General features: G+C 50.1%; 7 protein-coding genes across 13 annotated transcripts; 2 read left to right on the top strand and 5 right to left on the bottom strand.

Moving 5' to 3' along the window:
* Window positions 1-2,687: 2,687 nt before the first annotated feature.
* On the bottom strand, window positions 2,688-24,270 carry CNKSR1 (connector enhancer of kinase suppressor of Ras 1). The gene is given in 17 exon segments (XM_075581401.1): window positions 2,688-2,778; window positions 2,884-2,918; window positions 2,921-3,055; window positions 4,036-4,065; window positions 4,307-4,441; window positions 5,410-5,504; window positions 11,103-11,164; window positions 11,747-12,017; window positions 12,077-12,366; window positions 12,667-12,735; window positions 12,903-12,962; window positions 13,099-13,218; window positions 13,579-13,620; window positions 14,372-14,456; window positions 14,567-14,769; window positions 22,556-22,713; window positions 24,138-24,270. Coding segments are annotated over 17 exon segments (1,917 nt in total). The 5' UTR covers window positions 24,190-24,270; the 3' UTR covers window positions 2,688-2,703.
* A 1,085-nt stretch (window positions 24,271-25,355) lies between these two features.
* ZNF593OS (ZNF593 opposite strand) lies at window positions 25,356-36,050 on the top strand. Of its 3 annotated transcripts, none has more exons than XM_075581414.1 (3): window positions 25,356-25,457; window positions 33,133-33,230; window positions 33,475-36,050. In XM_075581414.1, exons 2-3 carry the CDS (start codon window positions 33,177-33,179, stop codon window positions 33,619-33,621), a joined length of 201 nt encoding a protein of 66 aa, XP_075437529.1. In that variant the 5' UTR covers window positions 25,356-25,457; window positions 33,133-33,176; the 3' UTR covers window positions 33,622-36,050. The 3 variants fall into 3 exon arrangements, with proteins under 3 accessions (XP_075437529.1, XP_075437528.1, XP_075437527.1); XM_075581413.1 differs by lacking the exon at window positions 25,356-25,457 and adding an exon at window positions 27,877-27,898; XM_075581412.1 differs by lacking the exon at window positions 25,356-25,457 and adding an exon at window positions 32,404-32,560.
* ZNF593 (zinc finger protein 593) lies at window positions 34,625-37,350 on the bottom strand. 2 transcript variants are annotated; one of them, XM_075581410.1, is made up of 4 exons: window positions 37,220-37,350; window positions 35,922-36,131; window positions 35,397-35,459; window positions 34,625-35,057 (listed from the first exon to the last, which is right to left on the bottom strand). In XM_075581410.1, exons 2-4 carry the CDS (start codon window positions 36,119-36,121, stop codon window positions 34,937-34,939), a joined length of 384 nt encoding a protein of 127 aa, XP_075437525.1. In that variant the 5' UTR covers window positions 36,122-36,131; window positions 37,220-37,350; the 3' UTR covers window positions 34,625-34,936. The 2 variants fall into 2 exon arrangements, with proteins under 2 accessions (XP_075437525.1, XP_075437526.1); XM_075581411.1 differs by having other exon boundaries at window positions 37,153-37,262.
* Window positions 37,273-43,284, bottom strand: LOC142475634 (uncharacterized). The gene is made up of 2 exons (XM_075581404.1): window positions 40,896-43,284; window positions 37,273-37,350 (listed from the first exon to the last, which is right to left on the bottom strand). The coding sequence occupies exon 1, from the start codon at window positions 42,687-42,689 to the stop codon at window positions 41,772-41,774; it is 918 nt and encodes a 305-aa protein (XP_075437519.1). The 5' UTR covers window positions 42,690-43,284; the 3' UTR covers window positions 37,273-37,350; window positions 40,896-41,771.
* On the top strand, window positions 39,056-44,278 carry CUNH1orf232 (chromosome unknown C1orf232 homolog). 4 transcript variants are annotated; one of them, XM_075581406.1, is made up of 4 exons: window positions 39,056-40,005; window positions 41,671-41,751; window positions 43,217-43,299; window positions 43,404-44,278. In XM_075581406.1, the coding sequence occupies exons 1-4, from the start codon at window positions 39,817-39,819 to the stop codon at window positions 43,633-43,635; spliced, it is 585 nt and encodes a 194-aa protein (XP_075437521.1). In that variant the 5' UTR covers window positions 39,056-39,816; the 3' UTR covers window positions 43,636-44,278. The 4 variants fall into 4 exon arrangements, with proteins under 4 accessions (XP_075437521.1, XP_075437520.1, XP_075437523.1 ...); XM_075581405.1 differs by having other exon boundaries at window positions 43,178-43,299; XM_075581408.1 differs by lacking the exon at window positions 39,056-40,005 and adding an exon at window positions 40,688-40,832.
* Window positions 44,279-44,460: 182 nt separating this feature from the next.
* On the bottom strand, window positions 44,461-50,448 carry FAM110D (family with sequence similarity 110 member D). Its single transcript, XM_075581402.1, has 2 exons — window positions 48,472-50,448; window positions 44,461-46,054 (listed from the first exon to the last, which is right to left on the bottom strand). Exon 2 carries the CDS (start codon window positions 45,909-45,911, stop codon window positions 44,814-44,816), a length of 1,098 nt encoding a protein of 365 aa, XP_075437517.1. The 5' UTR covers window positions 45,912-46,054; window positions 48,472-50,448; the 3' UTR covers window positions 44,461-44,813.
* Window positions 50,449-50,582: 134 nt separating this feature from the next.
* Window positions 50,583-55,928, bottom strand: PDIK1L (PDLIM1 interacting kinase 1 like). Its single transcript, XM_075581403.1, has 3 exons — window positions 55,819-55,928; window positions 53,220-53,515; window positions 50,583-52,629 (listed from the first exon to the last, which is right to left on the bottom strand). Exons 2-3 carry the CDS (start codon window positions 53,502-53,504, stop codon window positions 51,895-51,897), a joined length of 1,020 nt encoding a protein of 339 aa, XP_075437518.1. The 5' UTR covers window positions 53,505-53,515; window positions 55,819-55,928; the 3' UTR covers window positions 50,583-51,894.
* Between the last annotated feature and the right edge of the window lie 3,936 nt (window positions 55,929-59,864).

Below are 59,864 nucleotides of genomic sequence, written 5' to 3'. Positions count from 1 at the left end.
CTCCAGTTTGGTGCAACCGCACCCGAATCGCCCATGGACTCACCTCTCCACAGATTTCATCGTGGAACTACCTGTGTCCAAAGGTAGGAACACTATTCTGGTGGTAGTCGACCGATTTCGAAACAGGCCCACTTCATACCTCTCAAAGGTCTACCTAATGCCCTTAAACTATTCAAAGTTTTTATTAAGGAGGTGTTCCGCCTTCATGGGGTTCCCAGATCATTGTGTCTGATCAATTTATCTCGAAGTTTTGGCGGGTCTTCTGCAAGCAACTAGGGATCTCTCTGTACTTTTGTTCTGGTTATCATCCTCAGACTAACGGTCAGACGGAGCAAACTAATCAATCACTGGAACAGTTCATCCGTTGCTTCATCTCGGATACCCAGGACAACTGGATCTTTACCCTGGGCCGAGTTCTCTCCATAATAATCTTCGCAACGAGTCAACCCAAGACTCACCGTTCTTTACCAACTTTGTCTTTCATCCCTCAGCTCTTCCTACTGCAGGATCCAGGCCCGGGGTACCAGCAGCAGATAACCGGATTCTGCATCTCCAAGAGTCTTGGTTAAGATTCAGGAGAATCTCCGTAAGGCAGTCTCTATGCAGAAAAAACAGGCTCACCGACATCGTCACGAGATTCCTACGTACAACCCGGGACAAAAGGTATGGTTGTCCACAAAAAACTTCCGATTGAAGGTTCCCACAGGTAAATTGGCGCCGAGATACATTGGCCCTTTTCCCATGAACGAGAAAGTCAATCCAGTGGCCTACCGGCTACGGTTCCCAGCCTCTATGAAGATTCCATACGTCACTGCTCAAACCCTTCATACAGGACCCTCAGTCTCCAGCTTCGGTCTCCAAGCCTGAACCCTTCTTGGTTGAGGGACAACAGGAATTCGAAGTACAAACCATCTTGGACTCCAGACTCACCCGTGGCAAAATCCAGTACCTTGTTCATTGGTGGGGCTTCGGCCCCGAAGAGCGTTCATGGGTCCCTAAGGACCAACTTCACACCCCTTTGCTTGTTCGGGCCTTTCATCAAAGGTTTCCCTCAAACCATCCCTGGAACGCCCAGAGGTCGCCCCTGAAAGGGGGGGGGGTGGGTACTGTGAGGATCGGCCTTCGGCCCAGCCTCCGTGAAGCGACCCATGACGAGATGGTTGACGCATGCCGCGCTACCAGGCTGGGGGACACCGAACGGACCACGCTCAGGCTCTGCCCCGTGACATTACGGGTGATGCGCACCGCACGCAAGCTACACGCAGGCGTCGCGTTGCCATGGCTACACGAGCGGTTAATTTCATCTCCACTTATTCTTCACAGCACTTCTCCCCGTCCCTGCCTATCAATGGACTGAATATGACTGCTTCTCTTGCTCCTGTTTGACTTCGGCTTGTACCTGACCTTCACCTTCTCTGACCCCTGGACTCGGCTGCATTTGGACTTCATTCCTGGACCCCGGCACTGCTCAACGACTATCAGATCTCTCCTACCCTTGACCACGGAAAGTACCACGACCATTCTGTCTTCTCCTACCCTGACCCGGGTACACGACCTTCACTCTGCACTCCCGACTGGTTGCTCGGTTGCAGGTCGGTGGTTACTAACATCCCCACCTCAGAATCGCGGTCCTGTCCTGTTTGTGGTGAGCACCCGTTACACCAATTCCGTCTCTCCCTCCCTCACACCCACGCCCGGCTCTCCCTCCCTCACACCCAGGCCCCGGCTCTCCCTCCCTCACACCCAGGCCCGGCTCTCCCTCCCTCACACCCAGGCCCGGCTCTCCCTCCCTCACACCCAGGCCCGGCTCTCCCTCCCTCACACCCAGGCCCGGCTCTCCCTCCCTCACACCCAGGCCCGGCTCCCCCTCCCTCACACCCAGGCCCGGCTCTCCCTCCCTCACACCCAGGCCCGGCTCTCCCTTCCTCACACCCAGGCTCTCCCTCCCTCACACCCAGGCTCTCCCTCCCTCACACCCAGGCTCTCCCTCCCTCACACCCAGGCTCTCCCTCCCTCACACCCAGGCTCTCCCTCCCTCACACCCAGGCTCTCCCTCCCTCACACCCAGGCTCTACCTCCCTCACACCCAGGCTCTCCTCCCTCACACCCAGGCTCTCCCACCCTCACAACCAGGCTCTCCCTCCCTCACACCCAGGCTCTCCCTCCCTCACACCCAGGCTCTCCCTCCCTCACACCCAGGCTCTCCCTCCCTCACACCCAGGCTCTCCCTCCCTCACACCCAGGCTCTCCTCCCTCACACCCAGGTCCGGCTCTCCTTCCCTCACACCCAGGCTCTCCCTCCCTCACACCCAGGCTCTCCCTCCTCACACCCAGGCTCTCCCTCCCTCACACCCAGGCTCTCCCTCCCTCACACCCAGGCTCTCCCTCCCTCACACCCAGGCTCTCCCTCCCTCACACCCAGGCTCTCCCTCCCTCACACCCAGGCTCTCCCTCCCTCACACCCAGGCTCTCCCTCCCTCACACCCAGGCTCTCTCTCCCTCACACCCAGGCTCTCCTCCCTCACACCAGGCTCTCCCCTCCCTCACACCCAGGCTCTCCCTCCCTCACACCCAGGCTCTCCCCTCCCTCACACCCAGGCTCTCCCTCCCTCACACCAGGCTCTCCCTCCCTCACACCCAGGCTCTCCCTCCCTCACACCAGGCTCTCCCTCCCTCACACCCAGGCTCTCTTTATCACACTCACTATTTCTTCTTCGGGTCCCGTGTGCCCTCCAGGTTATATGAGGACATATTAACCAGACCCAGCGCCTTCTCATCCTGCAGATGAACAAGATTGGAGAGCGGGGAGGGTTGAAAGAGAATGTAGACACACACACACACACACTAATGGTGCATCAGTATACACGCAGTACACACATATACCTGCGGTGCATTGTACCAGTACAGACGCTCTCCTTCAGCACACACCAGCAGCGCTTCCACCTCTGGGACATAAACCCCACGTGCTCCTTTTTCTTCCATAACCATCCGTTACAATCCGGGGTCCCCAGGTCACGGCAGGACACACGCCGGCGACTCAGTCTGGTCGCCACACCTGGGTACCGTGCAGAGAAAAGTAGGGGGAGTGGTGAAAAGGAGGAGTGAAGAGGGGGCTATAAAGGGGGGGGAGAGAGAGGGGAGGGGAGAGGGAAGAGAGGGGGGGGGGAGAGGGAGGAGGGGGAAAGGGACGAGGGGGGGGGAAAGGAACGGGGGGGGAAAGGGACGAGGAGGGGGAAAGAGACGAGGAGGGGGAAAGGGACGAGGAGGGGGAATGGGACGAGGAGGGGGGAAAGACGAGGAGGGGGAAAGGGACGAGGAGGGGGAAAGGGACGAGGAGGGGGAAAGGGACGAGGAGGGGGAAAGGGACGAGGAGGGGGAATGGGACGAGGAGGGGGAAAGGGGACGAGGAGGGGGAAAGGGACGAGAGGGGGAAAGGGACGAGGAGGGGGAAAGGGACGAGGAGGGGGAAAGGGACGAGGAGGGGAAGGGGAGGTTTGCAGGTGCCCACGGAGAGGTGGAGGGGTGGGTTTTGCAAGTACCCATGGAGGGGAGGGAGTACATACCTGCTGTGCATTGTACCAATACAGACTGGGGATAATAGAAAGCAATATGCCCATGGGAGGGGGGGGGGGCATTACAGGCAGCCATAGGAAGGAGGGGGGTATTACAGGCAGCCATGGGAAGGAGGGGGGGTATTACAGGCAGCCACGGCGATGGGGACATAGGGATTACACGTGGCCATGGGGAGGGGGAGGTTTATAGGTTCCTTTGGGGAGGGGACTACACATACCTAAGGGGTGAGCGGACTAAAGGTGCTATTGGGGGGAGGAGGCGTATATTAGTGCTATAGAGAGGTGGCGGGTTGCAGGTGCCCATAGAGAGGGAGGGTTGGGGGTTACAGGTGCCCATGGGGGAGGGGGGGTAGCAGGTGAGGGGGTTACAGGTACACAAGGGGGAACAGGGAACCGGATGGGGGGGGGGATTACAGGTGCACATGGGGTGAGGGGGGTACTCCACTTACAGGTGCTCACTCACCTTTTTTATTTCGGGAGTTCTGGCTGATTCCTGCATGGGAAGTAAATACAAAAAGGATCTAACTGAACAGAACCAGTGTGCAGCCTGATATACAGTGAGGGGATCCAGCCCCGCAGAGCTTACACTCTAATATGTACAGGCACACATATAGAATATGGAGAGGGGATTCCACCACAGAGCTGACACTAATATACAGAGGGATACAGGTACAATTCAGAGAGGGGGAATCCTGCCCCGCAGAGCTGACACTCTTCACAGTTACTACCATTACCTCTTTGCTTCTCGATTTCTGATTCCTGGTGTCTGGAGGCTGCAGTTTCTTCGGACTGTGGGGTGCTGTTGGGGAACAGCGGACCTGCCGCGGACGGCTGTGGCTCAACTCCCGGAGCTGGACTTCCAGAGGAAGCTGTAACGAGAGAGTGTGAAACAGAATCAATTACACCCTCCGACTCTGCTGGACATGTATAGCTCTGATCTCAGACTCGCACCATAACTCACCCCCCCCTCCTGATCTGACTCGTACCATAACTACCCACCCTGATCTCAAACTCTCCCCCCACCCCCCCACCTGATCTGTCTCGCACCATAACTCCCCCCCCCCCACAATCTCAGACTCGCACCATAAATCCCCCCCTGATCTCACTCATACCATAACTTTCCCCCATCTCAGACTCCCCCACCCACGATCTCACTCATACCATAACTTTCCCCCGATCTGACTCGTACGATAACCCCCCCCCCGATCTCAGACTCTTACCATAAATCCCCTCCACCTAATCAGACTTGTACCATGACTTCCCCCATCTCAGAATCATACCATAGCAGTCCTCCCTTGATCTCAGACATACCATAACCGTCCCCCCCGTCACCCCCCCACTCTGATCCTTTAGTGATCTTGGCCTCTAAAACAGCTGATCTAATTTTTATGGGAAAAAATCACAGCTTATCCTGATCCCTTTGTGTAATTTAACAGATTTAGTCAGTGAACTCTTGGTTATGTCAGCACAGTGCTGGTGTGTGTGTATATATATTTTCATCTAATCACATGCTGTGCTTAAAAGCTGTGTGAACAGCAGAACATTTACTTATATGGGTTCTATGTAAATGGATTACAGGCAAAAGGTGGCACTGTGTGCTCATTTGCATGTAATTTCCCAGAATCCCTTGCTGCGAGTGGGAGCACTGTATGCTGGGGATAATGGTTGAAAGGCCGGGTTGCAGACCTGTCTAAGGCATGTGAATGTGCTCACAAGTGATATTCTTTATTGGCTATATGCTAACGGTGGAGATTTTTTGGTCACCATGGTTGCTTAGTGCTTATTCTCCCTGAGGTGGCTGCACAGCGATACTATGATATGACCATCTGCCTCTCACCTTCCTCCCTGTGGAGCACGGACTGAGGAGGGACCAGAAGACTGCCAGACAGCGCAGGGTGCAGGACATCCACCGAGACAGGGACTGAGAAGAGACTGCGTGGGAGAGGGAGGGCGTGAGAGTGCTTGAGAAGGGGAGGGGGGGGGGGGGGAGAAGAGTGGGGAGAAAGTGTGAGGAAGAGGGGGAGAAAGTGTGAGGAAGAGGGGGGAGAAAGTGTGAGGAAGAGGGGGGAGAAAGTGTGAGGAAGAGGGGGGAGAAAGTGTGAGGAAGAGGGGGAGAAAGTGTGAGGAAGAGGGGGAGAAAGTGTGAGGAAGAGGGGGGAGAAAGAGTGAGGAAGAGGGGAGAAAGTGTGAGGAGAGGGGGGAGAAAGTGTGAGGAAGAGGGGGAGAAAGTGTGAGGAAGAGGGGGAGAAAGTGTGAGGAAGAGGGGGAGAAAGTTGTGAGGAAGAGGGGGAGAAAGTGTGAGGAAGAGGGGGAGAACGTCTGTGAGGAAGAGGGGGGGAGAAAGTGTGACGAAGAGGGGGAGAAAGTGTGAGGAAGGGGGGGGAGAGTGTGAGGAAGTGAAGAAGGAGGGGGGAAGTGTGTGAGGAAGAGCAGGGGAGAGAAAGTGTAATGAAGGGGGAAAGAGTGTGAGGGAGGGGGTGGAAGAGTGAGAAGGGGGGGGAAAGAGTGTGAGGAATGGGGGAAGAGTGTGAGGAAGGGGGGGGGGAGAGTGTGAGGAAACGGGGGGAAGAGTGAGAGAACAGGGACGGCGGGGGAAGAGTGTGAGGAAGAAGAGGAGGGGAATGTGTGAAAAAGGGGGGTAGGGGAGAGCGTGAGGGACAGAACAAGAACATGAAGGCTTGAGATGGGAAGGAGGAGAGGAGTGGGGGGAAGGAGGAAGAAAGGGTAAGGAGAGCATGAGAAGGAGAGATAATGTGAACGGTGAGAGGGAGAAAGCATATGAGATAGCGAGGGGGAGAAAGAGTATGAGATAGCGAGGGGGAGAGAGTATGAGATAGCGAGGGGGAGAAAGCGTATGAGATAGCGAGGGGGAGAAAGCGTATGAGATAGCGAGGGGGGAGAAAGCGTATGAGATAGCGAGGGGGAGAAAGAGTATGAGATAGCGAGGGGGAGAGAGTATGAGATAGCGAGGGGGAGAGAGTATGAGATAGCGAGGGGGAGAAAGCATATGAGATAGCGAGGGGAGAAAGCGTATGAGATAGCGAGGGGGAGAAAGCGTATGAGATAGCGAGGGGGAGAAAGAGTATGAGATAGCGAGGGGGAGAAAGCGTATGAGAACGAGGGGGAGAAAGAGTATGAGATAGCGAGCGGGAGAAAGAGTATGAGATAGCGAGCGGGAGAAAGAATATGAGATAGCGAGCGGGAGAAAGAGTATGAGATAGCGAGGGGGAGAAAGAGTATGAGATAGCGAGGGGGAGAGAGTATGAGATAGCGAGGGGAGAAAGCGTATGAGATAGCGAGGGGGAGAGAGTATGAGATAGCGAGGGGGAGAAAAGCGTATGAGATAACGAGGGGGAGAAAGAGTATGAGATAGCGAGGGGAGAGAAAGAGTATGAGAAACGAGGGGGAGAAAGCGTATGAGATAGCGAGGGGGAGAAAGAGTATGAGATAGCGAGGGGGAGAAAGAGTATGAGATAGCGAGGGGGAGAGAGTATGAGATAGCGAGGGGGAGAGAGTATGAGATAGAGAGGGGGAGAGAGTATGAGATAGCGAGGGGAGAGATATGAGATAGCGAGGGGGAGAAAGAGTATGAGATAGCGAGGGGAAGAAAGAGTATGAGATAGCGAGGGGGAGAGAGTATGAGATAGCGAGGGGGAGAGAGTATGAGATAGCGAGGGGGAGAGAGTATGAGATAGGAGGGGGAGAGAGTATGAGATAGCGAGGGGGAGAGAGTATGAGATAGCGAGGGGGAGAGAGTATGACGATAGCGAGGGGGAGAGAGTATGAGATAGCGAGGGGGAGAGAGTATGAGATAGCGAGGGGGAGAGAGTATGAGATAGCGAGGGGGAGAGAGTATGAGATAGCTGAGGGGGAGAGAGTATGAGATAGCGAGGGGGAGAGAGTATGAGATAGCGAGGGGAGAGATATGAGATAGCGAGGGGGAGAAAGAGTATGAGATAGCGAGGGGGAGAAAGAGTATGAGATAGCGAGGGGGAGAAAGAGTATGAGATAGCGAGGGGGAGAAAAGCGTATGAGATAGCGAGGGGGAGAAGGAGTATGAGATGGCGAGGGGGAGAAAGAGTATGAGATAGCGAGGGGGAGAAAGCGTTATGAGATAGCGAGGGGGAGAAAGCGTATGAGATAGCGAGGGGGAGAAAGCGTATGAGAACGAGGGGGAGAAAGAGTATGAGATAGCGAGGGGGAGAAAGAGTATGAGATAGCGAGGGGGAGAAAGAGTATGAGATAGCGAGGGGGAGAAAGCGTATGAGATAGCGAGGGGGAGAAAGAGTATGAGATAGTGAGGGGGGGAAAAGTGTATGAGATAGCGAGGGGAAGAAAGAGTATGAGATAGCGAGGGGGGGAAAGTGTATGAGATAGCGAGGGGGAGAAAGAGTATGAGATAGCGAGGGGGAGAAGAGTATGAGATAGCGAGGGGGAGAAAGTATGAGATAGCGAGGGGGAGAAAGTATGAGATAGCGAGGGGGAGAAAGAGTATGAGATAGCGAGGGGGAGAAAGAGTATGAGATAGCGAGGGGGAGAGAGTATGAGATAGCGAGGGGGAGAAAGAGTATGAGATAGCGAGGGGGAGAAAGAGTATGAGATAGCGAGGGGGAGAGAGTATGAGATAGCGAGGGGGAGAAAGCGTATGAGATAGCGAGCGGGAGAAAGCGTATGAGATAGCGAGGGGGAGAAAGAGTATGAGATAGCGAGGGGGGGAAAGTGTATGAGATAGCGAGGGGGAGAAAGCGTATGAGATAGCGAGGGGGAGAAAGCGTATGAGATAGCGAGGGGGAGAGAGTATGAGATAGCGAGGGGGAGAGAGTATGAGATAGCGAGGGGGGGAGAGAGTATGAGATAGCGAGGGGGAGAAAGCGTATGAGATAGCGAGGGGAGTATGAGATAGCGAGGGGGAGAAAGCGTATGAGATAGCGAGGGGGAGAAAGAGTATGAGATAGCGAGGGGGAGAAAGAGTATGAGATAGCGAGGGGGAGAAAGAGTATGAGATAGCGAGGGGGAGAAAGAGTATGAGATAGCGAGGGGGAGAAAGAGTATGAGATAGCGAGCGGGAGAGAGAGTATGAGATAGCGAGGGGGAGAGAGAGTATGAGATAGCGAGGGGGAGAAAGAGTATGAGATAGCGAGCGGGAAGAAAGAGTATGAGATAGCGAGCGGGAGAAAGCGTATGAGATAGCGAGGGGGAGAGAGTATGAGATAGCGAGGGGGAGAGAGTATGAGATAGCGAGGGGGAGAAAGCGTATGAGATAGCGAGGGGGAGAAAGCGTATGAGATAGCGAGGGGAAGAAAGAGTATGAGATAGCGAGCGGGAGAAAGAGTATGAGATAGCGAGGGGGAGAGAGTATGAGATAGCGAGTGGGAGAAAGCGTATGAGATAGCGAGCGGGAGAAAGAGTATGAGATAGCGAGGGGGAGAAAGAGTATGAGATAGCGAGGGGAAGAAAGAGTATGAGATAGCGAGCGGGAGAAAGAGTATGAGATAGCGAGCGGGAGAAAGAGTATGAGATAGAGAGGGGAAGAAAGAGTATGAGATAGCGAGCGGGAGAAAGAGTATGAGATAGCGAGGGGGAGAAAGAGTATGAGATAGCGAGGGGGAGAAAGAGTATGAGATAGCAAGCGGGAGAAAGCGTATGAGATAGCGAGGGGGAGAGAGTATGAGATAGCGAGGGGGAGAGAGTATGAGATAGCGAGGGGGAGAAAGCGTATGAGATAGCGAGGGGAAGAAAGAGTATGAGATAGCGAGGGGGAGAGAGTATGAGATAGCGAGGGGGAGAAAGCGTATGAGATAGCGAGGGGGAGAGAGTATGAGATAGCGAGGGGGAGAGAGTATGAGATAGCGAGGGGGGGAGAGAGTATGAGATAGCGAGGGGGAGAGAGTATGAGATAGCGAGGGGGAGAAAGAGAATGAGATAGCGAGGGGGAGAGAGTATGAGATAGCGAGGGGGAGAAAGAGTATCAGATAGCGAGGGGGAGAGAGTATGAGATAGCGAGGGGGGGAAAGCGTATGAGATAGCGAGGGGGAAAGAGTATGAGATAGCGAGGGGGAGAAAGAGTATGAGATAGCGAGGGGGGAAAGCGTATGAGATAGCGAGGGGGAGAGAGTATGAGATAGCGAGGGGGAGAAAGAGTATGAGATAGCGAGGGGGAGAGAGTATGAGATAGCGAGGGGGAGAGAGTATGAGATAGCGAGGGGGAGAAAGCGTATGAGATAGCGAGGGGGAGAAAGCGTATGAGATAGCGAGGGGGGGAAAGTATGAGATAGCGAGGGGGAGAAAGCGTATGAGATAGCGAGGGGGAGAAAGAGTATGAGATAGCGAGGGGGAGAAAGCGTATGAGATAGCGAGGGGGGGAAAGTATGAGATAGCGAGGGGGAGAGAGTATGAGATAGCGAGGGGGAGAGAGTATGAGATAGCGAGGGGGAGAAAGAGTATGAGATAGCGAGGGGGAGAAAGAGTATGAGATAGCGAGGGGGAGAAAGTACGAGATAGCGAGGGGGAGAGAGTATGAGATAGCGAGGGGGAGAAAGAGTATGAGATAGCGAGGGGGAGAAAGAGTATGAGATAGCGAGCGGGAGAAAGCGTATGAGATAGCGAGGGGGAGAGAGTATGAGATAGCGAGGGGGAGAGAGTATGAGATAGCGAGGGGGAGAGAGTATGAGATAGCGAGGGGGAGAAAGAGTATGAGATAGCGAGGGGGAGAAAGCGTATGAGATAGCGAGGGGGAGAAAGCGTATGAGATAGCGAGGGGGAGAAAGAGTATGAGATAGCGAGGGGGAGAAAGTACGAGATAGCGAGGGGGAGAGAGTATGAGATAGCGAGGGGGAGAAAGAGTATGAGATAGCGAGGGGGGGAAGTATGAGATAGCGAGGGGGAGAGAGTATGAGATAGCGAGGGGGAGAGAGTATGAGATAGCGAGGGGGAGAGAGTATGAGATAGCGAGGGGGAGAAAGCGTATGAGATAGCGAGGGGGAGAAAGCGTATGAGATAGCGAGGGGGAGAAAGCGTATGAGATAGCGAGGGGGAGAAAGTATGAGATAGCGAGGGGGGGAAAGTATGAGATAGCGAGGGGGAGAAAGAGTATGAGATAGCGAGGGGGAGAAAGAGTATGAGATAGCGAGGGGGAGAAAGAGTATGAGATAGCGAGGGGGAGAAAGAGTATGAGATTGCGAGGGGGAGAAAGAGTATGAGATAGCGAGCGGGAGAAAGCGTATGAGATAGCGAGGGGGAGAAAGCGTATGAGATAGCGAGGGGGAGAGAGTATGAGATAGCGAGGGGGAGAGAGTATGATATAGCGAGGGGGAGAAAGCGTATGAGATAGCGAGGGGGAGAAAGCATATGAGATAGCGAGGGGGAGAAAGTATGAGATAGCGAAGGGGAGAGAGTATGAGATAGCGAGGGGGAGAGAGTATGAGATAGCGAGGGGGAGAAAGCGTATGAGATAGCGAGGGGGAGAAAGTATGAGATAGCGAGGGGGAGAGAGTATGAGATAGCGAGGGGCACCTGTTCTGCTTTCTGTACCTGGCAGACGGTGAAGAGATGGTGTCTGAGCTGCTCCTTGGACAGGAGTCATATTGGAGACTCTGAGAGATGCAGAAAGGAGAGAATTATTAGGCTGCGTCCACTATTCCGCTGAGCGCGCTCGTGCTGGAGTGCGGTGATGTCACCAACTCTCCAAGTATGAGCGCTCGGCTGTCCTGCATATTTTTTTTTTCAAGCGCGAACGTGGGGGCGTGGCCGAGCAGTGACTGGCGCTGATTGGTTCAAGAGGTCATGTGACCCTTTAGCGTGCCTGGAAGACAAATCAATCTATCTCGGCAGGCACCCAGCACCCGCGAGTGTACAGGCCCGACATATATACATTCATTGTGCTGACCGCGCTAAGCGCCATGCGCGGTCAGCAGCACAGTGGACGCAGTCATACTAGCAAAATGAGGGGGAGGGAGCCACAGACACACAGTCTAATGGAGATGGGGCCACAGGCACACACAATGTAAGTGTGTAGGGTGCGGGGCACAAACGCTCGGTGTGAGGAGGGGGCCCACAGACGCACACACCGTGCGAAGAGTGGGGGAGGCACAAAGACACTGTAGACTCATACACCGTTTGAAGGGGGGGGGGACAGACACACCGCGCCTTTGTCACACACACAAAGTTACACCCACACTTATTTCTTGTGGCCCCAGGGTGACGGGACACTCCGGCTGTGCCCGAGAGGTGGAGAATCCTGCACATGGAGGCAATGCATGGAAGGTTCCAAGCACTGCTGGGGAGGAGGGATCAGGAGAAGTTGGGGAGGGAGAGATGGGCGATGTGGGGAAGATGGAGGCAAGGTGAGGTTTGTGATAGGACGGGGACCCTGGGTATGTCCAGAAGGTGCAGGTTCTGTGTGATGTTGGGGAAGAGGAGGCACCACGCAGGGTCGGGGGGGAGGAGGCACTGCTCATGGTTGGGGGGGAGGAGGAGGGCACCACGCAGGGTCGGGGGGGGAGGAGGAGGAGCTGCGCTGCTTCTGGTAAATAGGAGAACAGTTTTTGGTGGGATAGGCAGGAGTGTCTGAAAATGTCAGCGAGGTGGGAGACCCATGCCCAGTTGGTGAGGTGGGGGCACTGTGTGCTGTCGGGGAGATGGGGGTTCTGCATGGTGTAGGGCTGATGAGAGATGTTGGTGAGGTGGGAGTAACAGGAGATGGGGGAGCAGGGATAGAGACTTTCTTCAGGATGACAGTCACACAGTCCGATTTCTCCTGCAGTTTTCTCACGAGGTTCAGTCGAGTCCAACCGACCTGAGCAGAGAGCAGACAGTCACAAACCCCGCACCCCTAGCCCTGAGTGTAAACTCCCCGCCCCCTCTCCCCCCCCCATAACCCCATGGCCACCTGGACCACACACACCCAAGAGCGACCAGTACACAAAAAGACATTTCTGATACCACCATAAAGACACACATTTTACACCTAGCACAAAGACAGCTAGTACTTGCAAGGTGCAGGATAGCATCTCTCCCGCCTCCCCCACCAGGTCAGCCCCTCTCTTTCCTCACACCCCTTCCCACCCCCCTAAGGCCGGTGCCCAAGGACACTCACCACCACCTGGTCATTCACTTGGATAATCTCGTCTCCTGGCAGGATCCTGCCGCAGCGACCGGCCGGAGACTGTGAAAGAGATGCATATACTGACCCTCCGTATAACTACTGCAGGGGTGAGGGTGTCTACGTGTAGCAGGCGTCACTGTGTGTAGGATGAGTGTGTGTGTGGTTAAGGATGTGAGTACAGTATATGTGACGGGAAGCCTGTGTGTGAGAGTGAGGGTAGCACTAACCTCAGCTGCCGTCCCATAGATAAAGTGCTGACCAGATGATGTGGATCTGATCACAATGCCCTGAGAAATAAAGACTCCACCGTCAGAGACCCTCATCCCACATTCCCCTGCCCCACACTACCACCCCTCATACTGTCCTCATCTTCACCCCCGCTCCTCCCTCCACCCACATGCCCCTCTTTCCGCTCCCCCTCACCAGGCTGTCCTGCGTTAGGTCATGTTGTATCCGCACGTGTTCGAGTGTCGCCGTCTGACTCAGGACACTCTCGGGGCTGCAGCTCAGTATGTTCTCACAGATCCCGCAGATATTCCTGCACTGCAGGGCACAACATGACATCGTTTGAGGACAGAACCAGGTCTTGCTATGACATCACGTGGAAAGGGCGGAGTGTCACATCATATGATGACACATATACTACAACCAGGCAGTACTATGATGTTACGATGACATCATACAGAAATGGGGAACAAGTTTTTAGGAAATCAGTGTGCCCAGGAATGCATGTGATGGTGACATCACACAGCAGCAAGGAGCATGTCATGATGATGTCATACCACAACTAGGCCCTAATATGACATCACACTGCACTTCGCCTTCACTAAAAGATGAATAGGGGAGGGGTAAGGCTTCACTCTTGGTCTCTCCCCAAAATGACACAGCATGCTGGGAACTCACAATGGATGAAATTCTGTCCTCAATCTGGGGGTCCGACCAGTCCTGAAAGGAAGGAACATGTGAGAACAGCAGTAAGCCCCCCCCCCATTAGACGTGTAGGGACCCCTTGCCCCCATCTGTCACAAAGGCAAGCCCCCCCCCCCCTTGTCACACAACCAGGGACCCTGACCTACAAAAACATTACCTCCCCCAAACAACATGTGGACCCCCACTCACACATCACGCTTTCCTTAATCTACCTAGTGCAAGCTATTGCGTCTCCTCTGTGGGGCCTGCCTCTATAGCTCTCCAGTCCCTGGGGGGGAGCGGGGGTCTCCTCCCTTTGCTAATGCTAGTTCCTTGGGGGGTGTCTCCCTCTCTAGTACACCAGTTCCTTGAGGGGGTCTCCCTCTAGTAAGTCAGTCCCTGGGGTGTCTCCCTCTAATACGCCAGTCCCTGAGGGTCTCCCTCTAGTACGCCAGTCCCTGGGGAGGAGGGGGAGGTCTCCCTCTCTAGTACGCTAGTCCTTGGGGGGGTCTCCCTCTAGTACACCAATCTAGTACATCAATCCCTGGGGGGGGGTTCTCTGTAGAGCGCCAGTCCCTGGGGGGGGGGGGGGGTCTGCCTCTGTAGTATGCCAGTCCTTGGGGGGGAGGGGTGGGTCTCACCCTGAACTCGGAGCAGCTGATCCAATTATATGCAACCTGAGCCCGAGTTATAAAAAGAAACTGCTCCCATAACACACAACCCTGCACACACACACACACACACACACACACACACAGCTCTCCTCCTGCACGCCCGTTATACAAACCTTATGCAGGGTCTCTGCCAGCTCCACACACAGAGCAATGACGTCCCGGCTCGCAGAGTAATCATTCAGACATGCAAACAGATACCTGCAGGTATACATATATATATGTTTACACACATACATAGGATGTGTACACACGTACATATAGAGACACACACAGAGGCATGGTGACAAGTGTGATATGAGCCACGGCACCTGTTGAGCCAGGAGAAGAGGCCACGAGCAGCCGACACGATGTCTATGATGCAGACGAGCTGTTTAGGTGTCGGGGAGAGTGCAGGTTCCGGGGCACAGAAGGAGAGCTTCCTGCGGCTTACAATCTGAGACCGTAGCATCTGAGAGACACCCCACAGCTTCTCCGTGAGAGAGCGCAGGCTCTCAGAGTGGAGCTCATAATGCTGCAGAGAGACAGACCGTGTCAGGAGAGAGCTGCATGGACACAACGCTTATATACACACGCCGATACCCTGTGTATACACATCGATACGCCGTGTATACCGACAGACTGTATTACACATACCGATACCCAGTGTATACGTCAGACTCTGATACACATCGATACGCCGTGTATACCGACAGACTGTATACACATACCAATACCCTGTGTATACACATACCAATACCGTGTATATGCAGACACTCTGTATACACATACTGATATACACATGCTAGAGATGTGCATTTGACCCCATAAAATTGGTTTTGGATTATGACGAAAACGTGAGTTTTGTTTTTTTAAATCATAACATCATGTAATCTGGAACTGTTTTTTTATTTGTATTTCTTTTTTTTGTTACTTAAATTTTTATTGATTGTTTTTCAGAAATAAAGAAAAAGGATACATAAAAAAAGTGGGGTGGGGAAGTACAATGATACATATGATCTGGTAACATCACAATAGGGAGGGGGGATTAGGGGAGAGGGGACAGCATTTGTATCAATATAACATAGTGAGCAACCATTTAAATACATCATAAATCACTCCATTCAAAATACAGGCAGTCCTCGTTTTACAACGCTTCGCTTTACAACGAATGGCTTATCCAACGCTATGCAATGCATACCTATATTCATTTTTACAACGCCAAAACGGCTTATCCAACGCTCTTACGACGCTTTGCAAAGTTGTTTATGTGTATATAATATATATATCATATAATATAATATTATACTATATAATATATTATATTATTAAATTACATGATATATTATGTTATATTATATATATAATACAGTATCTACACTATATAATGTATGTGTGTGCTGCATATCTTATTGCCTGAGTAAAATATTTTGTGTATTTTAGCATTAAAAATGTCTTCAGGAAGGGAACCTTTCATTTAAACAGTGTTCCTATGGGAAAGCGTGTTTCGCTTTAAGACGTTTCGCTATCCAACGCCATTTTGAGTAACGCATTGTGTTGGATAACCGAGGACTGCCTGTATTCTAATCTAGATATGGGATATACCTGCATGACGAAACCAAGGGGCCCAAATCTCCGAAAATTGGGAGGTAGAGCCGTTCAGATACGCCGAGAGTGTTTCCATATAAACTATACTCCAGGTTCTATTGTTTATTTGGTTTCGAGATGGAGGGGTAGATTGCTTCCAATTCTTGGCGATTGCGCACCTAGTAGCGTTTAAAATTTGGGAGACAACTTTAGCTACTTTTTTGTTATGATTGGCCATTGGTTTTCCTAGCAATATTTCCTAGGGGATCCAGGGGATCCTGCCCACTGCACCCACTCTAACGCGTTTCGGCATGGGCCTTCAACTGAGAGTTGCTGTTACAATTGCTTTTGTAACTTTATACATGCTTTCAGGACTGTGCTTTGTGTTGATACATGCTCAGCATTGTATACATTGGAACTTGGACCCAGCTCTCATCATGCCTGTCTCTTGTACAGGACCGTGAGCTTCATATATTGCTATTGAAGTTGATCTTAGTGTTTATTGCCACACTTATCTCACTAGTCCTACACTCCTGGAGAGACTCCGTATCCTTGCAGGGATTCCAGCTAGGTTCCAGTCTCCCCAGATTTTGGATATATGTAGGGGGTTTATATCCACAACTCACGGGCCTGTCATAGAGTAGCACTGTATGTTTCTTCCCCTTAGGGAACTATGTCTATTGGTATTTCAGTACAGTTTCTTTGGGTTCATGTACCTATGCTAGGGATACTTGTCATCAATCCCTGGCTTTCTACAGTGCGCTCATGTGTCATGTTCGCCTTTCAGTCAGCTTAGTGTCTTGGGTTTACGTACAGGGGATCTATGCAATGTTTGTTTTTTTCATTTCTGTGCTATCTTTTATTCCTTTTGTGACATCTAATTAATAAACTTTTGATATTGCCTATAGTATACCAGAGTGCTACTTCTTGGGCTTCTTTTTCTCTTGTTTCTTTCCTATAATTCTCTGCCCTGTAGCACCGCTGACGCACTTACTAGTGTAGATATACATACATATATATATATATATACACACACACACACACACACATATATATACACACACACACACATATATATATATATACATATATATATATTATAATATATAATATATATATACATATATATACACATACACACACAGGATCATGGGGGACAGTGATCCCCAGGATCGTGTGTATTAGAGCAAACACTTCCCTCCATGTTTGTTGGATTTTTGGGACATGACAAAAATATATGCAATATATTCCCCATTTCACCACAACCACGCCAACACAATGGGGACACATCTGAAGGGACACAGTATGTTATGTTGGAGGCGGAGTGAATGAAAGAAAGATGCTGTTTCCAAATCAGACAGGACAGGGGAACTCGTCAGAAGAGGAGACTTTACAGAAATAGCATTCAACTGAAGTACATTACAGTATGTTGGCGATGGGGTTAGGATAGGATGCTGTTCACTTTGTGGCTTAAAGCACCCGCTCTTTGATGCAGCAAAATGTCTTGTTTTGCATCAAAGGAACTATATATATGCTGGGAATAAAAAGTCACCGAATCTTACAAACAAATGCATATATCACACAATGCCCAAACAAAATGAGAGAACGTCCCATACTTGGCACACCCATAAAGACATTCGAGGCCCAGAAGCAGAATTCTTAATGTCCAAAGTTTATTCTCAGATACAAGTATCTGTGTGTTGGAGATGCTGTTTCCAAGTCAGATAGGACAAGGGTACTAGTTAGAAGAAAGAACCCTTCCAATCATGTATGTTACTGTATGTTGGAGAGGACATGGAGTGCACGATGGACGCGGTTTTTATCTGAAATGGAAACATTACATTCTCACTTTGTGGGCTGCAGCACCTCCTCTTTGATGCAGCAATGCCAACAAGTTTGGCAGGAAAGGACAAATATATACTGGGCAGAATAAAATCTGAACTCGCGTAACCCTCCTCACACTGACAACATTAAAATAGAAGGAGTATGTCCTACCTTGCGTCAGAGATTAAACAGTCTTAGTATACACATAACAAGCCAAGCACCGAATGACGTTATATCTGTGGCTGACAATGCTGGATTGTATGGGCCCCCACAAAATGGTAAAAATAGCTCAAATAAGAAATGATGCCACTGGAAAGTTGGCAACTGGCACTGCTGATGACGGCAGTGGTAGACACTAATGGCTGCAGATGCTGCTGGTGGTGGGATGGATGGCACTTGTGGATAAATGACCACAACCACCACACCACCTTTCCAACCCTTCTCATTTGCTAATAATATGTAACATGACCTTTTCATTGTCTACTGTGTCTGTCTGTCGGAGAGGAACTATTATATTGGTGCCAACCAGCAGCATGGATTTGGATTATCGTTCATCTTCCTCATCTTGGTCATGATCATCGCTGTCAGCAGTGTTGTCGAGACCTAATATAAACTCATCCCCACTGGAATCAACCCCTAACTGTTCAATTTCATGGTAACAGTATTCATTAAAGGTGCTGTAGTTCATTTTGATCAATACAGGCGTCTCAATATTTTGTGGCAGTAGCCTTACTGCGACCGTCGCTTACAAGGCTGGCAGTTGTGCTAAATACGCTTTCAGAGCACACACTGGTCAGCTTAAAGCTGCAGTTCAGGCAATATCCTGCATGTGTGGTTTTTTTAATAATTCAGTTCTGTAGTAAGAAAAAATACTTTTAGCATTTTCTGTTTTAAAAAACAACAACTTTGAAAGACCAATTTTCTTGTATTCTATTTTAACAAGCATGCTTGTTACTATAGCAACCATTTACATTCCCCATATTAAAAGATGTCGCCAAACTTTGGCGATCAATAGACGGAGAACGAATTGACCGGCAGCTATGCAGTTCTTTAAGTAGAGATTGTCCACATGAAACTATTGAAGTTAAAAAAAAAAAACGGGAGTCTGAACTGCAGCTTTAAGTAAACAATAGCCAGTCAGTATAAAGGGCTTCAGATCGTTCTCTTTCCTTTCCAGTATAGAAGTGGCCCTGATATCAACTTCTCTGTTCTCATTTAAATAATCTTCCACCATTCTAGATACTGAGTAGGTTGTTTTAGTCTTGAAGGACATGCCCAAAGATCCCGCTGTCAAGCCCGACTAGATATCATCTTCTTTGGTATATAGGTTTCCGTTTCTATTACATCATAGTTATATTTCTGTTTTTATTGCTTGTTGCTGATTGGCAGCAATATTTTTAGTAACAGAAGAAGACAGACAATTCAGAAGAAGCTGAACAACATGGTTGACTTGTAAGGACACCTTCGCAACAAGGAGATCCTTCAGGTGTTTACATCCACGCCTGGTGGAAGGAAAGAAGACAAGTTTGGCTTAAACCGAGGGTCAAGCACTATTGCCAGAATGTACTGCTCAGATCTCAATATGATGGAAACCATTGGGGTCCTCATTACGAACAGACATGAGGTGATGAACAAGGTCACGGTATCTAGAAGCAACCATTTTTCATGTAGTCCTTCTGCTTCTCCAGCTGCTTTTTCCAGACGGTTAATGAGTGTTATGACCTGACTCAGACTAGCCCTACAAAAGGTTTAAGTTATTCACACAAAACTGCAAGGGTTTTCCAGTGTGCTTGAGAAGGATAACTCCATGACCTTCCTTCCTATCTCATTGGATGTGGCGTAGCTGTTGATGGCTTATTGCTGTTCTTGAAGCATATAGAGCACGAGTGGCCAACTCCATTCCTCAAGGGCCACCCCAAAGACTGAGCCACTGATTGAGCCACCTCTGCTGAAGCAGGGATATCCTTAAAACCCGACCTCTTGGAGGCCCTTGAGGACTGAAGTTCGCCACCCCGAATATAGAGGGTGGACGTGTACCTTTCTTACCTCTTGCTTCAGTAGATGGCACTACAGATTACATGCTGTTGGTGAATGCTGAATACAACCAGAGATTGTGTGTGTGACAGCCAGCTTCTCCTGACCCATCGTGTTCATAACATTCTGTACAATCAAGTTGATAGTGTGTGCGAAACAAGGTGTGTTCAGTCTCCAAATAGCGCAGATTTTTTCTTCTTGTATAGTGCCAACAGTGTACACAGCACTGTATATAACATTTTTACAGGCACGAGTGCCTGCCCCGTAGAGCTTACAATCTATGTTTTGGTGCCTGAGACACAGGGAGATAAAGTGACTTGTTCAAGGTCACACGGAGCCGGACCAGGATCCCCTGCTTCAAACGCGAGTGTCATTATTCTCAGTCGCTGCCTTTACGCTCCTTCAGCCCTATACAATGTTTACTCCACTGTCTGAAATGATATAATCTGAGGAGAATCCAAGAGGGGTCAATGTATCCAAGCAGCTTGCCTGTGAATAACCTATTAACCCCATGTTCGTAGACAGAGCGGATATAATGGAGGTGCTGTTAGGGCCACTGATACACTATGGCCCTGCGCCCCCCTGCCTGCTCTCCGGCGTCAAATGTCATCACGTTGCCATGGTAACATGCTGTGACCCCGCATCACCTGAAGCCAAGGGACCGTGGGCACACAACTTCCAAGGACCTGCGGAAGCTTACCGAATTAGTACCAGATATAGGATGCCGACCCAACACTAATATTGCCAGGGCCACCTCCAGGAGAGAGGGGGGGGGGAATAGCTGGGACAATTGTCCCGAGCCCGGCGGCTGTGTTGGGACGGCCGGTGCTGGAAGTTGGGCCTAACTTCTCGATCCAGCTGCCGGGCCTACTGCAGCCGCTGGGCCTAGGGCTGCCAGATGACTTCTCCAAAAATACTGGACACAATGGTGAAAGGTGTGACACGCTTGAGAAAAGTCGCTGTGGAGGTTATTTATAAATGATCTGAGCAAAACGTCATGTTTTCTAAATGTCCCTCCAAGTGTGCACCAATTCATATTCTATTTTGTAAAAAAAAAATTTTAGATCTGGGGACAGAGCGCACTCCCCGGAATTTATTTACAAAATAGAATATGAAATAGTGCAAATTTGGACAGAAATTTAGAAAAAAATTGCGTAATGGTCAGATCATTTATAAATAACAAAACAATACAGGCTCAAGGTGAGCAATACTGATCCTAATACTCCTCTCCCACAAATTCCAAGATTGGTTGCACCTCCCCTCATCCTCTCACCCCTTCCTTCATCATCTCACCCCATTCTTCCCTCATCCTCTCACCCCCCCCCCTTCCATTACCTCCCCCCACCTTCCATTACCTCCCCCCCCCCCCCCCATTGGCAGCAGCAGAAAACACACACCAGGAAAAAACAGAACAAATACCCCCCCATACTGTGTCCTCCTCTCCTTGGCCCCACACCCAGGCCACTAATTGGCTGCTGCTGCGTAATGCTGCTGCGTAATGCAGTCAATCAGGATGGAGGAAACTGCCCAGCTCCATAGCAACAGCCCTGCTCTGGGAAATCCCACAGCCCCCCAAGCTGGTCAGGTCACTATGTCCAGAGAAGTAATACCGGACACATACATGTCCAGTATTACCTCTAATTATTTACTGGACAGTGTCCAAATACAGGACAGTCCGATTCAATACTGGAAACCTGGCAACCCCAGCTGGGCCTCAGCTGCTGCGGCGGGCCTGCCTCCCTCACCAGAACTTGGGCACGCACAGAACTCTGCCTCAACGTATGCATCTGCGCATTGTGTACTACCAGAGGTCTTCCACACCCAAATCCAAATTGTGTGTGCGTGGGGGGGTATTGTGTGTGTGCAGAGGGGTGGCGGTGCGGGCAGGGCTGGTTTTCACAATAGGTCCGGGCCTAGAGTGGCAACATTTGGGAGCGTGACATTTCTCGACAGGGCCCCGTTATCATGGCGTTGCAACGTCATGCTGCCATGACAACGTACCACTGCGATGTCACGACACCGCAACATGACGCAGAGGCGGTTGAGGACAAGGCTGCAAAAAAGGTAAGTGGGAGCACTTACAGTCCAAAGACTGAGCCACCTCTGCTGAAGCAGGGATATCCTGAAAACCTTGGTGGCCCTTGAGGACTGGAGTTGTCCACCACTGAACTAGTTGATACTAGACTCTCTCTTGATGACACGGGTTGGCAATCTGGGAACTAATTACTCCCCTGAACGTGGCGCAACAGATGCCAAGGGGGTCTGTGTTCCTAAATCTGCTTATTTATGCATGGCAAGGGCTGGCGAGTGCCTGGCATTTCCTGCTTGGGTTAGGATAGAACACTTGCCAAACAGAAGAGTTGGACTGATTTGTGTTGTTGCCGGGCAGGATAATGCGCTTGCCAATGGCCTGCCGTATCACTGGCTGCTTTGCACTTCCTAGTTCAACGCAACAGTCATCATCTTCAAAATGGAACAGAAGCATTAACATGAACATAAGATTCCTCGATAATAGGGATTATTTTGTCTTCAGGTTGAGAAAGTGGAGGGGTGGGGGAGGGAGCGGATAAGGGGAGAAGTTGGATGCAAGCTGCTTCACGTGTCAGACATGTCAGACCTCATGGCTACCATATTTGGACTCTCCCCAGATGTATTACATGATGGCTCAGATACAGCAACAACGTCATATTTCTCTTAATAAAATATATATTGTATAGCCCGATGGGCGATGTATTCATGTTGGTCTAAATCCACCTTTATTATTTTGATTTTCTAGGATCTGTTATTTTGAGTAGAGGACAGGTCAGATGGTATTCTCTCCCCTGCCCCTGGCCCACTTTGTCCTCCCCTGTTCCCCAGCCCTGACCCTGCCTCACCAGGGCACACAGCTGCTCCACGGCCTCCAGAATGAGCTCCTGGTGCCCGATGCTCCTCACTTCGAGGAGGCCCAGTTGCTGGGGAGAGAGGCCAAGCAGTTCCTGCCCCGTCACCCCCCATTCCTGAAAGGGGTACAGCTGCAGAGAGGGGTCCAGACCTGGGGCACAGAGAGCAATGTCATAAGGGCTGGAGGGGCAGCCGCGCTCGCTGGGGCTGGAGGGGCAGCCGCGCTCTCGCTGGCTGGAGGGGCAGTCGCGCTCGCTGGGGCTGGAGGGGCAGCCGCGCTCGCTGGGGCTGGAGGGGCAGCCGCGCTCGCTGGGGCTGGAGGGGCAGCGGCGCTCGCTGGGGCTGGAGGGGCAGCCGCGCTCGCTGGGGCTGGAGGGGCAGCCGCGCTCGCTGGGGCTGGAGGGGCAGCCGCGCTCGCTGGGGCTGGAGGGGCAGCCGCGCTCGCTGGGGCTGGAGGGGCAGCCGCGCTCGCTGGGGCTGGAGGGGCAGCCGCGCTCGCTGGGGCTCGCTGGGGCTGGAGGGGCAGTCGCGCTCACTGAAGAGGGGCAGTCACACACACTCACTGAAGAGGGGCAGCCACATACACTCACTGGAGAGGGGCAGCCACACTCACAGGGAAGGGGCAGCCACACTCACTGGGAATGGGCAGCCACACTCAGTGGGGAGGGGCAGTCACACTCACTGGGGAGGGGCAGTCACACTCACTGGGGAAGGGTCAGCCACACTCACTAAGGAGGGGCAGTAACACTCACTGGGGAAGGGTCAGCCACACTCACTAGGGAGGGGCAGTAACACTCACTGGGGAAGGGTCAGCCACACTCACTAAGGAGGGGCAGTAACACTCACTGGGGAAGGGTCAGCCACACTCACTAGGGAGGGGCAGTAACACTCACTGGGGAAGGGTCAGCCACACTCACTGGGGAGGGGCAGTCACACTCACTAGGGAGGGCAGTCACACTCACTGGGGAGGGGCAGTCACACTCACTGGGGAGGGGCAGTCACACTCACTAGGGAGGGGCAGTCACACTCACTAGGGAGGGGCAGTCACACTCACTGGGGAGGGGCAGTCACACTCACTGGGGAGGGGCAGTCACACTCACTGGGGAAGGGTCAGCCACACTCACTGGGGAGGGGCAGTAACACTCACTGGGGAAGGGTCAGCCACACTCACTGGGGAGGGGCAGTCACACTCACTAGGGAGGGCAGACACACTCACTGGGGAGGGGCAGTCACACTCACTGGGGAGGGGCAGTCACACTCACTAGGGAGGGGCAGTCACACTCACTAGGGAGGGGCAGTCACACTCACTGGGGAGGGGCAGTCACACTCACTGGGGAGGGGCAATCACACTCACTGGGGAGGGGCAGTCACACTCACTGCGGAGGGGCAGTCACACTCACTGCGGAGGGGCAGTCACACTCACTGGGGAGGGGCGGGCACACTCACTGGGGAGGGGCAGTCACACTCACTGGGGAGGGGGCAGTCACACTCACTAGGGAGGGGCAGTCACACTCAGTGACAGTCCCCGCCCTCACTGAGTGACACTCGAACCGCGTAACTTCCGGTTCAGCTCACCTCTCAGGTAGGTGCTTACGGTCTCCGGGCTCCAGGCGGGAACGGGCTCCATACCGGGCTGAGCGCTTCCGGTGTGTTCACCTGCGTGACGTCACCCAGGTAACTCCGCCGCCCCCGCGCGCTCTCATTGGACGGGGCTCCTGCCACTCCTAGGGCGTGAGGGGGCGGGGCTAACCCTAACCTGAGCCAATACACATTATATATATATAAATATATATATATACGTGATTATACAGTGTGTATGTCTATATCTATATAAAGTGTGTGTATACAGTATGTGTGTGTGTATATATATATATATATATATATATATATATATATACACACATATACATATATACATATACACACACACACACACACACACACACACACACACACACACACACACACACACACACACACACACACACACACACACACACACACACACACACACACACACACACACACACACACACACACACACACACACACACACACACACACACACCACCCCCCCCCTCCCCCCCCCATATAGACTCATAACCCACAGGAAGAGAGAGTGTGTGTGTGTGTGTACTGCTGATTTCTAATAAACCAATTAATTGTGCCAAAGTTGTGACGTTTCGGCCGATGCAACATCCTTTCCCAAGTATTAATGGCATACTGTAAACAACACCATGTGTCCCATACATATAGTCCCAAAAATAAAGCGGTGTCTCGTGTTTGGTGATTATCCGCTGGCGCACTGTAATGTCATCCCTCTGCGTGTTTCACGCCCCCGCCGTATCCTGCTCATTATTCTTATTATTTATATAAGGTGCGCAGCATGTAACTCTGTTACTTATCCCCTCAGTACAAGGCATTGTCTAATGACATTTACCCAACAGGAAGTATTTAGGGTTTATGAGGGGGCACTAATGCCCAGCAGAGGGGTAATTACCCTCCATGCGCTGTCACTGAATATCACAAGTGTCAATCCTGCTATAATATTAATATAATGATGCCTGGGCTCGATACATGTGTTTATTTACATTGCATATATTGAATTAAACAATTTACTAATATAAACCAAACTGTCCTTTTGCTACAGTTTTGTATGACATAGTTTCATAGTAGATGAGATTGAAAAAAGATATATGTTCATCAAGTTCAACCCATGTTACATTTAGACTGGATCCTTAATTTAGACAACAGATCCTTATCCTGTATTTTGTATTTGCAGTATTTTGGTCCGGAGGACGGCAAACACTCCCCGCAAGCCGTCTCCAGAAAGGGCACATGTCCTTCCTTCCTGACTCCGATAATGGGCCCAATCAGATGTCTCCCTGGATCAATGTTAGGAAACTGAAATTAATCAATAAAACGGCATAAATGGCGACGCTATTAGACAAATACCACTATAATAATTATTTTTAAACAATGTCATTTGTTTTATAAATCATTTTTTTTTAATGTGTCCCGGTTTCTGCTTGTGAGAACCTGGTCACAGTAAGCAGGTACATGATCCTCAATGTGACACTGGGCCCTCCGCCCACATGTCACATGAGAAGGACAAATGTCACTGGCTTTGTAAACAAACCTGGAGGACAGGAGAGGGGCACACATACACACACACACACACACACACACACAAAGGCAACAAAAAACCTCCACCGTATTGCATATAGCCAATAAAGAATATCACTTGTGAGCACATTCACATTATTTATTTATAAAATGTTTTACCAGGAAGTAATACATAGAGAGTTACCTCTCGTATTCAAGTATGTCCTGGGCATAGTTAATATGACAAATAATACATGGATACAAATACAGTTACATAAATGACAAGGGTATACATTATATACACGACATTGCATGCACAGTTAGAGATAATATATATTATAGGCGTATGTAACAGTTACAGACCAGATTAAAATGTGAGACAGTTTTAGTTTTGAAAGAACTTAAACTGGTGGTGGATGTGAGAGTCTCCGGTAGGTTGTTCCAGTTTTGGGGTGCACGGTAAGAGGAGGAGGAGCGGCCGGATACTTTGTTGAGCCTTGGGACCATGAACAGTCTTTTGGAGTCAGATCTCAGAGGATAAATGCTGCATGTGGTAGGGGTGAGGAGCTTGTTCAGGTAGGTGGGTAGCTTGCCCAGAAAGTATGTGAAGGCAAGACAGGAAAGGTGAACTTGTCTTACACATGTCTGCAACCCTGCCTTTCAACCATTATCACCCAGCATTCAGTGCTCCCACTGCAGCAATGGACTCTGGGAAATGACATGCAAATGAAATGTGTCACCTTTTGCCTGGAATATCCATTCACATGGAGCCCATTTAAGCTGATGTATCACCGTTCACACAGCTTTTAAGCATCAACCTTAATGGGTAGCATCAGTGTGAGGTTGGGTTATACTTCCTTTGCTTTATTTCTAGGCTTAAATTGGCTCCAGGTGAATGGATATTCCAGGCAAAAGGTGACACATTGTGTGCTCATTTGCATGTCATTTCCCAGAATCCCTTGCTACATAGTTAGATAGTTACATAGTAGATGAGGTTGAAAAAAGACTTCCGTCCATCAAGTTCAAGCTATGCTAAATTTAGACAACAGATACTTTATCCTATATCTATACTTATTGATCCAGAGGAAGTGGGAGCACTATAGGCTAGGTGATAATGGTTGAAAGGCAGGGTGAAAACCTGTCTAAGACGTGAATGTGCTCACAAGTGATATTCTTTATTGGCTAAAAGAATATTGTGTCAAAAGAATAGGCACACCATAAATATACAAGAAAAGTATTTTATTGGCCCAACGTTTCTGCCACCCTCTGCATCCTTTATCAGGGATATCCTGAAGACCTGACCTGTTGGTGACCCTTGAGGACTGGAGTTGGCCCTGGGTTACACTTCTATTGGATTTGGGGGGGGGGGGGCATAGAGCGGGGTGCTGATCTCCAGTCCTCAACCTCCCCCCCCTCAGGTCAGGTTTGCAGGATATCCCAGCTTCAGCTCAGGTGGCTGAATCATAGGCTCAGTCAAAGACGTGTTGAAGCAGGTATTTATTGGGCCATCTGTACTGAAGCAGGGACTGATTGAACCACCTGTGCTGAAGCAGGAGCTGATTGAGCCACCTGTGCTGAAGCAGGGATACCCTGAATACCTGACCTGTTGGGGTGGCCTGAGGACTGGGGTTGAGCACCCCCGGCTTAGAGTTTACAATCTATTATTATTGCGCCAACATACTCCGCAGCGCGGTACGTCGGGGGGTACCGAGTTATATAACAGGCAGAATTACAGCCAAAATAAGAACAAACGGGTACATAAAGCAATGAGGGCCCTGATCCAGAGAGCTTACACTCTACAGGGGATAAGGGGCATAATCACCTAATATCTAAAAGCATATCTGTTCATAAGAGGAGATTAGAGGGGGGCCGGGGTCGGTAGCGGGACATAGCGGGCAGGTGATGGGGGTATACATATTATTGTGACCTTCTGAGACCAACTGGTTTTCTTACAGTGTATACAGCATGTGCTCTGACATAAATATGCATAGGTATACAGCTATATATATATATATGCATATAGATACACACCTCCCCCTACATACCAAAACCTTACTGCTTGTGAAAGGAGGAGCGACAATGCCAAACTCAGCTAGAAACACTCAGCTCTGCACTCTCAGCTCTCAACACTTATCTTTGCACTCTCAGCTCTCAGTTCAGCTCTGCACTCACTCTGCTCTCCCTGCAGTCTATCTATCAGCAGCTGATTACTTATTCTCTGGACCTGTGGGGTGAGTCTGTGCTCCTGCTGGACACTCACAATGTTGTAGTGCATGCACTGCACTCACACACCACGCATACTCAAGCTGACAAAACTTCAGTCACTCATACACCCACACTGTGCGCACTCACACTTCTACACCACACATAGCACTTCTACACAGTGAGTGTCCACTCACACTACTACACATTCACATTGCAATGTTGTGTGCACTCACACTGCTTCACTACACACAGTATCAGATCCCTGGACAGTGCTTAGAGTGTAAGCTCCTGGGGCAAGTACATACCCCTCAGTCTGGAGAGCCTGGTTTGAGGTTATACTCCTGTATTATATAGTATATACATTGCACATCCCCTCTCTCTCTGCTCTCTAATGTTAGCTCTCATTCTCTGTCATATCTGTACATGTGATCACCACCACCTCTGTTGGGAGGCAGCTCTGTGCATCCACCACTCACTTAGGGAAGAAGCGTGTGTGGCATCTCTCTCATGATAAGAGCTCTCTCCAGGTGTGAACGCCTCATGTCTTATCTGATCAGGGTACAGACCTCGCCCAATGCCATGCTGATAGTGGCAGACATATCCTAATGCACCCTGAGGCTTCTCATTGCGGTCTTATCCTGGCTCACAAACAGGGGGGGGGGATTTTGGGGGGCACTGTAGAGCCGTAGACCCTCAGCACGCTAGCCTCATTCTTGCTCTGCGCTGTGCAGTTGCTGGGTCTGTTCTAAGAATTAACCAGTTAGACAGGTCCATGTGGGGGGTGAGAGAGGGACTGTGTGCTCTGTCTGTGCTATATACAAGTAATGGGCCCGGAGCATGGGAGGGGGGAGAGGGAAAGGGAGTAGAAGGAGGAGGGGGAGGGAGTAGAAGGAGGGGGGGAGGGATTAGAAGGAGGGGGGGAGGGATTAGAAGGAGGGGGGGAGGGAGTAGAAGGAGGGGGGAGGGAGTAGAAGGAGGGGGGAGGGAGTAGAAGGGGGGGGAGGGAGTAGAAGGGGGGGAGGGAGTAGAAGGGGGGGGGAGGGAGTAGAAGGGGGGGGGGAGGGAGTAGAAGGGGGGGGGGGAGGGAGTAGAAGGGGGGGGGGGGAGTAGAAGGGGGGGGGGAGGGAGTAGAAGGGGGGGGGAGGGAGTAGAAGGGGGGGAGGGAGTAGAAGGGGGGGGGAGGGAGTAGAAGGGGGGGGGAGGGAGTAGAAGGGGGGGGGAGGGAGTAGAAGGGGGGGGGGGGAGTAGAAGGGGGGGGAGGGAGTAGAAGGGGGGGGAGGGAGTAGAAGGGGGGGGGGAGGGAGTAGAAGGGGGGGGGGGAGGGAGTAGAAGGGGGGGGGGGAGTAGAAGGGGGGGAGGGAGTAGAAGGGGGGGGAGGGCGTAGAAGGGGGGGGAGGGCGTAGAAGGGGGGGTAGGGAGTAGAAGGGGGGGAGGGAGTAGAAGGGGGGGTAGGGAGTAGAAGGGGGGGAGGGAGTAGAAGAGGAGTAGAAGGGGGGTGTAGAAGGGGGGAGGGAGTAGAAGGGGGGGAGGGAGTAGAAGGGGGGGAGGGAGTAGAAAGGGGGGAATAGAAGGGGGAGTAGAAGGGGGGAGGGAGAAGAAGGGGGGAGGGAGTAGAAGGGAGGTAGAAGGGGGGAGGGAGTAGAAGGGGAGTAGAAGGGGGGAGGCAGTAGAAGGGGGGAGGGAGTAGAAGGGAGGTAGAAGGGGGGAGGGAGTAGAAGGGAGGTAGAAGGGGGGAGGGAGTAGAAGGGGAGTGGAAGGGGGGGAGGGAGTAGAAAGGGGGAGGGAGTAGAAGGGGGGGAGGGAGTAGAAGGGGGGGAGGGAGTAGAAGGGGGGGAGGGAGTAGAAGGGGGGAGGGAGTAGAAGGGGGAGGGAGTAGAAGGGGGAGGGAGTAGAAGGGGGAGGGAGTAGAAGGGGGGAGGGAGTAGAAGGGGGGAGGGAGTAGAAAGGGGAGCAGGGAGTAGAAGGGGGGAGGGAGTAGAAGGGGGGAGGGAGTAGAAGGGGGGAGGGAGTAGAAGGGGGGAGGGAGTAGAAGGGGGAAAGGAGTAGAAGGGGGGTGAGTAGAAAGGGGAGGGAGTAGAAGAAGGGGGAGGGAGTAGAAGGGAGAGGGAGTAGAAGGGAAAGGGAGTAGAAGGGGGGAGGGAGTATAGAAGGGGAAGAGTAGAAGGTTGGGGGAAAGGAGTAGAAGGGGGAAAGGGAGTAGAAGGGGGGGAGGGAGTAGAAGGGGGGGAGGGAGTAGAAGAGGAGTAGAAGGGGGGGAGGTAGTAGAAGAGGAGTAGAAGGGGGGGGGGGGGAGTAGAAGGGGGGGGGAGGGAGTAGAAGGGGGGGAGGGAGTAGAAGGGGGGGAGGGAGTAGAAAGGGGGAGGGAGTAGAAGGGGGGAGGGAGTAGAAGGGGGGGAGGGAGTAGAAGAGGAGTAGAAGGGGGGGAGGGAGTAGAAGGGGGAGGGAGTAGAAGGGGGGGAGGGAGTAGAAGGGGGGAGGGAGTAGAAGGGGGGAGGGAGTAGAAGGGGGGGAGGGAGTAGAAGGGGGGGGAGGGAGTAGAATGGGGGAAAGGGAGTAGAAGGGGGAAGGAGCGGAAGGGGGGAAAGGGAGTGGAAGGGGGAAAAGGGAGTAGAAGGGGGAAGGAGTGGACGGGTGGGAAAGGGAGTAGAAGGGGGGAATGGGAGTAGGAGGGGGGAAAGGGGAGTAGAAGGGGGGTAACGGAGTAGGAGGGGGAAAGGGAGTAGAAGGGGGGAAAGGGGAGTAGAAGGGGGTAACGGAGTAGGAGGGGGGAAAGGGAGTAGAAGGGGGGAAAGGGAGTAGAAGGGGGGTAAGGGAGTAGGAGGGGGGAAAGGGAGTAGAAGGGGGAAAGGGAGTAGAAGGGGGAAAAGGGAGTAGAAGGGGGGAAAGGGAGTAGAAGGGGGGAAAGGGAGTAGAAGGGGGAAGGAGCGGAAGGGGGAAAGGGAGTGGAAGGGGGAAAGGGAGTAGATGGGGGGAAACGGAGTAGAAGGGGGAAGGATCGGAAGGGGGGAAAGGGAGTGGAAGGGGGGAAAGGGAGTGGAAGGGGGGAAAGGGAGTGGAAGGGGGGAAAGGGAGTAGAAGGGGGGAAAGGGAGAAGGGGGAAAGGGAGTAGAAGGGGGGAAAGGGATTAGAATGGGGGAAAGGGAGTAGAAGGGGAAGGAGCGGAAGGGGGGAAAGGGAGTGGAAGGGGGAAAAGGGAGTAGAAGGGGAAGGAGTGGACGGGTGGGAAAGGGAGTAGAAGGGGGGAATGGGAGTAGGAGGGGGGAAAGGGGAGTAGAAGGGGGTAACGGAGTAGGAGGGGGGAAAGGGAGTAGAAGGGGGAAAGGGGAGTAGAAGGGGGTAACGGAGTAGGAGGGGGGAAAGGGAGTAGAAGGGGGGAAAGGGAGTAGAAGGGGGGTAAGGGAGTAGGAGGGGGGAAAGGGAGTAGAAGGGGGGAAAGGGAGTAGAAGGGGGGAAAGGGAGTAGAAGGGGGGAAAGGGAGTAGAAGGGGGGAAAGGGAGTAGAAGGGGGAAGGAGCGGAAGGGGGGAAAGGGAGTGGAAGGGGGGAAAGGGAGTAGAAGGGGGGAAAGGGAGTAGAAGGGGGAAGGAGTGGAAGGGGGGAAAGGGAGTGGAAGGGGGGAAAGGGAGTAGAAGGGGGGAAATGGAGTAGAAGGGGGAAGGAGCGGAAGGGGGGAAAGGGGAGTAGAAGGGGGGGTAACAGAGTAGGAGGGGGAAAAGTGAGTAGAAGGGGGAAAGGGGAGTAGAAGGGGGGAAAGGGAGTAGAAGGGGGGAAAGGGGAGTAGAAGGGGGGAAAGGGAGTAGGAGGGGGAAAGGCAGTAGAAGGGGGAAAGGGAGTAGGAGGGGGGAAAGGGAGTAGAAGGGGGAAGGAGCGGAAGGGGGAAAGGGAGTGGAAGGGGGGAAAGGGAGTGGAAGGGGGGAAAGGGAGTAGGAGGGGGAAGGAGCGGAAGGGGGGAAAGGGAGTGGAAGGGGGAAAGGGAGTGGAAGGGGGAAAGGGAGTGGAAGGGGGAAAGGGAGTGGAAGGGGGAAAGGGAGTGGAAGGGGGAAAGGGAGTAGAAGGGGGAAGGAGCGGAAGGGGGGAAAGGGAGTGGAAGGGGGGAAAGGGGAGTAGAAGGGGGGTAACAGAGTAGGAGGGGGGAAAGGGAGTAGAAGGGGGGTAAGGGGCCTCAGTCTGATCACCCTCAGTGACTGGAGGGTGAGGGGGACCAGCTGAATGAGGACGAGTCGCAGATATTGCTTTTATGAGTTTATCCCGCAGTGTAAGAGGCTTTACTGATTTACAGAGGAGAAAAGGGAAAGTGTATCAAGGGTTAGGATTATATAACATCATGCATGTGCATTCCCACGTAAACACACACACAACACACATGCAGGCGTGTCACGGCACACCTCCCTGACCTAGCTCTCTCATAATCAGTCCTTCTGTCTCGCAGTATCTCCCCCCCACCCCCCCCGTTATCCTTCGCTCTCCCCTCTGGCGGGGTTGGGGAGCGCTCTGCTGCTCTGATCTCTTCTGACAGCTGGGCTGGCAGGGGGAGGTATATATATATGGGGGGAGCGGTATACAGGGTGTAAGTGGGGGTAGATGGGCGGCGTTTCCTCTCTGCGCACACAGCAGCTCACGGTCGCTTTGGGTCCTTAATGCTCATCAAACGGCCGCTGAAAGGAGACGGCACCCGGATCTGGGAAACAAGGTGACGCTGCGAGGGACCCCGGGCGTGGAATGGGGTCCAGCTGAGATTCCGGGGTGTGGGGGAGGATTGGGGGTAACGTGAGGATGCTGCATCCGATGGGTTGTGTGATGGAGACGGGGAGCGGAGGAGGGGCAGGGAGTGCGATACAGTTTAGTGCAGGGGTGGGAAACTCCAGCGCTCAAGGGCCACCAACAGGTCAGGATATCCCTACCAGCGTTGGTGATATTGTGAAACCCTGACCTGTCGGTGGCCCTTGAGGCCTGGAGTTGCCCAGTCCTGGTTTAGGGGTACATCAGGTTTATAGGGCAGGGCAGGGCTGCGGGTGGGATTTAGGGTTCAGGTGATTGGTGAAGCGCAGGAGGAATAGGGGAGAACAGCAGCAACGCTCCTCTCCTTATAACCAGCAACGCTCCTCTCCCTATAACCAGCACTGGTCAGATTTACTAAGCGGTGCCAAGTCTTAAGACACCCGACGTAGAGCGTGAGGGTGTAGTACGGCTCAGCTCCCTATAAATGGTGTCCTCTATAACGAAACGTTTTTTTACACACGCCCTGTCCCCGTGTCCCCGCAGCCGGTGACAGCGCAGAGTGTCTCCGTGTCACAGACATCCCCGGCATGATGATTATTCGCCTCGGACGTCTTACCCCGGCATACTTCCGCCTGCTGCAGGTACCCAGCTGTGTGCGGGGGCAGAAACAAGTCGGGGATTAGCGGGATAAAGCGTTCGAATGTCCCAGTACACTACAGCCTCTCCCACTTGTGGGGTGTCTTATCAGTGTTGGCATGTCTGTCAGTCTCACTTGTGGGGTGTCTCAGTGTCTGTCTCTCACACTTGTGGGGTGTCAGTGTCTGTCTCTCACACTTGTGGGGTGTCTCAGTGTCTGTCTCTCACACTTGTGGGGTGTCTTCTCAGTTGCAAGTCTCCGGGGAGTTGGCCTCTGAGCCCCAGGACCGGCTGGTGAATCACTTGGCCCTGATGCTGGCCTTCATGGGCCTCGGACTCTCCTATTACAGCGTCCGGCAGATGGTCCATGCGTCCAGCACCCCCCCTTCCCACTGAGACACGCAGAAAAGACCGGGGAACTCTTGGGATGGGACCACCCCCTCTGCACACGTCCCATTCTTCCAGTGGATACATCTGGACGCGGAGGGTCTGGGAGACGTCCAACACTCTTCTCCTGCAGGCCCTGTGGTACCCGTGTGTTAAATATGTTTGTCTACCTTCATACATGTGGGAGGCAGGGTCACATCAGTCTGCACAGAGACAACGTGGAGCCTGTTCTACACAAGACGTGCTGAGGAGCAGATACAGAACTCCACAAATCCCTCTGTGCAGGAGGCAATGAAAGCAATCAGCTCTGCTCTACACAAGCCACAGACAGAGCCCTTATATGTAGATTATACAGTTATCAGCTCTGACCAGTTTATACAGTCCCCAGACAGATCATATCTAAATATATATATTATATATGCACAGTATGTACATGAGTCAGACGGGGCATGCGCACGCAATCACAACTTTCCCACACATTACTGTAAATAAATGTAGATATACCCAGTGTATAGTATTCCTGTCATCATTTAAACACAGCCGAGCTGGGACATGCTAATAAATATGTTTCCCTCATGGAGAGTAGCACGCTGCCTGCTCCTTCTCTGATAACTCACCGCCCTTTGTAACAATCCCACCCGACACTGCAGGGGTTAAGTGCTCTGTTCAGCCGTGCGAGGGGGAATGTGCAGACAAAATGTGGGATGACAGGCGGATGCTTCTGCAGTTTAGTGATGGCTGGGTGAGTACTGAGACACACACGGGTCAATTTCGTTATGTAACCGCTCGCATCATCCACAAGACAGTGCAGAGCGGGGATCGGACAAACGCTACTCTCCAGGCAGCCACATCGGGGAGCAGACGTAAACACAGATAAGGGGTGATTCGCATCCCAACATAGGAGGGGGGGGGTGTCTGACAGACTATTATACACCAGAATGATGATCAGCGCAATGCAGCTACAATAGTGATGTTCCTGCGACAGCACCCTAATAACAGACAGCAGAACCTGTTGCTATGCATGAGATTTATTCAGCACATTGGCGACGATCCGGTACATGCAGAGTCCTGAGTATGTGTCATGGGGAAGTGCACACACTTGTCACAGTGTCCTGCCAGTGTGTCATTATATATCACAGGGTTTGTGGGTCATGTGAAGATGTTTATCACGCCGCTGCCCCCCTCCTCCATATGAAGAGGACGGGGCAGGGTCTCATCGTTAGCGGCTTGCAGCTGTAGGTTGGGACGGGTTACATTTTACAATCTGTAACAGCTTGTTTGTGACGGCTCAGAGTCTGACAGCCGGGCGAGGGAGGGGCAGGTGTCAGCTCATCTCCACCGCCTGAGTCTCAATCTCAACCTTTTTGGGAGGGATGTAGGAGCCCATCCCTGCAGCTCGCTCAGCTTCCTCCTGGGTGTACGGCTCGTCTCTCAACTTCTTCAGTCTGGAAAGAATTAGCCAGGTCAGACTGTAACCCTCATCACTGCGCCCCAGCCCAAAAAGGGATTCCTCCGCCTGCCTAAATCTCACTGTCCCAGAGGTTGCTGGGGACAGGAAATCACTGCGGCGATGTTACTGTGAAACCAGGTGTAAAGCTCGCAATGAAAGCTCTTTAATGTCTTCTACCTGACAAAGAAGCCTGCCAGCTGCACCTGAACATACCTGTACAATACATGCTTATACATGCCAGCCAGCCTGTGGTTTCTGCACATCTGTGTGATAACGACATTACGGGGAGGTGGGAGGAGGAGAGAGGAGGAGAGAGGAGGAGAGGGGTATTTACCTGCGTTTGTGAAGCTTTGTTTTGAAATGTTCCTTTAGTGTTTTCAGATCCACAAAGTATCTCCTAGAAAGTGCACCAAGACGTGGATTAGGGACCGGGTGTAACATGTCACCATGTATGAGCAGTGATTTTCACACGCAGCGATACACACACGCACACAAACAGACTTGCACGCAGTGATTCAAACACTCACGCAGTGATTCTCTCACACATGCACAGTGATATGCACGCACGCAGTGATTCGCACACACACCCTTATGCACAATCATTCGAACGCACAGTTACAGGCAGTAATTCGCGCGCGCACACTTAATGATTCGCGCACACACTCGCGCAAACAAGTGCGCGCAGTGATTGTTACACTTAAGCAGTCACTCATACACACGGTTACGCGCAGTGACACAGTTACGTGCAGTAATTCACGCGCAGCAGTTCGCACACATTTACGCGCACTGATTTGCGGAGAGTCATGCGCAGTGATACGCACACACACACTTGCGCGCAGCAATTTGCACACAGACTCACGCGCAGTGCAAACAGTAGTGCTGAGCGTTGCCGGTCACTTGGTAGTCCAACTCCTGGTTCAGTAGCTTCCGGGCGTTCTCTGGGCGCAGGTCGTGGTGGATCTGATCTACGTCCTTCGTACGGCGTTTCGTTTTCCACAGCTTGGAAATATTCTTCTTCTTGTCGCTGTTGTGATTCCCAATCTGCTTAGAGCGCCCCATGACGAGAAATCTGCAGAGCATCGCATCATGTCAGAGAAAGCGGCAGAGCATCGAGTCATGTCTGTTTGTATAGGTATATTATATATAAACGGTCTATATGTAAATATATGTACACTGTAAACTTACATAAGTGTTTAAAAACACACACGTAATACATTACAGAAACAGTTATATACATACAACGTACATGTATACATATACAAACATACCACACACGCATACTTATTACACACGCACACACAAATACAAACATACCATGCACATGTATACTTACTACACACGTATACTTATCTCACACATATTACCAATTTGCTGCTGGTTGTTTAGTGGTACTATCTACATAGGTAGATTTAGTGTCCTCATATCATTAACCCTTTCATTTTGACAGGCCGGTCTTGGGTCTTATGAGCAGGTCATTTACAAATTTCTGGGGATATTCACCTGCATACTATCATTCACTGCAGTATGTATTACGATTTTGTGTATCAACCAGAATTTATGTTTTTTGGGGTTCCAAGGGGACTGTTTTAATTTGGTATTATTCATGTGTTTTTCATTGAATAAATTCTATCATCATTTATTATTGCTAGAGTGCTTGTGGTGGGATTCTCTCTCTTCTTTCCTTCATTAATTATTTTATCCCCAGCACCGTCATTAGGTTAATATAATTTTCTATCTGACCTTATTTTGTGATTATAGCAATTTCAAGTTATCTTTCTAGTTAGTTGCAGGCTTATTTATGTGATTATATATATATATATATATATATATATATATATATATACTTACTACACACACTTATACACACACACACAGATATACCACGCACATATATACTTACTACACACGCACACATGTCTATATATATATATATATATATATATTATATATATATATATATATTATATATTTACACACAAACATACCATGCACATGTATACATACATCCTTACCCCACACGCACGTATTTATACATATAGCACACCCCTTACTCGCGGGTACCCCGTCCCCCTCCATTCTTTACCCCTCACATTTAGCCTATGACGCAGTCTGGTGACGTCACGCAGCCCAGACACCGTCATCCCCGGTTTCACTCACCGGCTCACCCCGCGCGGCTCTGCCCGGCTTCCGGGTTCGAAGGAAAAGACCGAAAGTCACGCGGACAGGCACCATAGAGGTAGCGGGGCTCTGTCCTCTACCATAGAGAGGAGAAGAGCGGCCCCTGCAGGCTGGAGGGAGACACACACACACCTTAATTTTGTGTCTATAGTCCTTTTTTAATCTAAAGCCCTCTCCAACCTAAAACCTTTCTCACTCATGGCTACGGTGACCATATTATCCCCGGGACAAGCCAGGACATTTAGCGCATACGCGAACGGCGAGCTCCAACCGTATAAGCGCCTGTCAAGCGTGCGCACGAGCCACTGGCCACTTGCCGGACGCGCATGAGCAAGCACCAAATAAAAACGGGACGTCTGGTCACCCTACTTCATTGCCCCTTACCTCTGAAATGCTTTCCCCCTCAATATCCAACTGGCACCTCTACACCTCAATAGCCCATCTTTAAACACACCTCTTCAGCGAAGCATGTGGGTACTTCCGTGGCTGATACTATACAGCTCAGATGCACTGACCTTGGCCCCTTGCAGACGCACTTACCTGAACGTCCTGCTTCTACCTCTGTAATTTCTCCTACTTACCACTTAGATTGTGAGCTCTTCGGGGCAGGGATTCCCTTTCCCAATGTTACTTTGATGTCTGAAGCGCGTATTCCCATTATGTGCTATATTATTATGTGTTTTATTCATTATTGGCACGTGTATTACTGCTGTGAGGCGCTACATACCCGGAGGGCGCTCTATAAATAAAGATATACATACACACTACGCTCCCTTGGTGTTCGGGCGTCTGGCTTTCTTCCCACCTCAACTATCGTTCCTTTCGGGTATACATTGCTAACTCCTGATCTACCTGTCGGTGTACCTCGAGGCTCGGTTTTGGGACCTCTCCTCTTTTCTCCCTATACACTCTAATTTGGTGACCTTATTAGTTCATTCGGTTTCTATTGTCACCTGTAAGCAGATGACACGCACCTGTATCCAACACCGAACCTCACATCTGCAGTACAATCCCAGCTCTCCAACCCTCTCATGGCAGTCTCATCCCCGCCTCCTTACCGCCGCCCTACTGCTCCTTTTGGAATCCCAGCCTCAAATGACGCCGCGGACGTCACCAACGTGCCGTCGCACAGCGGCGCGTTACCATGGAGACGCGACGTCATATGACATCGCGCCGTCACTTTGCCATGGCAACAAGACGCCGTCTGACGCCACGTGGGTGACGTCGCGGCCACGCCATTTGACGCGGGGATTCCAAATGAGCAGGAGGGCGGCAGCAAGGAGGCGGCCGACACAGGTAAGTGCTTTCCCTTTAGATCCGATAGGCCCGAGAGGGGGCGGCAAAAGCATATGGGGGCGGAAATTTTTGCCGCCCCAAAATGTTGCCATCCTAGGCTCGGCCCTAACGGGGAAATCTGCCGCTGTATTTCCTTTAATTATCCCCTCATATTAATGCTATTGCTAAATCTTGCTGCTTCTTTGTAACACAATACGGTGTTTCCTCTGTTCTTCCGCTACGAACGTGTTAGGGATGTGCACTTGACCCCGCGTTTTCGGATGATGTCACCTGGAGCATTAGCAACAATAATGCTAATAAACCGGTTTATGTCTGTTTCCAAATCATGCAAAGAACTGGACAAGGTAAACCCAAGACAGGACAAGGCCAGTTAGAAGGAGGAAACTACTTAGACATACTGCAACATCCAAGTCAAGCAGGAAAACGAACACAAGGTTTTGCCTCTTTTTCGGTTTGGGCCCAGTGTGTAGATCGGAGCCAGGGGCTAAATTAATCTGGATCGTAGACGATTGGGGGGGGGGGTCTGGATTACCACAATCCCCGACTCGCTCTTCTCTAATTACACACACATAAATATCATATCAGGCGTCTGTCTCGTAGCCGTGAGCGCGGAGGGAGATCTGCTGAGGAATTATTTATCTGCTGCTTCTGTATTCAGACATAGTCTGAGCTCCTGTTCCTGTGTATCAGTTACAGGGGAAACTAGAGCAGTGGTGCCAGTCTTCAAGACTCCCCCAACAGGTCAGGTTTTGAGGATATCCCAGCTTCAGCGCAGGTGGAACAGTCTACGACTGAGCCACTTATTGAGTCACCTGTGCTGAAGCAGGGAGCCCCCTGATTGAGCCACCTGTGCTGAAGCAGGGGTAGCCTCACAACCTGACCTATTGGGGGGGGGGGGGGGGGGAGAGATCTGGAGTTGAGCACCACTGAACAAGAGCTCATGCAGAACCATGGAGAGAGACCACGGAGAGTGAATGGACCACTTGTAGGGACCACAGAGAAAGCACTATCCAGCTAAGACAGGGGCATGGTCTGTGTTGAGACTTTTGTGTTCATATGACATCCTACAGGTGTCTGTCCCATCAGAGGTATTGGGGGGAGGGGGGGTGATAGCCCCTTCCTCCCCTAGGTCCTGCTCTGGATTCATCCTTGGTTTCCTCAGCATGTCACACGTCCCCTATCACGTTTCTCTGCTGTGAAAAGCTTCCTGAAACTTTAATGAGGTCACCAGACCCAGATCAACTGTAGCCAATGGGAGGCCAAGGAGTCCTGCACCTGAGATGCTCTGTACATTGGGAGATGCTCTGCACACACAGGACCCTCTGCCCCACAGAACACTCTCTCATCCTGCTCTCCCCCCGACCTCTGAAGCTGCCGCCATGAGTCAAGGGCAGGGCTTCTGGAAAGTTTATAAAGCAAAAGTTCTGCAAACGTTCAATGCAGAACAAGAGGGAGAGGCACAGGAGGAGGTAAGGGGGTGGGGGAGAATGAGAGAGAGGAGAGGGGGGAGACAGGAAGAGGTAAAGGGGAGGGGGGAGGAGGAGACAGGAGGAGGTAAAGGGGGGGGGAGAATGACAGAGGAGAGGGGGGAGACAGGAGGTAAATGGGGGGGAGATAGGAGGAGGTAAAGGGGGGAGAATGAGAGAGAAGAGGGGGGAGACAGGAGGAGGTAAAGGGGGGGAGAAGGAGAGGGGAGATACAGGAGGAGGTAAAGGGGGGGGGGGGTGAATGAGAGGAGAGGGGGGAGACAGGAGGAGGTAAAGGGGAGGGGGAGACAGGAGGAGATAAAGGGAAGGGGGAGACAGGAAGAGGAGAGGGGGGAGACAGGAGGAGGTAAAGGGGGGAATGAGAGAGAGGAGAAGGGGGAGACAGGAGGAGGTAAAGGTGGGGGGAATGAGAGAGAGGAGAGGGGGGAGACAGGAGGAGGTAAAGGGGATGGGGAGACAGGAGGAGGTAAAGGGGGGGGGGGATGAGAGAGAGGAGAGGAGGGAGACAGGAGGAAGTAAAGGGGAGGGGGAGACAGGAGGAGGTAAAGGGGAGGGGGAGACAGGAGGAGGTAAAGGGGAGGGGGAGACAAGAGGAGGTAAAGGGGGGGAGAATGAGAGAGGAGAGGGGGAGACAGGAGGAGGTAAAGTGTGTGTGTGGGGGGGGGATGAGAGAGAGGGGAGAGAGAAGGCAGTCTAGGACATTTGGTTGTGGCTGTTTCACCGCGAACAAATGGCCACCGGCACTTCGCCGTTACTCCCCCCGCCGCCAGAAGCTGCCGCCGCTGGACCCTTCGCCGCCGCCCCCTAAGGTAAGTGCCTTACCCTAAAACCCCTAAAATTAACCCCTTACCCTAAACAGTAATACAACTTACCATAGAAGCGGCCGGTGGCGAGGATTCCAGCGGCGGATCGGCTGCTGCGGGGTAAGTCGCGGCGAAATGGCTGCAACCAAATATTCCATTCCGACAGGAGGAGGGGGATAGGGGGAATGAGAGAGAGGAGAGGGGGGAAATACAGGAGGAGGTGGAGGGAGAGGGGAAGAGAGAGAGGAGAGGGGGAGACACAAGAGGAGGTGGAGGGAGAGGAGAAAGAGAGGAGAGGGCGGAAATCCAGGAGGAGGTGGAGGGAGATGGGAAGAGAGAGAGGAGAGGGGGAGACACAAGAGGAGGTGGAGGGAGAGAAGAATGAGAGAGGAGAGGGCGGAAATCCAGGAGGAGGTGGAGGGAGATGGGAAGAGAGAGAGGAGAGGGGGAGACACAAGAGGAGGTGGAGGGAGAGAAGAATGAGAGAGGAGAGGGCGGAAATCCAGGAGGAGGTGGAGGGAGAGGGGAATGAGAGAGGGAGACACAAGTGGAGGGGGAGAGAGGAATGAGGGAGGGGTGGGGGGGAAATACAGGAGGTAAAGGGGGAGGGGAAGAGGGGCATGAGAGAGAGGAAATGGAGAGACACAGGAGGAGGTAAAGAGGGAGAGGGGAAGAGAGAGGAGAGGGGGGAAACAGGGAGAGGTAACGGGGAGGATGGGAGAGGAGAAGGAGACAGTAGGAGGAAATGTGGGTGCAGGGGAGGTGGGAGACACGGGAAGGGGTAACAGAGGGGCATGCAATGTGGCCATGCGTTGTCAGAGTTACATGTCCCTGTCTATTACAGAGTTACACTGCGGAGGTAATAGAGCCAGACACTCCGGATGTGGAAGACGAGGGGTTAAACATGTCACACCTTGCACGGAAGGTACAGAGCGCAACATACACCTATTTATATTGATGTATACCTTTGTATAGTGACGTATACTGTACCTGTGCGTAAAGATCTATACCTGTGTGTATAGGGATGTATACCTGTGTGTAGTGACGTATCTGTGCATAATGATCTATACCTGTGTGTATAGGGATGTGTACCTGTGTGTGTATAGGGATGTGGCATGTGTACCTGTGTGTATAGGGATGTATACCTGTGTGTGTATAAGGATGTATACGTGTGTGTGTGTGAGTGTGTGTGTATAGGGATGTATAACTGTGTGTGTATAATGATGTATACGTGTGTGTGTGTGTGTGTGTGTGTGTGTGTATAGGGATGTATAACTGTGTGTGTATAAGGATGTATACGTGTGTGTGTGTGTGTATAGGGATGTATAACTGTGTGTATAGTGATGTATACCTGTGTGTGTATAGGGATGTACACCTGTGTGTATAGTGATGTATACCTGTGTGTGTATAGGGATGTACACCTGTGGCTATCGTGATGTACACCTGTGTGTATAGTGATGTATACCTGTGTGTATAGGGATGTATACCTGTGTGTATAGTGATGTACACCTGTGTGTATAGTGATGTACACCTGTGTGTATAGGGATGTACACCTGTGTGTATAGGGATGTACACCTGTGTGTATAGGGATGTACACCTGTGTGTATAGTGATGTACACCTGTGTGTATAGTGATGTACACCTGTGTGTATAGTGATGTACACCTGTGTGTATAGTGATGTACACCTGTGTGTATAGTGATGTACACCTGTGTGCATAGTGATGTACACCTGTGTGTATAGTGATGTACACCTGTGTGTATAGTGATGTATACCTGTGTGTATAGTGATGCATGCCTACCGACTTCATTGCTCTTGCTGATAACACAACATATCGCATTATAACACAGATTATCAGTTTCCATAGGATTCGGTGGCAGTGATAACACAGAATATAGTCACAGACTTTCCCATCATAACGTGGCAGTGTGAGCAATATCCCCAGCTACATCTGTATGTGTGGTGACGCATCTGTATATAGTGACATGTGGCATGCCTTTAAGCCTGACCTAACACGTGTGGGATACATACAGTACTGTTGGGAGGAGCGTGTGTCCTGTGCATGTTGTGTGATGCTGAGTCACGGGTGATACGTGCGCGGTGGTATAGCCTTGTGTGATGCAGCTGTGTCACATGGGCGCATGTCACTGTCCCTCAGGAGCGGGGTGCCCATGTGACACATGTCACTGTCCCTCAGGTGCAGGGTGCCCGTGTGACACATGTCACTGACCCTCAGGTGCGGGGTACCCGTGTGACACATGTCACTGTCCCTCAGGTGCGGGGTGCCCGTGTGACACATGTCACTGTCCCTCAGGTGCTGGGTGCCCGTGTGACACATGTCACTGTCCCTCAGGTGCGGGGTGCCTGTGTGACACATGTCACTGTCCCTCAGGTGCAGGGTGCGCTGGGCTGGAGAAGCGTCACTTCCCTGTTCAGTAAAGAAGAGGAGCAGAGACCAGAGCAGGGAGCAGAGCAGTAAGTATGAGAGTGGGGGGGGGGGGGGGGTAACGAGAAGAGATAATGAGTGGGACTGAGAAGGGATAAGAGGGGGACTAACGAGGGACTCCCACCTCCCACAGGCCCTCAGCCTCCTGCCCATCGGAGGCCACCCCACATGAGAGGAGCTCTTCAGGTCTGTGGGACGTGTTCGCCAACCGGTGGCAGCAGAGCTCTGTGGAGCCGCCTGAGCCACAGGGGGTCCTGGCAGAGCCCCCGGAAGAGCACAGCGAAGCTCAGTACCCTGAGGAGATGCCCTTCAAGTGGGGATTCCTGACCAGCAAACTTGCAGAGCTGAGAGGCAAAAGCGACTAGATGCCCACGTCATGGAGGAGTCATGTGACCAAGATCCCGCCCCACTAAAGATATGTGACCTGAGTCCCTGTCCCAGAGCAGCCATGTGACTTTTAGACCCCGGCACAGTGAAGTCATGTGACCTGAAACCCCACCTGTGAGGAGCCATGTGTGCTGTGACTCCACCCCTAGGAGCCATGTGATTAGAGAACCTTTGCAAGATAAGCCGTGTAACCTGAGACTTCACCCCCTAGGAGCTGCCATGGTTTAGGACCCACAGACCACCACATGACCTCACAGTTGGGACACTGTGGCCCAGATCCACAAAAGGGTGCTAAGTACTAGCACACTTTTACTCTCAATCATACATGTATGCTAACGCTTAGCACCCCTATATGGATCAGGGCCTGCAAATTTTCCTTAGTTACTAAACCCTGACTACTGCAGCACCCCCCCCCCCCCCCACTAATCATCCAGCTCCCCCACCCCTCTCACCCCCCATTTGTATGAGGAGCTGGGGTAGGACACGTGAGAGATGTGCGATTCTGACGTGTGTGTTTTCCTGTTTTGCCACAGGCTCAAAAGTAAAGTAATGTTCCCACAGCCAGTGTGTGCCGAGTCCTGGGGAGAAGACACGGAACATAGGGGGAGGGACACAGAACCGAGAGCAGGGGGCTCATGGAACATAGGGGGAGGGACACAGAACCGAGAGCAGGGGGCTCATGGAACATAGGGGGAGGGACACAGAACCGAGAGCAGGGGGCTCATGGAACACAGGATGGAACACGGAACACAGGGTGTGACAGAATGGAGGAGGGGGTGGGACACACGGATTCAGATAACGAGCAGTGAGGATACATTTAATAACAGATTTTACTAGCTCTGGTACATTTGTAAAGATACATCAACTGATCCAGGCCAGTGATCGAGCTGTAGGAGGAAGCTCACCGATCTCTGCACATCCTGGGAGATAAAGCCCACCCAGTAATAGCTGCTCCTGAGAGCAGAGAATCCAGGAAACAGGACTTTGTAACAAATGAATCAGTGGCCCTCCCACACTGTGAACTCCTGTGGCCCCTGTCTCTCTCTGTGGGCTCCGCGGCTTCTGTACTCCAGTGGCCCCTGTGACAACCTATACTCCCATGGCCCATTTCTCCTTGGGGTTGTGTCTTGCGCAGTGGACTTTTCAGGCCCCGGTCTCACACTGTGGACTCCCGTGGCCCCTGTCTCTCTCCGTGGCCGCCCATATTCCAGGCCCGCTGGCAGCTGTAGATCCACTTTATGACCCGCGCGTTCCTCTCAATCACGGACACCGGTGATTTCTCTTCTCTCTCCCCCTCGGGCTGTTGGACCCCGCTATCTCCGCTCCTCCCGTCCACGGATCTGAGGCTCCCCAATGGCGTTACGTCTCCCCCTATTGGGTAGAAACTCTCTAATAGGTTGAGCAGGCTCCCCTCCAACCCACAGCTCTCAAAGAAGCGCCGAGAGTCAGAGGAGGGGAGGTTGACGCATTCCTCCCGTGCAGCCTCTTGTGGGGGGAGATCACTAAAGGGAGGGGTCTTGCAGACAGTGGTATCCCCCATCCTACTCTGTGTCTTGGGCGAGGTTGGTACCCCCCGAGGGCAGTTCTGGGGGGGACCATGTGTGCTAGTGGAGCTTCTCTTTAATAGTGGCGACCCGTGGAACAAGCGGAGCACTAGTCCTGCCCCTGCCTCACCGTTCTCCTTGCCGGCTGGTGTCACATCCCGTCTCTGCCGGTAGATGATGAGCGAGTCCGGCCGACGAAGCCGCCTCCCACTGACCCTGCGCAGACACAGGGGAGTAGCCGTAGGGGAACTGGGAGCCTGAGCCAGCTCATTGTCCTGGTGGGGGGTGAGGAGTCTCCTGGGCGTGGCGGGGCTGAGGCTGGTGTTGAGAGTGGAGACTGTCTGTGGCATGTGGCCTCGATGTGGTGGAAGATGTCTCTGTGGCATAGCAGGGGTAGGGCTGGCGCAGGGAGCGGGGTCTCTCTGGGGCTCGTGGCCCCATTGTGGTGAAAGGGGTCTCCGTGGCATGGTGGGGGAGAGACTGGCGCAGGGGGCATAGTTTGCCTGTGGCTCGCAGCCCCGGTGCGGTGGGAGGAGTCTCCGTGCTGTGGCAGGGGTGAGGCTGGCGTTGAGAGCTGGGTTTTGCCGGCGCTCTATCACTTGCGGGGTCTTTACGTATTTAGCTTTATCCGCCTCCAGGCGGTCAGATGCCGAGGCCCCTCCCACGGGCCTGCGCAGGAGAGGGGACACAGGGGGGGTGACAGGTCTCATGGTGACGTCCGAGTTGGGATAGTCAGTCACAGCTCCAGAGGATCATCCCACAGGTTGGAGACACGAAGGGACACCGACGCTACAAGGATGGACACCGGAAACACGACCCCACCATGCAGAGAGACACAAAAAGGACACTCCCACTGAAAACAGAAAGGCAGTATCAGAAATGCAAGGGATTCTGGGAGAGCTATGTCAATGAGGAAGTGCAAGGGATTCTGGGAGGAGAGTTACTGGGCGTTTGCGAAGGATGAAAAGAGGAGGCAAATAGATAAGAAAGGAGAAATGTGTGAGAGGGACAGTGCAGGGAGGGGAGGGTGAAATCCCCACGTTATATACTGTATGGTAGCCTAATGGACACATGTATAAACAGCTGTATGTATGTATGTATGTATATGTATATGTATATATATATATATATATATATATATATATATATATATATATATATACACATACACACACACTGTATTCGGCATGTTACAGTATATATGTACATTGCTCTCCATGTCACATATCAGAATACAAACAAGTACGATTTACAGAGAAATACAGATTAATCTCAGTTTCAGAAGTATTTTACCCCTTAGCTACTGCAGCCCTAAATCCGCTCAGGTGCAAATAATTTGTTTAAAAGGTCACAAAATTAGTGAAATGGTTTCAGCCTGTGTGTAATCAAAGTGGTTTAACTTGTAGATCATTTCCCTGAGGTATATAAAGGCTTTCAAGCTGCAACTCACAGTGATCCAACACAGCAACCATGAGACCAAGGAGCTCTCCAAACAAGTCCGGGATAACGTGGCAGAGAGGCACAGAGTAGGAGCTGATTGCCCCTCTCAGCACAGTCACATCCATCATTAAGCGGTGGGAGATGCATCATACCACCCAGACACCACAGAGATCAGGTTGCCCTCCCAAACTGTGCAGCCGGGCAAGCAGGAAACTGGGTTGAGATGTCACTCTGAAGCCAACAATGACCTTGAGAGATCTGCAAAGCTCTGTGTCTGAGATGGGAGTCAGTGTTCACACAACAACAATAAGCCGGTCACTACACAAACTCCGGCCTGTATGGACGAGTGGCAAGAAAGAAGCCATTACTCAAAGAGACTCATCTGGTCTTTTTCACGTATGGAGTTTGTGAAAAGCATATATATGATACTGCAGACATGGGGAAAAGGTTTTGTCGTCAGACAAGACAAACAATTTACTTGTTTTAATCTAAATTCCAAGTGTTACATCTGGCGCAAGCCCAACACTGCACATCACCCGGTCGGTCAACACCATCCCAACTGTCAAGCATGGTGGCACCATCATGTTATGGGAATTCTTCCCTTCAGCAGGGACCGGGAAACTTGTCAGGATAGAGGGGAAAGTGGAGGCGAATCCTTGAGGAAAACCTGTCAGCCAAGACTCTGAAACTGGGGGTGAAATTCACATTTCAGCAGGACAATGGCCGAAGCACAAAGCCAAAGCCACACTGGAGTGGTTGACTAAGAAGATAATTGGGGTGTTCGGGCTTGCCTGGAGGGCTGGTGCTACGGGCATGCCACAGCACTCCCTCAGCTCCGGCCCACAACACGCCAGAGGCCCCATGCTCTTCCCCACAACAATGAAACTAATTGCCGGGGGGAGAGAGTGGGGCATCTGTCAGACTTGCCTTCTCTGGAGCGACCTTCCTCCATCGACATCATGACAACACGTTAACATGACGACGTGCGACGCCGCTGAGGTGGTCCGGCAGGTATATTCCAATGGAACACTCATGGCGAGACTGAAAGATCGCAGTCCATCAACGATCCCCACAAACAAACGGAATCAATTTTCCCAACAATGGGCAAAAATGTCCCTGCCCTACTGTGCAAAACTAGTAGCGACCGATCCAAAAAAAGACTCATAGCAGTAATCGCTGCAAAAGGTACGACTACCAAGTACTGACTTAAGGGGCTGAATACTTCTGCAACCAGTACATTTCCTTTGCTGACATTTAATCTCCTCAAATAACAGTGTTGAGTTTATAACCACTACAGCTTTGTAGCTTAGAATAAAAAGTTAGTTTGAAAAACTGCGCATACATTATATGTACACACAGACACACACCCTCCCTCTACCTAAGTGATGGTCCATTCCAGACCCCCACCCCAACCAAAAGCCAGTGTCTAAAAATATTGACAGCTGAGAATAGCAGGGCACATAAAGGGCCAGAGAGAGGGGGAGCTGCCCGGGCCAGGACCCTAGATACACCAGAACCAGACTAGAAGCAGGTCAGAACAAGGCCAGAAGCAGTCCCCAACAGGCTAAAAGAAGGCCAGAAGCAAACGAGAACCAGGCCATACCAGCTGAGGCAAAGTGAGAGATACAACGACAAATTCCACATTGGAGATGCAAACAGAACATGAAGAGTAGGCTTTTGGTTTGGACGCTGGCCTCTGAAGTGGGAGATGTCATTAGAGATCTCCGCTTACAGAGAACCTGGTACAGGAGTGCAGAGCATCTTAGGTTCAATGTTCCTGCAATGAGCTATTTCCAGGGTAACAGAACAGGGTAACGCTTCTAATCTTACCTCAACAAGTCGGATCCAGGGTCAGCGAGAATCTCAGGAGTTGCCCTGAGCAGAGTGTGCATCTGAGTGTGTGACGGAGAGCCAAGTGTGTGTGTCAGGAAGGTAGTGAGAGTGTGATAAAGAGTGTGCGAGGGTGCAGTGTGTGCGTTTCAATCTCAATGTAAATGTCTCAGTGTGTCTCTGTCTGTCTGTATCTCAATGTGTCAGTATCTCAGTGTGTCTGTAACTCAGTCTCAGTGCGTGTCTGTGTCAGCGTCTGTATCTCAGTCTGTGTGTGTCACACAAGGAAATCTCCTCCCCTTCCAGATGGGATCATTTTTTCCCTTCTCATTATGAGTTTGCCCTCTAAGCCAACATTAACCCCTGCCATCACTCCCATACTGTCATTAACTCCGTCCCTGCCTCTGCTATCTCCATTAACTCCTTCCCTGCCTCTGCTTTCTCCATTAACTCCTCCCCTACGTTCCCAAAGCAGCAGCTTCCTATAGGGTAACGCTGAGATAAGTGGGTGAGGGGGTCCAGAATGTGCCCTGAACATGCAGCACCAACAAATGGAAGAAAAGAGAATGATCGCAGACATTGGGGGGGGATCAGAGAGAAGGTGGGGATATCAGGCAGCGGATATAGGCCGAGTATACAAGAGCCTCACCCTGGCCATTATTTAAAAAACAAAAAAACAATAGTCCCTTCCTCTTCGGTTCCAGCGTCTTCCTGAGGTCAGACGGAGCCAGGGAAACGGTCACATTTGGGGTGTGATGGGGGGGAGCGGAGAGGGTATACACACAGGACTAGGACATACACAAGTTCAGACCGTAGCGCTGTATGCTGCTTTAGAAACGCGTTAGATTGTCAGCTCTATAGGGTAGGTAGATGTGCGTGTGCTGCGGGGGAGGGGCTCTCGCTGTGGCCCTTATTCTGTAAACTTATCGCATGGGACGCCCCATTGTAATGGAGCTTTCCTGTGCGCCGTTTATAGAATAGTGGCCTGTCTCTGGGTAACTGCACTCTGTAATTAGGCATGCGAGCATTTAAACGAGTACACCTAATTAGTGTCAGCTCTTAGGGGCAGGCCTGTAATCGCCTGTAGAATTCTGCAACTTATATGTGTATTTTGCTCCACAATGCGCTGTGGGACCCTCTGGCAGGGAGGAGGGCCAGGCACATTCTTATTGCTCTGTTCCCATGTCACAGTCCTGATTCATGTTATACCCACTGTGCTGGTATCAGATTGCAGTCTGAGGGGCTAGAGGTCAGCATGGAGCAGGTGAATAAACACAGACAGGGGAGTGCCAGGAGACCCACTGACTCCAGATTATTCAGGGCAGGTTCAGTCTTGGTTTAAATCAAATGGAGGGTGATTTCCTGACTCCAGATTATCAGGGGCAGGCTGAAGACATTCCTGGCTTTATATCAAATCCTTAGACTGCAGATCACACATTGCGTGGGGTAGGCAGGACATTCAGGTCTTTTACAGTGTTACCAATACATAAGATTATCACAGACATTGTAACCATCTTGTGAACTTGGTGTGGACTTTGCCCCTTGACCCCTGGTCTGAGGTCTCACCATACACACGCAGGAAGGTTGGGACATTTAGTAAATATCTTCTTACGGATCATAAACAGGTCGTAACCACCACTAGAAGAGGTATTGCATGTTAATACTACACTTGGTCAGCAGTTGCGTCCGTCAGGTCACATTGCAGAGGATTACTCTGAATGAATTGTGTCTTTCAGCACAGACCTTTAGCTGCAGCAGTGGAAGGCGTTGGTGCCCTTATCTCGGTACAAAGTCTGTGCTCACGCTGTGGGAGGGGTGGTTGGGCGGGTGGAGAAGTCCAGGTGTCACCACGCAACATACCGACAAGGAAGCAGCTCAGCACCTCCTCCCGCTGGGTGCCAGACCCACTAACTGCCCCCTTACTCCCCAACCGGCAGGACTGCCTCTCCGCCACTGCTGCTGATAACCTAATCCCAGAGTGCCTCAACTCAGCACTGCATGCAGAGATAACATGCAACATAGCGCATTATTCTGGTAGCAAGGTTACATATTCACTGGTCATTGCCAGCATCTTCCTACGGGAGGCAACACACGACCGACACACAAACTGCTTCATTTCACAATTTATTAACGGTGGCAACATTACAATAAATTACACATTTTGTTTGAACTTTTTTTTTCTTTTTTCATAAAATATATGTTCTTTTATTCCCCATGAAAAATTAAAAAACACAAGAAAACGTGTGGTTCTTGTTACATTTGCCTCTGGTTCTTGGTTTTATGGGCTTGTCTTGTGCTGGTGAATAGTGCGCTTGTTGAAACAATGGTCTTTTAACCCTTTAAAAAAATGCCAGAGGGGCAAGTGTCATTTTGGAAGAAAGAAGACTAATCCGTTTGTGCAAAACTAAGTGCGGAGATGTACCCCTCTGGAATTGGGGGTCACGGCGTGGGGGTGCAGAACCCCAGCAAAAAAAAAAAAAAAGCCTTTGAATGCTGACATCACAGCGCAGAAAAGGGCGGGTGACACGGGACAGAAGGTTTATAGAGAAGACAAGGATACTGCCTCCCTGAGCTGTACTGAAGGCAGTCTCAACTTTAAACAGGTGTGCCACTTAAACCATGAGTGACATGAGTGACAAGAGGCAGCCATCAGTTCCCATGAGTGACAGAGCCCAGCAAGTGGGATTCTCATCTTCAGCTGCTGCAGCACGTTCCCATCCTGGTATAAATAAATACATTCGCACAGTCGGAATGAAAGCTGTGCACACAATTCCATTCACACACCGTGATAGTGAGGAGACAGCAGCAAGGGATCACACACACACACTATACTCCATGGGGGGAGTCTAGCACTTCCACTGAAAAGTGCACCATTACCACATTCTCTCTTCGGCCAGGAACCACACTGCACGTGGCAGCAGCACTGCAGATGGGGAGTTATTATCCAATACCTTCAACTTTCCAGGGCACATGTGGGGAGAGGGGAAGGGGAGTCTTGGTAACAAGATAGGAACCCACGCCCTGCAATACAACAAGGCCAAGAGACTGAGGGGTGAATTTGCACAACAGGAATCATAAATGTACACCTCTTTCAAGCCCTTTCGTGCTACAACAGAGTACTGCAGTCACCTCCATGGGGTAATTCTGTCAGCACCTTTCTCATGCTCGACTGATGAAAGGAAATGTTACCGATGAGGCACAGGGAGGTAAAGTGACCAACGGCTGAGGCATGAATGTAAAACCCTTCCGTTGCCAGACGGGCAAAGTTTTGCAGGCCACTCTAGCAGCGAAACAGTTATTACAGTGCTGTCCCTCTCCATGTTAGACTGTGGAATATGAGCTGGGCCCCGGAGCTGGTCATGTGATTAATACCCAGGTTGTGCCAGAGCCGCCGCCGCCCTCCTCCTCTCCCGGTGGTGGGTATCACGTGTCCCACGTGAAGTCTCTGAAGGCGATCTGGATGAGCCGGAGCTCCAGCTGGAAAGCATCAGGCCGCTCCTGGGGGTTGGCGGAGAGCATCTGTCGCAGGAGCCGCTTCATGTGGCAGTTCATGGACTTCTTCTTCATGGGCAGGGGCAGCTCCAGTTTGGGGTTCTCCAGCAGCGCCTCTCCCACTGGCACCACCTGCGCCCCGCGCTGCACATAGCCACCCAGCAGCCTCTTCTTGGTATGGGCGTCAGTGATGGTGATCCGCTCCAGCATGGCCCACAGGATAATACCCAATGCGAATATATCGGCCTTGGCCGTGTAGTGCCCCTCCCAAACCTCAGGTGCCATATAGAAGTCGGTGCCACATGCGGTGGACAGGAAGCTCTTGTTGACACTGGCCGGCTCCTCAGGGTTCAGGCCGGAGGCAGAACACACTTTGCTTAGGCCAAAATCGGCCACTTTAAGGGTGGGCTCGTCTGCCCCCTCCCGGGCCTTGCACACCAAGATGTTGTCGGGCTTCAGGTCGCGGTGGATGATCTGGTTCTTGTGCAGGAAGGCAAGGGCGCTACTCAGCTGTAGCATGAAGCTGGTGTTGGTGCGTCGGCTGGGCCTCCGCTTCAGGAGGTACTCGTTCATGTCCCCCCCGTCACAGAAATCCATCACGAACCACAGGCAATAGCTGGTGCGCGGGTCGAAGGCGATCTCCCCCTTCAAGGACGTCTCCACCAACTTCAGGGGAACAAGAAGAAACATTTCACACGTGGGCAGAGCCGAGTGAGGATGAGTGGTGTATGAGCGTGAAGCCTCCAGCACAGCAGGGGTTACCCAGAGTCAGTACCAGAGATCTCACATGTATCAAAATGAATATGGATGATACGAAGAAATACCATCAATACCACCCGCTTATCACCCACCCGTCAGGCCAGCTTCCCCGTGTCACTAAATGGTAACCTATTCCCTGGATGCTTCATTGCCTTCACAATCAAGTGCTGCAGGGGTAGGAGCCACGGGTTGGGTCTTTAATTTGTGGAAATTAATGCACAATGCATTACTGGACTCTGGCAGTGGAAGGGTTAAGAAGTGCATCTATGAATTTTGGGCTTAACCTAAAAGAATCCTAAAGTGAGGTCAGAGTTAACCCCTTTGCTCCCAGAAAAAAGACCAGTAACGCTCATGACTGAAGGACTGAACAGTATGTTTTTGTGCAGTCCAAATTACAGAAATAGCTAAGCGTCCTGCTACGTTATATGAATACACAGGCCCTCACCCCCCCCCCTCCCTTCATCTAACCCCAGACTCCTGCTCCCCATCCCCCGCACCGGCAGGTAGAGCGCTGAGCTGGACCCATGCAACATCCTCTGCACCATGCCGTCCCTCTGCAGCACGCACTCCTCCAGGTGGATGACGTTTGGGTGCTGGCTCTGGATGCTGCTCAGGGCCCAGAACTCACGAAGCGCCAGTTCCACATTCTCCGGGGCCTGGCAGCGGATCTTCTTCACTGCCACCCGTGCACCCGTTCTGCGCACCAGGGCTTCATACACCACCCCATAGCTTCCACGGCCCACCTGCCGGATCAGGTCATACTTGGGCTGGCTGCTGACCATCTTCAGGCTCACTGCAGAGAGAAGTTACCATCATTTATAGATCGGGCTGCTGCATAGACCATAGCACAGCACAACAATAGACAATTGTACAGAGAGACAATGACCAATCAGAACACTCCGCCCAGACAGAATGTCCTGATTGGCTTAAATGGCTGTCATGGAAACACTGAAATCACATTCTACACGACAGGTCACCAGCCCACAAGTTTATTTATTGCGGTGTATATACAAATACCATTATGGCATCACTGTGTATATACACAATGTCATAACTTCAGCCTCTGTGTGCATAAGTAGAAAACAATAGAGTCCTCCAGCGCGTAGTCTAGTCTACGCGCTGGAGGACTATTGTTTTCTACTTCCTATTTTTTTGCAGGAATTTGAATAGCCTCCTTTGGACTCTAGCTGCAGGACATTAAGTATATATTTATTTCTATTTTTAGTGTTTTATTAAGATTGGCACGCTTCATGTACTACTGTTAAACCAGAGTGTACACATTTATCTTCTGTGTGTATAAGTACCTACTTATCAGGGAGTTTATAACATACCACTCCAATTGGGGTTTCTCTCTCCACATTTTTATCAGGATAGATAGAAACACATATATACATATCCTGATGTTCCGTCTGCATGTCCCGCTCTCCCTTGTGTATATGTATCTATACATGTATCATGTCACCTTAGGTCTGTTCTCCTTTGTTTACACAACTCCCTCTCATCTGCATATTTATAAATAATAATTTAAAAAAAAAAATCATATATTACTCAGTCTCTCACACTCCAAAAATACATAAATAAATCTCACAATACCGCACACAATAGTGATTTATTGGGCATATATAGTAAGATTTGAGGGATATACATACACACAGAAGTACTAATTTATTCTGCACTATCGCAACTGGACTAACACGGCTATTTCCGATACAGAGATATAGATATAGATAATCTCCAATAAAGAATATCACGTGAGCACATTCACATGTCTTAGGCCGAGCTCTGCCTACTGCACGATGTGGCGTGCGCGCGCCTCTGTCTGCTGGGTGATGTGTGCTCATCCCCAGCAGGCTGAATGACGCGACTTGGAGGCGGGACTTCCATATCCTCCGTCAGCCACATAATAAAAAAAAGAAACAAGAAACAAAGTGTGTGTGATTTTATTGGCTGGCGAAGTACACAACTTCAGTTGTCTCCCTCAAGTGCAGCAGAGTCAACGATTGTACTTCGCCGCCGGGAATCATTTGTAGTTTGACAACTCCCATCGACAAACATTAAAGTAGGCGTGTAATATAGTGCGTGCGCACGCACGTCAATTAGAATTGGCTGTGCCCAGGCCTGGCGTCCTATACTTCAGCCGCGCGAGCACACGGTAGTGAGCGGTGGCGCGGCAGATCACAGCAAATACATGAAGTTATATTTTCTTGCTGCTGCCGCACCACGTGACGCTGCCAAGCCAATCACAGTGTGGGTATCACTGTGACGTCGATAGCCACGCCCCTAGCCGCGCGCAAAACATTTTACAACATATAAACGAAACGCGCGCCACATGCATGTGCAAACGCCAGGCACGTGCGCACCAGCGCCTCCTATATAACAAGCCTCAGACAGGTCTGCACTCCTGCCTTTCACCATTATCGCCCAGCATACAGTGCTTCCACTGCAGCAAGGGATTATTAGAAATGACATGCAAATGAGCACACAATATGTCACCTTTTGCCTGGACTTTGCTTAAATGGGCTCCATGTGAATGGATATTCCAGGCAAAAGGTGACACATTGTGTGCTCATTTGCATGTCATTTCCCAGAATCCCTTGCTGCAGTGGGAGCACTGTATGCGAGGTGATAATGGTTGAAAGGCAGGAGTGCAGACCTGTCTGAGGCTTGTTATATAGGAGGCGCTGGTGCGCCTGTCTAAGACATGTGACACCTGTCTAAGACATGTGAATGTGCTCACAAGTGATATTCTTTATTGGCTATATTGTAACAGTGGAGGTTTTTTGTCACCTTTTTCACCCACCATAACTTAAAAAAATGTGTAACACACACACACACACACACACACACACACACACACACACACACACACACACACCTTAAATAAATGTGTAACACACACACACACACACACACACACACACACACACACACACACACACACACACTCTACGTATGTATGAATTCGCATACATCTTCCGTGTATATATAGCACTACGCAGATAAATATAATTGTACCCCCAGTCTCCCGCTCTGTATGTACATTGCACTGTGTGTACATTTACCATACCGTACTTCTGTATTCATATATAACATTACCTCACGTCAGGTCCTTTCTCCTCTGGCCGCCGCCATTTTCTCCCGCGCGCTCCCGAGCAGTATCCAAGAACGCGCACTCTGAGCCCCGCGCGCATGCTACGTCACGGAGAGACACGTGGGCCTAGTCCGCTCCATCAATAGGAAGGGAGAGATTTGAAGGGCGGGCGCGCGTGCGTGTAGAAGGCGGGACGTCACAACAAGGCGGAGAAAGAGCGGGAAAGCAGGAAGGATAGACCACGTGACACTGAGGGAAGAGGAGGCTCTATGTATTATTAGTGACCCGTCCTATTTATTATTACTGGCCTGTCCTATTTATTATTAGTGACCCGTTCTATTTATTATTAGTGGCCCGTCCTATTTATTATTACTGGCCTGTCCTATTTATTATTAGTGACCCGTTCTATTTATTATTAGTGGCCCGTCCTATTTATTACTGGCCTGTCCTATTTATTATTAGTGACCCGTTCTATTTATTATTAGTGGCCTGTACTATTTATTATTACTGGCCTGTCCTATTTATTATTAGTGACCCATCCTATTTATTATTAGTGACCCGTTCTATTTATTATTAGTGACCCGTCCTATTTATTATTAGTGGCCTGTACTATTTATTATTAGTGACCTGTCCTATTTATTATTAGTGACCCGTCCTATTTAGTATTAGTGGCCTGTCCTATTTATTATTAGTGACCCGACCTATTTATTATTAGTGACCTGTCCTATTTATTATTAGTGATCCGTCCTATTTATTATTAGTGGCCGTCCTATTTATTATTAGTGACTCGTCCTATTTATTATTAGTGACACGTCCTATTTATTATTAGTGACCCGTCCTATTTATTATTAGTGACCCGTCCTATTTATTATTAGTGACCCGTTCTATTTATTATTAGTGGCCTGTACTATTTATTATTACTGGCCTGTCCTATTTATTATTAGTGACCCGTCCTATTTATTATTAGTGACCCGTTCTATTTATTATTAGTGACCCGTCCTATTTATTATTAGTGGCCTGTACTATTTATTATTAGTGACCTGTCCTATTTATTATTAGTGACCCGTCCTATTTAGTATTAGTGGCCTGTCCTATTTATTATTAGTGACCCGACCTATTTATTATTAGTGACCTGTCCTATTTATTATTAGTGATCCGTCCTATTTATTATTAGTGGCCGTCCTATTTATTATTAGTGACTCGTCCTATTTATTATTAGTGACACGTCCTATTTATTATTAGTGACCCGTCCTATTTATTATTAGTGACCCGTCCTATTTATTATTAGTGACCCGTCCTATTTATTATTAGTGACCCGTCCTATTTATTATTAGTGACCCGTCCTATTTATTATTAGTGACCCGACCTATTTATTATTAGTGACCCGTCCTATTTATTATTAGTGACCCGTCCTATTTATTATTAGTGACCCGTCCTATTTATTATTAGTGACCCGACCTATTTATTATTAGTGACCCGTCCTATTTATTATTAGTGGCCCGTCCTATTTATTATTAGTGGCCCGTCCTATTTATTATTAGTGACTCGTCCTATTTATTATTAGTGACCAGTCCTATTTATTATTAGTGACCAGTCCTATTTATTATTAGTGACCTGTCCTATTTATTATTAGTGACCAGTCCTATTTATTATTAGTGACCCGTCCTATTTATTATTAGTGACTTGTCGTATTTATTAGTGACCCGTCGTATCTATTATTAGTGACCCGTCGTATTTATTATTAGTGGCCCATCCTATTTATTATTAGTGACTTGTCGTTTTTATTATTAGTGACCCGTCCTATTTATTATTAGTTACTTGTTGTATTTATTATTAGTGACCTGTCCTATTTATTATTAGTGACCTGTCCTATTTATTATTAATGACCTGTCCTATTTATTATTAGTGACTTGTCGTATTTATTATTAGTGGCCCGTCCTATTTATTATTAGTTACTTGTTGTATTTATTATTAGTGACCTGTCCTATTTATTATTAGTGACCTGTCCTGTTTATTATTAGTGACTTGTCGTATTTATTATTAGTGGCCCGTCCTATTTATTATTAGTTACTTGTTGTATTTATTATAAGTGACCTGTCATATTTATTATTAGTGACCTGTCTTATTTATTATTAGTGGCCTGTCCTATTTATTATTAGTGACTTGTCGTATTTATTATTAGTGACCCGTCGTATTTATTGTGACCTGTCCTATTTATTATTAGTGACCTGTCCTATTCATTATTAGTGACTTGTCGTATTTATTATTAGTGACCCGTCCTATTTATTATTAGTTACTTGTTGTATTTATTATTAGTGACCAGTCCTATTTATTATTAGTGGCCCGTCCTATTTATTATTAGTGACTTGTCGTATTTATTATTAGTGACCCATCCTATTTATTATTAGTGACCCGTCATATTTATTATTAGTGACCTGTCCTATTTATTATTAGTGACTTGTCGTATTTATTATTAGTGGCCCGTCCTATTTATTATTAGTTACTTGTTGTATTTATTATAAGTGACCTGTCATATTTATTATTAGTGACCTGTCTTATTTATTATTAGTGGCCTGTCCTATTTATTATTAGTGACTTGTCGTATTTATTATTAGTGACCCGTCGTATTTATTGTGACCTGTCCTATTTATTATTAGTGACCTGTCCTATTCATTATTAGTGACTTGTCGTATTTATTATTAGTGACCCGTCCTATTTATTATTAGTTACTTGTTGTATTTATTATTAGTGACCAGTCCTATTTATTATTAGTGGCCCGTCCTATTTATTATTAGTGACTTGTCGTATTTATTATTAGTGACCCATCCTATTTATTATTAGTGACCCGTCATATTTATTATTAGTGACCTGTCCTATTTATTATTAGTGACCTGTCCTATTTATTATTAGTGACCTGTCCTATTTATTATTGCTGGCCCGTCCTATTTATTATTAATGGCCCGTCCTATTTATTATTAGTGACCTGACTTATTTATTATTAGTGACTAGTGATCTGTCCTATTTATTATTAGTGGCCGTCTTATTTATTATTAGTGACCCGTCCTATTTATTATTAGTGACCCGTCCTATTTATTATTAATGGCCCGTCCTATTTATTATTAATGGCCCGTCCTATTTATTATTAGTGGCCTGACTTATTTATTATTAGTGACTAGTGATCTGTCCTATTTATTATTAGTGACCCGTCCTATTTATTATTAGTGACCCGACCTATTTATTATTAGTGACCCGTCCTATTTATTATTAGTGACCCGTCCTATTTATTATTAGTGACCCGTCCTATTTATTATTAGTGACCCGACCTATTTATTATTAGTGACCCGTCCTATTTATTATTAGTGGCCCGTCCTATTTATTATTAGTGGCCTGTCCTATTTATTATTAGTGACTCGTCCTATTTATTATTAGTGACCAGTCCTATTTATTATTAGTGACCAGTCCTATTTATTATTAGTGACCTGTCCTATTTATTATTAGTGACCAGTCCTATTTATTATTAGTGACCCGTCCTATTTATTATTAGTGACTTGTCGTATTTATTAGTGACCCGTCGTATCTATTATTAGTGACCCGTCGTATTTATTATTAGTGGCCCATCCTATTTATTATTAGTGACTTGTCGTTTTTATTATTAGTGACCCGTCCTATTTATTATTAGTTACTTGTTGTATTTATTATTAGTGACCTGTCCTATTTATTATTAGTGACCTGTCCTATTTATTATTAGTGACCTGTCCTATTTATTATTAGTGACTTGTCGTATTTATTATTAGTGGCCCGTCCTATTTATTATTAGTTACTTGTTGTATTTATTATTAGTGACCTGTCCTATTTATTATTAGTGACCTGTCCTGTTTATTATTAGTGACTTGTCGTATTTATTATTAGTGGCCCGTCCTATTATTATTAGTTACTTGTTGTATTTATTATAAGTGACCTGTCATATTTATTATTAGTGACCTGTCTTATTTATTATTAGTGGCCTGTCCTATTTATTATTAGTGACTTGTCGTATTTATTATTAGTGACC

Source organism: Ascaphus truei, unplaced genomic scaffold (genome assembly GCF_040206685.1).
Source record: "Ascaphus truei isolate aAscTru1 unplaced genomic scaffold, aAscTru1.hap1 HAP1_SCAFFOLD_1296, whole genome shotgun sequence".
Lineage (NCBI taxonomy): Eukaryota > Metazoa > Chordata > Amphibia > Anura > Ascaphidae > Ascaphus > Ascaphus truei.
Note: the sequence above shows the minus strand (reverse complement) of the source record. Positions and strands in the feature narration are given on the sequence as shown.

Bases quoted from the DNA above. Each gene is read 5' to 3' on its own strand.
- ZNF593OS (XM_075581414.1), top strand. From the start codon at position 33,177: ATGATGATTATTCGCCTCGGACGTCTTACCCCGGCATACTTCCGCCTG. The intron at 33,231-33,474 runs GTACCCAGCTGT...GTGTCTTCTCAG, and splicing joins CATACTTCCGCCTGCTGCAG to TTGCAAGTCTCCGGGGAGTT.
- ZNF593 (XM_075581410.1), bottom strand. From the start codon at position 36,121: ATGGGGCGCTCTAAGCAGATTGGGAATCACAACAGCGACAAGAAGAAG. The intron at 35,460-35,921 runs GTGAGTCTGTGT...TGCACTTTCTAG, and splicing joins CACTACTGTTTGCACTGCGC to GAGATACTTTGTGGATCTGA. The intron at 35,058-35,396 runs GTAAATACCCCT...AATTCTTTCCAG, and splicing joins ACAAAGCTTCACAAACGCAG to ACTGAAGAAGTTGAGAGACG.
- CUNH1orf232 (XM_075581405.1), top strand. From the start codon at position 39,817: ATGCTCTGTACATTGGGAGATGCTCTGCACACACAGGACCCTCTGCCC. The intron at 40,006-41,670 runs GTAAGGGGGTGG...TGTCTATTACAG, and splicing joins AGGGAGAGGCACAGGAGGAG to AGTTACACTGCGGAGGTAAT. The intron at 41,752-43,177 runs GTACAGAGCGCA...ACTGTCCCTCAG, and splicing joins TGTCACACCTTGCACGGAAG to GTGCGGGGTGCCTGTGTGAC.
- LOC142475634 (XM_075581404.1), bottom strand. From the start codon at position 42,689: ATGGAAACTGATAATCTGTGTTATAATGCGATATGTTGTGTTATCAGC.
- FAM110D (XM_075581402.1), bottom strand. From the start codon at position 45,911: ATGAGACCTGTCACCCCCCCTGTGTCCCCTCTCCTGCGCAGGCCCGTG.
- PDIK1L (XM_075581403.1), bottom strand. From the start codon at position 53,504: ATGGTCAGCAGCCAGCCCAAGTATGACCTGATCCGGCAGGTGGGCCGT. The intron at 52,630-53,219 runs GTGCGGGGGATG...GTTCCCCTGAAG, and splicing joins GCTCAGCGCTCTACCTGCCG to TTGGTGGAGACGTCCTTGAA.